At 40.5% G+C, this 72,089-nt stretch overlaps 1 protein-coding gene across 1 annotated transcript; it reads right to left on the bottom strand.

Annotated features, from left to right (window-relative positions):
* Positions 1-48,492: 48,492 nt before the first annotated feature.
* OLIG3 (oligodendrocyte transcription factor 3) lies at positions 48,493-53,092 on the bottom strand. The gene has a single exon (XM_003898118.4). The coding sequence runs from the start codon at positions 50,471-50,473 to the stop codon at positions 49,652-49,654; it is 822 nt and encodes a 273-aa protein (XP_003898167.2). The 5' UTR covers positions 50,474-53,092; the 3' UTR covers positions 48,493-49,651.
* Positions 53,093-72,089: the final 18,997 nt, after the last annotated feature.

Here is a 72,089-nt window from a genome sequence, read left to right as displayed (position 1 = left end):
AGAGATGGGGTTTCACCATGTTGGCCAGGCTGGTCTCGAACTCCTGACCTCAGGTGATCCATCCACCTCGGCCTCCCAAAGTATTGGGATTACACGTGTGAGCCATTGCACCCGGTCTATTGATTTCAATATGTTAAACCATCCTTGCGACCCTGGAATAAATCCCACTTGAACATGACATCAACATTTTGATGTGCTGCTGGATTTGTTTTGTTAGCATTTTGTTGAGAATTTTTGCATCTATGTTCATCAGGGACATCGATCTCTAGTTTTGTTGTTTGTTGTGTCTCTATCTGGTTTTGGCATCAGGGTAATGCTGGCCTCATAGAATGAGCTATGGAACATTCCTCCTTCTTCAATTTTTTGAAATAGTTTGAGGAGAATTGGTGTTAGTGCTTGTTTGTAACCCTGGTAGAATTTGGCAGTGAAATAATCTGGACTCTTTTCCTTGGGATACTTTTTAGTAATAATTCAATCTCATTACTCATTATTTGTCTGTTCAAGTTTTCTATTTCTCTTTCTTCTTGATTCAGTCTTGGTAGGCTGTAGATATTCAAGAATTTATCCACTTCCTCTAGGATTTTCAATGCATTTAGTGTATAGTTCTTCTTAATAGTCTGATTATCTTTCATATGTCTGTGGTATCAACTGTAATGTCTTCTTTTTCATTTCTGATTTTATTTATTTTGGTCTATTTTCTTGTTCCTTGGTTAATCCAGCAAGTGGTTTATTGATTTTGTTAATCTTTTCTAAAAATCAACTGTTTCTTTTGTTGATTGTTTATAGTTTTTCAGTCTTTATATCATTTAGTTCTGCTCTCATCTTTATTATTTTTTTATTTCTACTAATTTTGGATTTGGTATGTTCTTGCCTTTCTAGTTCCCTGAGGTGCACTGTTAGATTGTTTATTTGAAATCTTTTCACATTTTTGATGTAGGCATTTATTGCTATAAATTTCCCTTTAGCACTGTTTTGGCTGCATTGCTTAGGTTTTGGTATGTAGTGCTTCAATTTTCTCATTTCAGTAAATTTTTTTATTTCCTGCTTAATTTCTTCCTTGGCCCAGTGTTCATTCATTCAGAGGCATGTTGCTTAATTTTTATGCATTTGTACACTTTTCAATGTTCCTCTTGTTACTGATTTCTAGTTTTATTCTATTGTGGTCTGAGAAGATAATAGGATTTTGAGTTTTAAAATACTTATTGAGACTTATTTTGTGTTGTAACACATGATCGATTCTGGAGAATGTTTCATGTGCTGATTAGAAGAATGCCTACTCTGTAGCTACTGGACAATGTGTTCTGTAAACGTCTGTTAGGTCCATTTGGTGTAGTGCTCAGTTTAAATTCAATGTTTCTTTGTTGATTTTCTGCCTAAATGATCTATATAATACTGAGAGTGGAGTGTTAAAGTCCAATTATTATTGTATTGGAGTTGATCTCTGTCTTTAGATCTAATAATATTTGCTTTATATATCTGGGTGCTCTGGTGTTGGGTGCATATATGTTCAACTCTTGTCGAATTGATCCCTTTATCATTATATAATAACCTTGTCTCTTTTTACTGTTTTTGACATACAGTCTGCTTTATCTGATATAAGTATAGATACTCCTGCTAACTTTTGGTTTTTATTTGCATGGAATGGAATATCTTCTTCCATCTCTTTACTTTCAGTCTATGTGTGTCTTTGCAGGTGAGATGAGTAGCTTGTAGGTAGCACGTAGTTTAAAATCCACTCAACTGGTCTATATCTTTTAAGTGAAAAGTTTAATCCAGTTATATTCAAGGTATTATTGATACGTGAGGGCTTATCCTGTCATTCTATTATTTGATTTTGGGTTTGTATTGTTCATTTTTTACTCTCTGATTGTTCATTATTGTGGTTTGGTGGCTTTTCGTAGTGGTAACATTTGAATCTATTCCTTGTTTCTGTGTCTGCTCCACCAGTGGTTTTTATATTTTCATGCATTTTCATGATGATAGATACCATTAGGGCCAGTCTAGAAGTGATAAATTGCCTCAGCTTTTCCTTGTCTGGGAAAGACTTTATTAATTCTTCATTTTACTGTGTATGGTATCCTTGGCTGACAGATTTTCCTTTTAACACTTTAAATATATCATCCCATTCTCTCTTGTCCTAGTGAGTGAGTTTTCTGCTGAGAAATTTACTGTTAGTCTGATGGAGGTTGCTTTACAAGTGACTAGACCTTTTTTTTTCTTGCTGTTTTGATAATTATTTTTGTCTTTTGTTTTTAACAGTTTTACTATAATGTGCCATAGAAAAGATATTTTTGAATTGTATCTATCTGGGGATCTCTGAGCCTCCTGTATATGAATGTAAAAATATCTTGCTAGACTTGGGGACATTTTCATCTATTATTTCATTAAACAAGTTTTCCAACTCTTTTGTTTTCTCTTTACCTTCTGAGACACAGAGAATTTGAAAATTGGGCCACTTTGTGGTACACCTTACGTCACATAGGCTTTGCTCATTGTTTTTTTTTTTTTTTTTTTTTTTAAGACGGAGTCTCGCTGTGCTCCCAGGCTGGAGTGCAGTGGCGTGATCTCGGCTCACTGCAAGCTCTGCCTCCTGGGTTCACGCCATTCTCCCGCCTCAGCCTCCCAAGTAGCTGAGACTACAGGCGCCCACCACCACGCCCGGCTAGTTTTTTGTATTTTTAGTAGAGACGGGGTTTCACCATGTTAGCCAGGATAGTCTCGATCTCCTGACCTCGTGATCCACCCGCCTCGGCCTCCCAAAGTGCTGGGATTACAGGCTTGAGCCACCGCGCCCGGCCTGCTCATTGTTTTTTGTTCTTCAAATTTTTTTTGTCTGAATGATTTATTCCAAAAGACCCATCTTCAAGTTCTGAGAGTCTTTCTTCACTTGATCTAGTCCATTGTTATAACCACAGAATGCATTTTGTATTTCATTCAATGAATTCTTCAGGTCCAGAATTTCTGTTTGTTTGTTAGTTAATGATATTTATCTCTTAGATAAATTTCTCATTCATACCCTGAATTGTTTATCTGATTTCTTTGTACTGTTTTTTTGGAATTCTCTCGTATCTCACTGAGCTTCTTTAATATGATTATTTTGAATTTTTTCTGGATTTTTATAAATTTCTTTTTGATAGAAATCCATTACTGGAGAATTATTTTGTTTCTTTGGAGGTATCATATTTTCTTGCTTTTTCATGTTTCCTGTCTTCTGATATTGATATCTGCATATTTCGTGTAACAGTTGTTTCTAATTTTTTGAATTTGCTTTTACAGGGGAGGACTGTTCCCTGAAGATGTATCAATGGTGTGGCTGGGTAGGGCACTTTGGCTTTTATTCTGGTTGCCTGTAGTATTGTAGTCTCTGCACAATTTATTCAGCCATAAACTGCATCAGTGATGTCTATGATTTTCTTGGTGTTTTGGGGTGTTGTTGCTAGTGGAGGCTGTGATAATATTTTGCTAGTGACTGGAATGCCAGGTGGCCCAGTCTTTGGGCCTCAGTGGTGGCAGCAGCAGGCTGAGAATGTCTGTTCTTGGGCCCCAGGGTCCCATGTGCTGGCACCAGTGTTAGCTGGTCTAGATAGGCCAATTCTTGGGCCTCCAAGTGGCTGACTTGTGTGCTGGGAATGGCAGTGGTGGGCTGGGAAGATGGGCAGGTTCTCAGGTCCCTGTTCAGCAGCTGTGACATGAGTAATGGCAGTAGCAGTGGTTGAACAACTTGCTGGGACCTAAGCAGATTTCACTGGTGGTGGTGGTGGCTATGTTAGCCTTAGGGTCGATGTGAGTCAAGAGGTTCTCCCATGGCTAGAATCTCAGGAGTCTATGGTGAAAATGTGGACTACTGGGAGTCACCCACTTACCTTTCCCTCACATTAGGGAGCTTTTCCAAGCTCCCAACTGCTCCAGGCTGAGGAGACTGCCTTACATCTCTGTCCTTCCCTGATTTTGGTATTTCCTGTCACTTTTCTGTTGAATTACATGCTTTCTCTTAGATGATCTATTTGAACTGTGATTATCTACAGACTATTTTGGCTCTTGTTTGTGAAAGAGGTGAGGACTATATGCATCTAGTCAGCCACCTTAAAGCCCCTCCCTCGTTATATTTCTTGTTTTGTTGTTATTTTTCTTAATTTATATCCATTTCCATATATTAAATAGTGATAAAATCCTCCAAAAGATCCAATCCATCGTATTTATGGTAATGACTCTTAAATCCATCATCATCCCTTACCTCTCTATCTTGATGGCCTTAAGGCCCCAGAAATTCAGTGTATCCTATACTCATTATTTTTATCCTGTTACCTATCTTTTTGCATTCTGAGTATCTGACTTAATGACTCTGCCTTCTACCCAGTTGCCCAACCTATGATTAAGAATATCATAGATATCTTTGACCACTGCTGCTTCTTTATTCACCACTATCAGTAGCAACATCATGTCAATTCTACCTCAGAAATATGTCTCATGCTCCTCTCCTTATCTGAATATTTGTTACCCTGTACCAATGCTTATTACTCATCATCCCAGCTCTCATATAAGCCTCCAAACTGATCTGTATCTATGATCCCCCTACTTCACACAATCCCTATACTACCATCAAACTTCATTACAAAAACAAAAACAAACAAACAGCAAACGAAACAGGTATAGAAGTTTCACGTGGGGAAGATGAATAAGTTCTGGAGATAGATGGTGGTGATGGTTGCAGAATAATGTGAATTTATTTAATGTCACTTAAAAAGGGTTGAAATGATAAATTTTACATTATATATACTTTAACCACAATCAAATATATATGGTCATATCATTCTTAGGCTTATAATACTCTTTCATAATTACCATTGGTTTCTCACTGGCTACTACAGAAAAAAGTTCAAACATCTTTGCAACCTGACCCTAACCATCCTCTCCAGGCCATCCTAGCCATTACATTCCACACCTTAAACACACTCTCTAGTCCTCAAAGATGCTTCAGTTATACATACTTTTCCCAATAATTTATTCTGTCTGTAAAGTCTTTTCTTTATTGAGATAATTTATATACAGTAAAATTTGCCTCCATTTAAGTAGGTATTTAATGTCTTCTAATATTTAATGTCTTTTATGGCCCTATGCGGTGGCTCATGCATATAATCTCAGCCCTTTGGGAGGCTGAGGCTAGTGGATCACCTGAGGTCAGGAGGTCGAGACCAGCCATCTCTACCAAAAATACAACAATCAGCTGGGTGTGGTGGCTTGCACCTGTAATCCCATATACTTGGCAGACTGAGGCAAGAGAATCACTTTAACCCAGGAGGCGGAGGTTGCTGTGAGCCAAGATGGCACCACTGCACTCCAGCCTGGGTAACAGTGAGATTCTGTGTCAAAACAAAAAAACATCAAATGTCTTTTACATTTAATGTCATTTAATGTCTTTTTACAAATAGTTATCAAGATATAGAACACTCCCATCCCCCCTAACATTTCTTCATACTCCTTTTCAGTGTATCCCATCTTTTCACCCCCACTCCCTGTCAGCCACTGATCTGTTTTCTATTTTTTATAGTTTTGTCTGTTCTAGAAATTCACACAAATGAATAATAGAGCATGTAGTCTTTATGTCTTACTTCTTTTATTTAACATAGTGCTCTTCAGATTTCATTTACTACAGAATAATACTCCATTATTTGGATATTTCACAATTTATACAATCACCACATGATGGACACTTGGTGTTTCCAGTTTGGAGATATTATGAATAAAGCTACTATGAGCATGTGCATACTAATCTTTGTGTGGACGTGTGTTCCTGTTTAGATTGGGTAAATATCTAGGAGTAGAATTGCTGGGTCATATGACAAGCATATATTCAACATGATAAGAAAGTGTCAGACTGTTTTCCATTGGTTGTACTATTGTACCTTTCCACAAGAAATGTTATCAGAGTTCCAGTTGCTTCACATCCTTGCCAACACTTATTACTTATTGTCAGGATTTTTTATTTCAGTCATTGTAGTGTATGTGTGTATTAGTGTCTCATGACGGTTTTAATTTAAATTTGCCTGAAGACTACTTATGTGGAACATTTTTTCATGTGGTCAACTATATATCTTTTTTGGTGAAATGTGTCAACTATATATCTTTTTTGGTGAAATATCTATTCAAACTTTTGCCCATTTAAAAATTTCAGTTGTTTGTCTTCTTGTAATTGAGTAGTAATAATTCTTTATATATTATGGAGAGAAGTTCTTTAGCATATATGTATTCTGCCAATATTTTCTCCTAGTATTTGGTTTGTCTTTTCATGTTCTTAATTGTGTTTTTAGAATAACAGATGTTCTAAATTTTGATGCAGTTTAATTTATCCATTTATCTAAATAATCTGTAATTTCTGTGTCCTAACGAAGAAGTGAAGTAAGTGAAGACATATAGTGAGATCATAGATTGGAAGAATAAACATTATTAAGATGCCAATTCTGCCTAATTGATCTACAGATTCAGTGCAGTCCAATTTGAAATGTCAGCTGATTTTTCAAAAATAAAAATTGATATTTAATTCAAGGGCGCAAAGATTTTCTCCTGTGTTTTCTTCAAGCAGTTCTATGGTTTTAGCTCTTACATTCAGGTATATAATACATTAGAGTTAGTTTTTGTGTATGATGTGAGGTGACCATTGAAATTTATTTTTTTCATGTAGGAAAAGTCCATCCTTTTACCAACAAATTGCCTTGGCACTTCAAACTGTTCTTATTACTCTAGCTTTAGAATAATTCTTGAAATCTGATAGTATTAGCCTTGCACTTCATTCCCTTTCAAATTTGTTTTGGTTATTCTAAGTCCTTTGCATTTCCATATACATTTTAGAATGAGCTTGTCAATTTTTACAAAGAAATTCTGTACAGATATTGATTAGGATGACATTGAACCTGTAAATCAATTTGGATAGAATTGACATCATAACAATGAGTCTTCTAATTCACAAACTTTACATAGCTCTCCATTTATTTTATTTGTTTTCAGTGATATTTTATAATTATATAGTTTTAGGTGCAGCTCTTGAACATATTTTGTTTAGTTTATTTACATATATTTCATATTTTTGGATGTACAATATTATTTTCTTAGTTTTAATTTCTATTTGTTATTGGTAATACAAAAATTTCCAGACATTCCATTCACTTAGAAAAAATGTCATTAACCTGTGTGATTCAAAGCACCCAAACACTCATTTGTTCCCTAATACTTTTCTCATTACTATATTATCTTTGGAAAGTCCCTCTATTACTGAGGGCTAATAAATTATCTAAAGAAAGTCTTTGCTAATTTATATTTTAGTTGGGAGAAGCAACACATTAAGTGATTTTTTTTTCAGGGCCAAATTAGTCTATAAATAACAGAAACAGTTCTTCGATCAGATGATTGAAGGATAAGTGTAGTATAGGGGAACTTGTGAGGGAGGAACAGACCCAATTGAGACACCACGGTGAAGAATCTTGAGAAATCAGCACAGTAAATCAGTTCTGAGTGCTTGATGGAGGAACAAATAAACAAAGTAGGCAACTGAGGGGAAAGAGGAGGAAAGGATAACTCTGGCTTTTCTGCATGGACATATCTACAAAATAAATGTAAAATTGTCTTATTGATTCTTATTATTGGAATAGACTCAACTCATTATATTGTAGATTATTTCTTTGATCCCTGAATATCTGGAGACCAGAAATACGAAGAGACAAACAAAGATGATGTGTGTACATGATCACATTCAGTTATTCATCATCATGTGGAAAAACAGAAACATTTATAATATTAAATTAAAATTGTGAATAGTTTTACTGTTCTTGGGATTAATATTTAATACCAAATAATGAAGTAACATGGTGAGATCTTAGATAACAATGTGTTGAATAGTTTTCAGCAATGTATTTTGCCCTCTTTTTCCTGGATACTTCCTGCAGGCAAAAGACTAGAGAGCTATCTTCCTGCAGAACTTATTTCCCTCTGGCTCACATTCTCATGAACGCTCACAATTTTTTTTAAAGTAAGTAAACATATCCCCTACTCAAGGACTGTAGGTTATAATCACGACACATTTCTGTGTCAAAGAATGTTAAAGAAAGATTTAACATGAGTAAATCAAATTAGGTCGATTAACTTGAGAATAATCAGGAGTTGACTATAACCTTCTAGTCGGATATATGTGCTTAATTGTAGGGCACATAAAAAATAGTTATGACAAAGACAGCAGTCCAGATGTTAGGGATACAGTATTCAGATGGAAAACAAGATTGACGTGACTGTAATATCTGTCATTTCACTGGCCAATAGTATTGATTTGGAATTTTCTGCGTAGACATATCAATATCTTGAAACTTTAGGCTTAATTTATAAATTTAATCTTCCCAAATAAAGTATAGAGGCATTTTTAGGTCAAGAATATATAATGCTCATTTTTCTTCACCCAGAAAAACTCTTTGAATATTTCTTGAAGTACAGGTCTACTGATGAGCAATTTTATCACCTTTTTTTTCTAAAAAACATTGATTTTGTGCATGTGTGTATTATGTTTTTTGGTTTAAAAATTATGAGCATTTATTATCTCACATTTTCTGTGAGTCAGAGATTTGAAAGTTCAGTGATCTGGCTCAGGGTCTCTTATACTTTGCAACCAAGACTTCAGCCAAGGCAGTCATCATCTGAAGGTTTTGCTGGAGCTGGAGGATCTTCTAAGCTCATTCTATATGACTGCAGCAAAGAGGCCTCAGTTCCTTACTGGCTGTTGGCCAGAGGCTTCCATTCTTTTCCACATGGGCCTCTTCATAAGAAAATTGGAGCATACTCATGACATGGCACATAGCTTTCCCCTAAGCAAGTGATCTAAAAAGATCTTTCTTTCTTGGAAGAAAAAATCCTTTTCTAGGATTGCAGAGTTTTCTCTTTCAGCACTTTAAAGAAGTCTTTCCTTTGTCTTATGGCTTCCAGAGTTCCTGATGAGGAGTCTGCTATCAATCTTATCTTGTGGTTTTGAAGGTAATACATCATTTTTATGCTGTAGCTATTTTAAGGATTTTTCTTTGGCTATAATATGCCTGGGTATCGTTCTCTTTGAATTCATCCTACTTGGCAGTTGTTAAACATTTTTTTTTTACATCTATCCATTCAATTATTTCACCATTCTCATTTTTCAACTATTGCTTTGATTCCATTTTCTGTCTTCTTTTCTATTGGGACTCTAATGACATGTTAGACATTTTTAGCATCTCTCATGTTTCTTACATTCTGTTTGTTGTGTTTTGTCAATTTCTTTCCTTTCTCCTTTCAATACTTTAGTTAAATAATTTCTGTTGGTATCTTCTCATTCTTTCTGTCCTCGGCTATCTCCAGTCTACTGTTAAAACCCAAATAATAAGGTCTTAATTAAAGATACTGCATTTTAAGTTTTGGGATATTTAAAACAAAAAAAAATTGTTTGTTTGTTTTTTGGAGACGGAGTTTTGCTCTTGTTGTCCAGATTGGAGTACAATGGCCCGGTCGTGGCTCACTACAACCTCCGCCTCCTGGGTTCAAGTGATTCTCCTGCCTCAGCCTCCCTAGTAGCTGGGATTACAGGTGCCCGATACCTTGCCCGGCTAATTTTTGTATTTTTAGTAGAAACGAGATTTCACCATTTTGGTCAGGCTGGTCTTGAACTCCTGACCTCAGGCAATCTGCCTGCTTTGGCCTCCCAAAGTGCTGGGATCACAGGTGTGAGCCACAACACCCAGCCTGGTTTTTAATATATTCTAATTTTATCTTGAAATCCTCCAATTTATTCACTTTGTCCATACTTTACTCTATTTTCTTTAACATATTAATCACAAATATGTTCCAGTCCTTCTCTGTTAACTCCAATATCTTGGTCATCTCTGTGTCTACTTCTATTTTATGTCTTCATTATTAGTAAATTTTCCTGTTTCTTTGAATTTTTCTATTTTTAAAATTGTACACTAGGGAATTTGAATGATACATTGTAGAGACTCTAGATTCTTTCACCATCCTATAAGGAATATTAGAATTTTTTAAATTTGACAGGCAAGTAAATTATTGTTTTATTATCTTCATGTCAGATATTGTTATCAGCCTTTACTAGGAAGCTTCTATTTTAGTTTTGCTCTCTTTCTTAGGAGCATTACTCTTGTACAAGGTGTTTACCTAGATCTCTCCCTTCTAACTGAGCCCAAACTCCAAAATCTCCTGCAACTTTGAGGCCCCTAAAATCTCTGTCAAGCACTCCAACCTCCTGTAGCTATATGCTGCTAGTTCTGCCAGAATCTAACTCTGGGCACATGCAGCTGAATGCATACTTGAGACTTCTTATGTGCAGCTCCTTCCTAAAAGGGACTCTGCCTTAAATCCTAGCAGCCTTTGCAACACTGAATTCTGCTCTTGTTTCTTTCACACAGTGAGACTGTCATTCTCACCTGTAATCCCAGCACTTTGTGAGGCTAAGGCCCAGGAGTTTAAGACCAACACGGTAAAACCCTGTCTCTACAAAGATACAAAAATTAGCTGGATGTTGTGGTGTGCACCTGTAGTCCCAGGTACTTGGGAGGCTGAGGTGGGAGGATCGTTTGAGCCCGGGAGGTTGAGGCTGCAGGGAGCTGTGTTTGCACCACTGCACTCCAGTCTGGGTGAAAGAGTGAGACCTTGTCTCTAAAAAAAAATTAAATAAAAATATTTCTGTATCATTTACTTTTCTAAATATATAGATTAATTTTAAATTCAGAACTGTAAAAACACTTTATATGATCTTTTAAAAAAATTATACTTTTACTTAAACTGTTTAAAGCTGACAGAGAGTAAAATACAAACATGTACCTACAAGTTAATGTTAGTGTCTACTACACAAGCTTCTAATTAGTGACAAAAAGAAAATCTGTCAGGATAATTACTAGATGCTATAAACTCAAACTACTGTTTCATTCATTAATATTTAATTTTGAGCAGCTTTTGAACCTTTTTGAAGATTACAGAATCATCCAATTACTCAAAAAACATTTGTTGAAAATCTAAATAACTTAAATAAAAGTAGACTTTTTATTTATTGGTGGAAATGATTAAAGAAAAGACAAGTTCAGTAAAGGATTTAAGCTAGTAGTTATTTTAAAGGTATGCTTTGAGATAAAAGCACCAAGTGAAATGTTACTTCCATATTTACTTTACTCTCAGTGTTTGCCTAATGTCTACTTGTATAATTTTTTTTTTTTTAAACAAACTCTTGCTCTGTTGCCCAGGCTGGAGTGCAGTGGTGCAATCTCGGCTCACTCTAACTTCTGCCTCACAGGCTCAAGCAATTCTCCTGCCTCAGCCTCCAGAGTTGCTAGGATTATAGGCGTGTGCCACCACCTGGCTAATTTTTGTATTTTTGGTAGGGACAGGGATTCAACATGTTGGCCAGGCTGGTCTCGAACTCCTGACCTCAAGTGATCTGTCCACCTCAGCCTCCCAAAGTGCTAGGATTATAGGCGTGAGCCACTGCACCTGGCGTATGTTTTAATTTTTAATTTAAGTGTTTTAAGATTTCTTATTTTCCAATAAATAAACTGCCTAATTTACATTTAAGAATATTGCTACCTCAAAATTCCCACCTCGTGAGTTACTTGATTGCTCTTCCTGGTATTAAACTTCTGTGAATAAACATAACTTGGAACGCTCATGAGCAACCAAGAACATCTGGCTCCCAGTCTTAATAAAATAAACCTTAAGTTTTACAGTTTTTTTATTGAATGCCCAAAAAAATTTATCTTCACAAGGGTCTTCTTTCCACCCCGCTTGTAAACAATGAAAAAATCACAGGTAAAAAAGAAAATTATTTTTAAAAAACTAAACACAAATGTATTACCAAAAAAAATGAGAAGTTAGATTAATGTAAACGAATCATTCCAAACTTTATAACAATGGCTTCATCAGTTCGTCATTTACTTGATGAAGTTTTGTAATAGCTCTATGTTCTCTGCATTGGGAATCATTCTGACTCATTAGTTTCTGTCATTCCGTGCTATTAAGTATCAATACTTATGCTCATTGGCATTGCCGTCAGTTTTATAGCAATCTAATTAGTATCCCTATATGTAGTCATGTTAATTATAAAGGGTATCAAGTCTCAAAGACAAAAAAATTATTCCCCTTTATAGCATTTGGTTTAAGAATAACAAACAATTATGAATAACCATAAGACTACAAATTCATCTTGCAAACAGAAGCAAGCATAGGGAGGCAGCTAGTTTCTCTGTCCTTTTGTAAGGGCAGTAATCTTACAAAAAGGACAGAGATTGATTCATTCATTCATTTGATGAATAAATATATAATGAATATTTACTAGAGATATAGTATTTTCAAATGGCTAAGAACATGTACCATTGAATCAGACAATCTGGGTTTACATTCTGCCTCTACCACTTAATAGCGTTGTGTCTCAATGTCCTCATCTGTAAAGTGAGGATGACTTGGAAATTAAGAATGGGGAAATAATAGTACATTATCCATGAGTTCATAATGTTAAGTGCTTAGTCTGCCATAGCCTGTCAGTGTCAGTCTGTCACAATGTAACTGCTTAATAAATATTAGCAATAATGACATGTGTTAAGTAATGTAGACTGACATAGAACTTAGTATTCAGTAAAAGAGTAATTCAAACTTTCAAAGCTATTTTAATCTTCCCTCTACATTGTAAGCTTTATCAATATTTCACTGTAATTATTAATCATTCTCATGTTGTATTTCCCACATGAATTCATCTCTGTGTTTACCAATATGCATGGATGTGTTTTATGTGAGAATTTTTTTCATCACTTTTTTTCTACTAAATTGTGTATTTCTTTAATTTCTTTATTCTTGAGTTAATGAGGTAAGTGCCTCAATCCTCTCTATGATTTAAATGAGCAAATAAAAAATTATTTGCCAGGGAACAAGCTTAAGCTGTTGAAGGTTTTGGCTTCCTGATAGAGTGGAATTCCTTTTTTTTTTTTTTAATTTTTATATTAAGTTCAGGGGTACAAATGCAAGTTTGTTACACAGATAAACTTGTGTCATGGGGGTTTGTTGGACAGGTTCTTTAATCACTCAGCTATTAAGCCTAGTACCCATTGGTTACTTTTCTTGATCCCCTCTCTCCTCCCACCAGCCACCCTCCAAAAAGCCCCAGTGTGTGCTGCTCCCCTCTATGTGTTCTCATCCTTCAGCTTCCACTTATAAGTGAGAACATGTGGTATTTGATTTTCTGTTCCTGTGTTAGTTTGCTAAGGATAATGGCCTCCAGCTCCATCCATGTCCCTGTGAAGGACATGAATTTATTTTGTTCTTTTTTTATGGCTGCATCATATTCCATGGTGTATATGGACCACATTTTCTTTAAAGAGTGGAACTTCTTTGTCACAGTACAGGTGTGAGGAGGCAGAAGGGAAATCCCCTACCTTAAGGGTAACCATGTCACAACAGGGTTGTATTGCTGTATTATATGTGCCTGCTTCTGTGCATAATTTATTACATTTCAGGCTATGACAAAACATATAAATGGTATGCTGGAATATTAATTGGAAGACTACATTGACAGTTCTTTTAGCAGGAGAGTAATCCAGCCATGATCCAATAAAGTATTCAAAAACATCATCCAAGAACATTATTGTTGCCATCTCTGGCTTTCTTTTTCCTTTTTCTCTCATTTCCTTTTTTCTTTTGCTATGATTTTGAAACATCAAGATCACTTTTTAGTATATTTGGCATCAAGGGCATTCCATTTTGATAAATGCTTCTTAATTTGAAAATAAACCTAAGAAAATCTATGTCACTCAATTGGACACCCAGTGGTGTACTTTGAACCATAGAGTAAACCAAAGACAATAATTCAGGAACATTCTAAAGAGCCAACTAATACCAGACTGGTACTACAATAGGTTGTTCCACTCATATTCATGTTATATTTCTAAAATGTAGTCATATTTGTCAAGGGTCTTGCTAGCTAGTGAGTTATACTGTAGAGCAGGTCTGCGTGAACCTTCCCAATTTTATTATTAAAATATTGGTAGAGAAATCATGAATAACCATGGCCATCATGCTGAGGTATTCATTACTATCTTCATGGAGGTACTCCATGGTTCTGTCTCAAACATTCAGCCAACTAATAAACATGCCGTTAGATTGGGCTGACTGAAGAGTTTTACTTTCTGAAGAATAGTTTAAGATCAGTAATGTATCGGTCAGGGTTCTCCAGAGAGAGAACCAAAAGGATATCTATCTATCTATCTATCTATCTATCTATCTATCTATCTATCTATCTATCTAAATATGTGCATGCACGTGTGTGCGTGTGTGTGTGTGGAGAGAGAGAAGGAAAGGGATTTATTTTAAGGTATTGGTTCATACAATTATGAAGGTTGAGAAGTCTACCATATGTAAGACGAAGACCCAGGAAAGCCAGTGGTGTAGTTCCAGTCCAAGTCCAAAGGCCTGAGAACAAGGGCACAGATGATAAAAGTCCCAGTTCAATGGCAGAAGAAGCTCAATGTCCCAGCTTACACTATCAAGCAGAGAGAGCAAATTGTTTCTTCCTCTGCCTTTTTGTTGTGTTCCAGCCCTTAAGAAATTGGATAGCGCCTACCCACACTGAGGAGGGTAAGCTGCTTTACTCTGTCTACCAATTTGAATGTTAATCTCATCTAGAGACACCCAGAAATAATGTTTAACCAAATCGCTAGGCACCGCATGGCTCAATCAAGTCGACACATAAAATTAACCATGACAGATAGATAACAATAGTTATCTATCAAGGTACAATAGTACCTTGACATTAGCAAATATCTAAGCTTTCCAATAGAAAGCTGTTTAGAAGGACATCGGACACTGAGTACATCTTATTTTTCATAATAACCTGATGGAAAAGATAGAGCAAATTGATCATTTAATTAGACTAATTCTCACATAGATGTTGGAAAGTGATTGAAGAATTATATAAAAGGGAATAGTCTCTCCAAATATACACCTTAAGAAAATTGCTCTTGAAAGTGGGAGATGGATCACTGAAAGGCCAGTTCTAGAGAGAAAGAAAGCAATTAGGTGATTCTTAAAGACTGCCCAGACAAGAAATGCCTGGATCATCACCCAAAAGCAGAGTTGGCATAACTTTTCCGTAAAGAGGCAGATAGTAAATATTCTAGATGTTGCAGATCATAGAGTCTCTGCTGCCAATTCTACCACTGTAATGTGAACATAGCCACAGAAACACATAAATGAATGAGCATGGATATGTTTCAATAAAACTGTATTTACAGACCCTGGAATTTGAATTTTATATAATTTTATGTGTCACAAAATATTATTCAAAAAATTTGTTTTCAACCACTTAAAATGTAAAATTTAAGCTTTCAGGCCATATAAAAATGAGCAGTAGGCCAGATTTGGCTTATGACTATAGTTGCCCTGATCTGAAATAGTGGCAGTGGTACTAAAGAAGAGAAAAAGGAATTTCAGTGATGTTTAGTAGATAGAATGTATAGGATTTGGTGACTAATTTGATATCGGAGGCTGAGGAAGAGGGGATGGCCTTGGATGAGTTGTGGCATTCTGGACTGGTTAAATGGTGTGTTACCCATTTATGCAGAAATGCAGAAGAGGTAAGGTTGACAGCAAGAGGGAGAGAAACCTGAGATTTAGACTTGCTAAATTGGTATGTCAATAGGATATACAAAGATAAACACTTGAAATTCTTCACCTTTTTTGAACATCGGTAGTGAAGTAAAAATGTGAAGTCTTAGGAAACAAGCTTCATTTATGCATCACTTTATTAAAATGACATACAACATGTAGATACAACCTAGAAGATTTTGCATACTATAATTGATATGCTTTTGATGTTCGATATCACAAACTGAAAATATTCATATTTGAGCTGATTAAAATGTTAATAACTAAATCACCAGATTTGAAGGCAGTGAAAATAATGTGAAATAACATATGACGCAGTAGTTCATCAGGAAAGAGCTAGAGGACAAACAAGGGGAGAACAAGAGTGGCTCCCAAAGGAGGAAGACAGGACTGGCTGACTGTGATTGCCAAATCAGCTTTTGCTGAGTGACCAAGAGAGCCAGGCAGAGGTGGGTCAAGCAAAAAAATCACCCCAAACACCCCAGATTAGAGCTGTCACAACCCTCTCTTAAGCAAGGTTTACAGGGCAAGGTTGGTTAATAGCTGGCCTTTCACTGGTTCCAAGGGAGAGGTAGAGCTGCTGTCAGTCAGTTGAGTACTTACTAGGTTAAACCATTCTTGCATGCCTGGGAAGAATTTGAATTGTTTTGTTTTAGATTAAATATAAATAAATATTTTTTTATTTCCAGAATTTATGTGTCTGTGACTGAATTGAAAGAGAGCATGAGAATCCAGGAAGCTAGCCAGTTCAGTGATATTTATATATATAATCTATATTTACTGATACATATACATATGTACCCTGCCTTCATATTCACATGGCATTCTCCATGTGTGCATGTCTGTCTCCAAATTTCTACTTTTTACATGACACAAGTCATACTAGATTAGGGGCCCACATGACTCCAGTATGGCCTCATGTTAACTAATTACATCTGCAATATCCTTATTTCCAAATAAGGTCACATTCAAAGGTACTGTGGACAAGCACTCTGACATATGAATTTTGGGGGCCTTATGCCAGGGCCTTAACATGGGTTCATAACTGGGCCTCAAGCTCATGGTTGTTGTATTTTTTTTTTCCTCAAAACATTTGCTGAACACTGAGGTTGCATTAAGAAGTGTTCTAAAAACTTTAGTAACACACTTATTAAATTCAAAACAAGATTCTTCTGTATCTTGTAAGACAAAGATTAGAATTTGGCCCTCACCAGGATATGAAGCCACAGAATACACCAGTCTTATACATAAACATATATATGTATATGTATCAGTAAATATATATATATAAAAAATACATGTATAACAAATATATGTGTTTTACATATAATAGATATATATGTATATTTATCAGTAAATTCAGCTTGCTAGTATTTTATTTGGTATTTTACATCTAAATTCATAAGTGAAATAAATCAACACTTTTTCTTTCTAAGACGATTATTATCTAGCTTTGCCATCAAGACTTACCTCCATCATAGAATTAATGGGGGAGCATTACATTTTACTTTAGTTTGTGAAAGAATTGTACAACTAAAAATATATGTTATTTGAATATTTGGAGCAATTTTCCAGTAAAAGCATTATGATTGAATTATTTTGTGAGTATATTTTAACTATTGATTGAAATAGTGATTATAAGGCTAGTAATTTATACTTTTTGAATAAGCTTTGGTAAATTATATTTTCTACAAAACTAACCATTTGCCCAAGTTGTCAAGTTTATTGCCATGAAATTTTTATATTAATCTCATATTATGTTTTAATCTCATACTGTATTATATTCTCTTTAAAGAATATTTTAAAATAAGTTTTTGCATTCTCTCTTTTTCTGCAGTCTTCATAAAAAATTGCCTGTTTAATTAGTATTTTTAAAGAACCACAGTTTTTGATTTTGTTTTTGTTCTTGATTTCTTATTGTTTATATGTTTTCTAATTCATTAATTTTTGCATTTTTTTCCTTCTTGGAATTCACTTTTTATTCTTCTTGGTTTATGTCTCTGTTTTCAATTTGGGCACTAAAGTCTATAATTTTGCTATAAATATACTGCTTTGGCAGCATTTTAAGATATATGTTCTTTTTATAAAAATTTAGTGTTCATTTTTTAAAATTTACATTCTGATTGTTTTTGTTCCTTGAAATATATAAAGGAATATCTTATAATCCAAAGTGTTTAGGGGGTATTTTTAGCTATTTTTAGTCATTATTTTCAATTTAATTGTGCCATGTTCAGAAGTTGTTAATTCGGTTTTTCAATAATTTGTTTTCCCATGTTATAACAATTACTGAAAGAAGAGTTTAAAATTTCCCACCAATGGTTCCTATCACAGATCGTTGCACATAGTACAAATTGCCTGAATATATTTACCAGTGATTTATGTTCAGAAAACTGGCTCAAGGTAGCTGGAAGTGATTCTAAGTGTATGTTCAGTTGTTTGAAACTTAAGATTATTGTAGTGTATGCTAAAATGATTTGAGACGCCAGAAATTTGTTGCTATAATTTAGATCAGCGGTTCACAATCAGAAGAACTGAGAAAGATGTGGGGAAATTGTGTTTTATAAAATGAAGGCAGGAGAACTACTTCTGTGGGTCTGATGGAGTAACTGTAAGTAGGAAAGCACTCTGATTTAGAACAAGTAGAAAAACCAAAGAAAATATAACAATTAACTTTCTTGAGAAAGCTAAGACCTTCTGAAGCCACAAGAAATGAAGAGGTTAAGATTCCAGTGGGAGAAGAATCGGGGTGGTGAGCTGGGCCTCTGGAGCTGCTCCTGTCCTTGGGCCATTTGGTGATTGTGGGCACATGCAGAAGAATAAGAATCAAAAAAAAACCTGATGGGTGTCCACCTGAGGGGATCAAAAAAACAACTTGAGATTTTAGAGATTGAGGGCCTATTCATCCTCATGCTGCTAATAAAGACATACCCAACACTGGGTAATTTATAAAGGAAAGAGGTTTAATTGACTCACAGTTCAGCATAGTTGGGGAGGCCTCAGGAAACTTACAATCATGGCAGAAGGAGAAGCAAGCATGTTTTTCTTCACATAGTGGCAGCAAGGAGAAGTGCGGAGCAAAAGATGGGGGAAGCTCCTTATAAAAGCATCAGATCTTATGAGAATTCACTATCATGGGAATAGCATGGAGGTAACTGCCCCCATGATTCAATTAGCTCCCACCAGGCTGCTCCCATGACACATGGGGATCATGGGAGCTGCAGTTCATGATGAGATTTGGGTGAGGACACAGCCAAACCATATTAAGGCCTATATTAGTTTGCTAAAGCTACTGCAACAAAGTACTACAAACTGCATGGCTTTAAGCAGAAATTTGTTGTCTAAAGGTTCTGGAGACTGAAGTCCAAGATCAAAGTGTTAGCAGAATTGGGTCCTTCTGATGGCTCTTAGGGAGAAACCATTTCATGCCTCTCCTTTAGCTTTTGGTGATTTGCTTATTATCTGTAGCATTTGCTTTGTAGAGGGCTTCACACAAATTCCTGCCTTCATATTCACATGGCTTTCTCCATGTGTGCATGTCTGTCTCCAAATTTCTACTTTTTACATGGACACAAGTCATACTGGATTAGGGGCCCACGTGACTATAGTGTGGTCTCACTTTAACTAACTACATCTGCAATATTCTTATTTCCAAATAGGGTCATATTCAAAAGTACTGTGGAATAGCACTCCAACATATGAATTCTGGGGGCCTTATGCCAGGGCCTTAACACAGATTCATAACAAGGCCTCAGGCCCATGGTTGTTTTTTTGTTTGTTTGTTTTTTGTTTTTTCCTGAAGACATTTGCTGAATACAGAAGCTGCATTAAGAAGGGTTCTGGGCAGGTGCGGTGGCTCACGCCTGTAATTCCAGCACTTTGGGAGGCCAAGGCAGTTGGATCACTTGAGGTCAGGAGTTCAAGACCAGCCTGGCCAACATGGTGAAACCCCGTTCTACCAAAAATATAAAAATTAGCCTGGCATGGTGGTGCATGCCTGTAATCCCAGCTACTCAGGAAGCTGAGGCAGGAGAATTGCTTGAACCTGGAGGTAGGTTGCAGTGAAGTGAGATCGCACCACTGCACTCCAGTCTGGGGACAGAGCAAGACTCTGTCTCAAAAAACAAAACAAAACAAAACAAAACAAAAAAACATCCAAAGGGTTCTAAAAGCTTTAGTAACAAACTTACTAAATTCAAAACAAGATTCTTCTGTATCTTATAAGACAAAGATTAGAATTTGGTTCACTAGGATAAGGGGCCACATAGAATACACCAGTCTTCTAATTGGAACTTAGGAAGGATAGGGGTGAACCAGATATAAACTGAGACTTTCTAGAGCTGAAATTCAGTCTTGATTCAACTAAGTTGCCGATTGAAGTGGCCAGCAACCCCAGTCAGTGATAATACACTACTTCACTTCTAGTAGTTCTATTTGTTTTCCCTCGGCTATCATGTTTTTGTTTCATATTTTATTTCTGTTTAAAAACTTGCAATTCACTGTTATTATTTTTACTTTAAATATTTAATTATTTGTCTTAGTCTATTCATGTTGCTATAAAGTAATACCTAAGGCAGGGTGACTTATAACAAAAAGAGATTTGTTTTGGGTGATAGCTCTGCAGGCTGTACAAGAGACATGGCACCAACATCTGCTTCTGGGGAGGGCTTCAGGCTACTTCATTCATAGCACAAAATGAAGGGGAGCAGTGTGTGCTGAGATCACGTGGTGGTGAGAAAGGAAGCAAGAGACAGAGGGAAAGGAGGTACCAGGTTCTTTTTAACAACCAGCTCTCCTTGGAACTAATAGAGCAAAAACTCACTCCTTATCCTGAAAACAGGGTAGCAAGATCAAACCGTTCATGAGGGATCTGCCTGCATGACCCAAACACCTCCCGTTAGGCCCCACCTCTAACATTGGAGATCAAAACTTCAACATGAGATTGGGAGGGGTCAAATATCCAAATCACAGCACTATTTAATAGATTTAAATAGTAAGAAAAAAATGCCGTAAACTCTAAAACAACCACTAAAAGAACACAGCAAAGTTGTAACTAACAAGAAAAGAAAGAAGATAAAAAATAATCATTAAAAAATTCAATCCAAAGAAGGCACACACACAAAAATGGAACAAAGAACACATAGTACAAATAAAAACAAATAGCTAAGCGAGGTTGGGTACAGTGGCTCATGCCTGTAATCCTAGCACTTTAGGAGACCAAGGTGGGTGGATCACTTGAGATCAGGGATTCAAGACCAGCTTGGCCAACATGGTGAAACCCCACCTCTACTAAAAATACAAAAGTTAATCGGGCATGGTGGCACATGCCTGTAGTCCCAGCTACTCAAGAGACTGAGGCAGGAGAATTGCTTGAACCCAGGAGACAGAGTTCGCAGTGAGCCAAGATTGCACCACTGTACTCCAGCCTGGGTGAAATAAATAAATAAATAAAACAAGCAAGGTGGTACACATAAATCAGACCATATTAGAAATCACATTAAATATGAATGGCCTACACACCCCTATTAAGAGGCAGAAATTGTCAACTGCTATTGTTTAAAAAAGGCAAGACCCCACTTTATGCTGCTTATAAAAAGCTCACTTTTAATAATACATCATAAGTAGGTTAATAGTAGACAGTTGAAGAATATATAGCACGATAATACTAATCAAAAGAAACCTAGTGTGATTATATAAATATAAAAATGTATTTCAGAGCAAAGAAAACTTCCAAGGTTAAAGAGGTTCATTTCATGACAAAGGGACCAATTAATGAATAAGGCATAACAAACCCAAATATTTATGCTCCTAAAAACAAAATTTCAAAATACAAAAAAAAAAAAAAAAAAAAAAACTTTTATAGGACTACAAAAATAAAAGGACAAATGCACAGCTATGGTTGGACATCACTCTTTCAATAATTAATAGAACAAATAGAAAACAAATGAAAGTTTATAATACTTGGACAACATTATCAACCAATTTGACCTAAATAAATTTTATAGAACTTTCCACCCACTAACAGCAAAATTCACTATCTTTTCAAGTGTACACAGAGCATTCACCATGGAGCATATTCTGAACCATAAAACATATGTGTAACTTCATGGAGAAGTTCTCTTTAGATGAACTGACTAAAGAGAAAATGGTTTTAGAGTTGATTACAGAAGGATCTGCAACTTTTACTGACTGTCACTTAAAGTAGGCTGCCAGGGCACCACGATTTTTTTAAGAGTTGTTCTTTAAGGATGGTGGGGAGGAAAATCCTCACTAGAAGGAATTGAAACTGTTTCTCTAGAAGACCACTAAAAATAAGCAATAATACTCATTTGTTTTAACTCCTGGCTTATGATTTGGCCAATCTCTTGGAACTTGGAAAGAAAAGATTAGATCATTTATGACAACATTTGAGGAAGGGGTAGAGGATGAGCCTCTCAGAATTCGACCAGTGTGCAATTATGTTTATTCGCCATTGGAATGCTCACCCAAACTACTCATTGAGAAAGGCTCTCTCAATAATAAACAGATGACCTGTTCTGTGGCTGTCAATCAGTCTCTTCTTCAGCTATTCCGGAATGGACTCAATGGACTCCTGAACAAAATTCTTATGGTGGCAGGGATGGAGACCTCACATCTACTCAACACAAAGACTTTGCCTCACCAAGGCTGACCTGGATAAGACTATGCTGTGTACCTAAATGGCCAGCAGAAGCCCACACTGAGTCCCATACATAGCACCATGCTTCAGACACAATAGCCTCAATCTGAGGACAGACTGAATATATTGGACCCCTTCCAGCATGGAGAGGTCAATGATGTTTTTCTTCCTGGAATACTTAGTATGAATATCCAATTTCCTTCCCCAAAACACCATCTGTGGGAATTAATAAATTGCCCATTTAAAACAACTGTGTCTCACTCAATATTACTCTGAAAAAGAAAATACTCTTAAAGAAAAATATAAGGGGAAATGGGTTAATTCCTATGAAATTTACTAATAATAACATGTACCCATTTCTTAGAAGTAGCTGGCTTTATGTAACAATGGAACATCCTATTGAAGATTCAGTATTAGCATCATCTGTGAGACAGCATTTAGCAAAGTTGAGGTACTCACTTGCAGGATACAATGTATGCTCTGAATGAATGAACAATATACAGTGCTGTTTCTTAACTGCCAGAATTCCTCAATTGTGGAAGGCAAAAAAATTCACCCAAATGTGAAAATAGGACTAACTTCCTCACCATGACACCCAGTGATTCCCTTATTGCAACCCTTCCTCCATCTCTGGGCACTTCATGTTAATAAATCTTAGTTTCTAAAGAAAGAATATTTTCACTTGCAACAGTCCCATTAAATTAGAAGTTGGGCCTTTTGAATCTTCACACCATAGGACAAATAGGAAAAAAAGAAGATTCTAAGTTGGTAATGGTAATAATTCAGACCCTCAGGAGTAAATAAAATCGGTGCTCAATAGTGCATGCAGGGAGGAGAATATCTGCAACTTATAGATGCTCCCAGAGATAAAAATTAATAGAAAACTCTAATGCCATAGAGGTAGAACCATTCTGAGTTAAGACGCCTCAAGAATGAAGATTTGCATCATCACACTAGGTAAAAAATCTTTCCCAGGTAAGGTATTTGCTATGTACAAAAATCATGGATGAGAAACAGAAGAAGTAACTATAGATACTAACCATAGCCTTTGATCTTTTGCAGAAATGAAGACGGTGACATCCAACAGTATTTGCCTTCTTTCTTGCTATGTCATGTATATATATTCATTAATTTAAGGAACCCATTATTCAGGAATATATTTTTATATTCATTTACTTTTATTTTTCCTTTTTGTTCACTTTTTACTATATATTAATGCTTCACATGTTAACATCCATGAAACATGTGTATGTATTTTTTTTCACATTGACCTCTCAGAAATTGGATCTTACAGTTGTAAATGCATGTTACAACTAACGGCATGTTATGGTTTAGAGATAGTGTTTTTTATTTTTTTATGTGTAATAGCATTGATAATGATGCATCTTACAAATGATGGAGTCTTACATTTTTTCAAATTCAATAAATAAAGTGTATTGGCAGTGGTTACGTTTATAATCTAGTATAAAAAAATTACCAAAAATCAAGATGGAATTGTTACTGTAATGGAGAAGGAATAAACATCATCCAGAAATACTTGACTCAGCCAGTAGAAGAGACCAAGTCTGTCCATTTGGAGAGAATGTGAGGTGTTCTCATTTAGGAGGCATAGTTGTATTATGTTATACTGGTGTGTGGAGTTGATGCTGTTAAACTTGGAAAACTGAATGTGGAAGAAGAGTAAATGTTGGACAGTCCGTAAGTGGACTACCCTGGACATCAGTCATATATATATGTCTAAAAATCATTTGCTTTTCTAGTTATTGTAAATCCTGCCTTTTTCAGGTGATACACTAAAATGACACTTTCCAAGCACTTGAGAGTAGACAGGTGACTGGCTTCCACCGAGAAGTGATGATGCATCAAGAAACAAGGAGGTTAGAGGAGAGAAAACAACATTCAAACAACTTATGTGGTAAGGGAAAATACTGTAAATTACAAGCAGTAATGAAACAGGAGAGTTCCCTGACACCCGTTGCAGGATGTGTGACAGGGGTGTGGCTCGTCTATTCAGCCACCACACGCTCAAACCCCTTATGGGACTGGGAGTACTCAGACTGGCAGGTGTGGGAACCAGGGTGAGTGCTTCTGGGTTCCTGCTCCACAGTAGCATCTAGGGGTGGGTGCCTGTGACTCCTGAAGCCCCAGTGCTCTTTTTGCTACAGTGCTCTTTTTGCCACAGTGCTCTTTTTGTTACAGTGCTCTTTTTGCTCTGCCATCCACAGACAGCTTAAGTGTTAACCAGCTCATTGTGCTCTTTGTACCCAAGTCCTTGTCCAGTGTCCAGAAAGAATCAGGTCACATGGACAGATTGAAGGGTGGTGAATTCAGGGAATTTTATTGCTGGATAGAGATGGCTCTCAGCAAGATGGATGGGGAGCTGGAAAGGGGATAGAGTGAGAAGATGATCTTTCCCTGGAGCTCAGTCATCCTGCGGTGATCTGCTCTCTGACCGTCCCCAGCGGAACTCCTCTCAATGTTCAGACGCTCCTCTTCTCTTCTCTCTTTCTCTGCTATGCTGGTCTTTTGCTCCTCTGCTCTTCTGCTCATGGAGCCTGGGATTTGGGATTTATATGGTTACAAGATAGTGGGGCATGGCAGGCCAAAAGGCAACATTTGGGTGGAAAAACAGGAATGCCTGTTCCCATTTCGACTTCAGGTTTCCAGGCTTGAGAGTAGGGGAAACACTCTCTTCTACCTAGTATTTCCTTGCTGCCTGTCCATATCAGTAAAACTGATATAATTGTCAGAGCCATGCTAAAGAATGAAACCCCATTTCTTTGGATTTAGAATCATCTCAGTGATCCCTTGTTTGAAATTCACACTATTGATTCATACGATGGGGATTACTCCAAGCTGCAGATTAATGAGATAGATATGGCAGAAAGTCAGTAAGAAAATAAGTCTAGGGCTCTAGCAAAGCAATTTAAATTATTTATTTACAGGTTATAGGATAAACCTATGGTCTAGAAAGAAATGGAATGGTGAGGGCTAAAGGAAAGCTTAGAAAGATAAGCAAACACCGTGAGAGGGAAAAAATATAAAACAAGAGACACACATACACAGAAATACAAATGCTGCACAAAGTTTGTTTTAATGACACCCCAGTTTTGATGATTAACCTTCCATCTCTTGTCCACTTCTTTGCTCTTATGGCCAATGGGACCCAAAAGTCATACACTCAGGGCCAGGTCAGCCTTGGGAATGAGAAGAAATTCAATGGCAAAATGTTCCTTTTCCTTTCTCATTTTGAAACTATCTCTTTTATCATTTCTGAGGGAAACTTTTGCCCATCGTTTTCTCCTCCTTTTACACATTGAAATTTAAATTGACCAAAGACTGCAGAGAGAGGACATGTCCTTTGCAGTAGTTGGCTTCAGCTAGTGGATTCCTAGAAAAGCCCCTGAGAATTCATGCTCTCAGCTTTTGTGCAGTTCACATGGAACATGGCATTGTATAACGGTTGAAGCAAACGGTGTTTAGGTTAACAGAATGCCATCCTAGAATAAGATCAGAACAAAGTACAAAGATTGTCTTAATTTATTTATTCCCCAAACTGCTTTAATTCAACAAAAACGTGGCCAATTGTTTTAAAGACACTTTTCCCAAGGAGAGCTAGGATCTATGTCATCTTCCTTGATATCTAAGTGAGTTTTGTCACTGCTTTGACCAATAGAATACAGTGAAAGTGGCAGTTCTAGGTCCAGGCCTTAAGAAGCTTCCATTCCTCTTTCTTGGATCACTTGGTCTTGGCTGCTCTTGGCCACCCGAATCTCCGTATAAGAAGTTCAGATATTCTACTAGAGAAACCACATGGTGAGGCCCTGACCATGAGGCAGACTTACTGTGCTCTGTTTACCTACTTATCTGAGTTTGGTGAATCAGAACACTCACATGCAACAAGTTACATAAAGCAGGTTTTTTATGGACAGACAGGTAGCAAGAAACATAGAAGCTTAGGATCCACTGTGAGGCAGTGCTCAAGAAAGCTCCCCGAAATAGATGAAGTCTCAACTGTGAGCACCCAACTTGCATCACAGCTGAGGGACCCTTGGGAAAGGCAGCCCAGCCCAGGTTATCTCCCTCAGGGGCAATGTCACTCACTGGGCTGAAGTTGGGAAGAACATTCGGCTTTCAGGGGAAAGAGGAACAAAGCCCAGGCTTGCCCAGGCAGATCCTTGCTAACTCAAGATGTTACCTTTTTTAGGAGGGACATGAACAGGAACTGGGCTGTTTCAGGCAGTTCCTCCCCATCCTAGGATGCTGCATTCCCAGCACATTCTGCAGTTATTCTCTAGCACTGCAAGCAAGAATGGGGGAGAACCCGGTCCATCCAAAGCCCCCCGGAGAACTGCCCTGCACTGCCACTACAAGGAGAGAGGCCCAGGTGGGCCCAGTTTCCCAGCCTTTCCTTCCAAGACTTCAGGTATATATATGAGGCTGTCTTTGACTCTCCAGACCAGACCAAGCCATCAGCTGAGTACCACTGAATGACCCCCAGTTAGTGCCACAAGCAAATAACTAACCAACCATGTTCTGCTCAAATGCCTGAAACACAAAATTATGGATATGCTATCATGCACCACATCGATGCTTCAATGACAGACCACATATACAATGGTGGTCTCATAAAATTATAATGAAGCTGAAAAATTCCTATCACCTAGTGATACTGTAGCTGTCATAATACAGCACAGGGCGTTACTCACACCAATCTAAAAAATGAAACAAACCAAACAAACCACATGGACATATTTCTGGAAGGAATGACATCTTCTGAAGAAGAATCTCAGGCAGGTCCTGCATGAGGTATCCAGAAGAAGGCATTGCTATCATAGCAGAGGGCAGCTCCGTGCGTGTTATTGCCCCCGAGGACGGTGCAGTGGGACAGTATATGGGAAAGGAAGACAGTGACATTGATGATCCTGATCCTGGGTAGGCCTAAGCTAATGTGTGTGTTTGTGTCTTGGTTTTTCACAAAAAACCTTATAAAGTGAAATAAAGAAATCATTTTAGGCCAGGCTCGGTGGCTCATGTCTATTATCCCCGTACTTTGGGAGGCCGAGGTGGGTGGATCACAAAGTCAGGAGTTTGAGACTAGCCTGGTCAATATGGTGAAACCCCCGTCTCTACTAAAAATACAAAAATGAGCTGGGCATGATGGCATGTGCTGTAGTCCCAGCTACTCGGGAGGCTGAGGCAGGAGAATCCCTTGAACCTGGGAGATGAAGGTTGCGGCGAGCCGAGATCGTACCACTGCACTCCAGCCTAGGTGACAGAGTGAGGCTCCGTCTCAAAAATAAATAAATAAACAAATCATTTTAAAAATGGAAGAAACTTATAGAACAAGGATAAAAAGAAAAAATATTTTTGTGCAGCTGTACATGGTGTTTGTGTTGTAAGCTAAGCGTTACTACAAAAGTGAAAAAGTTTAAAAAGTTGAAAAGTGTATAAAATAAAAAAGTTACAGTAAGCTAAGTTTAATTTATTATTAAGAAAGAAAAATTTAAAAAATAAATGTAGTGTAGCTAAAGCATACAGTGCTTATAAAATCTACGGTAGTGTATAGTAATGTCCTAGGCCTTCTCCCTCACTCACCATTCACTCACTCAGTCACTCACCCAGAGCAACTTCCAGTCTTGCAAACTTCATTCATGATAAGTACTCTCTAGAGGTATATCATTTTAAATCTTTTATACCATATTTTTATCACACGTTTTCTCCATTTAGATACACAAATACTTACCATTGCATTACAACTGCCTACAGTATTCTGTGCTTGCTGGGCAGGTAAGTAGCCTAGGAGCAATAGGCTATAAGTTAGAGCCTAGGTGTGTGGTAGGCTACACAATCTAGTTGTATGTAAGTACACTCCATGACCTCTGCACAACAATGAAATCAGCTAATGACGTATTTTTCAGAACATATCCCCATTGTTAAGTGATGTAAAACTATAATTATATAGTTGTAGTTTTAAGCCACCAAATTTTAGGATAGTTTGTTACACAGCCATAGATCATCAGAATAAGAAGTATGGCTAAAAAGCTGCCGATAAATACTATTTTTATAAGTCTGTCATAATTTCTCCTTAATTTGCTTCATGATTTTAGAGCTGCCTTCTGTTCTTTTTGGTGAGTACTTTAACCTTAAGAATTGCTGTCCCTTAAGCCCCTCTGTTAAGGAACTGATGAGCTGGAAACATAAGCTTATGATCATTTGGGAGTTTCACTCTAAAAAAGCAACAAAATGAATTTTTTTTAATTAAAAGTAATATACAAATCTTCTTCTCTCTTGTCCTCACTCATTTTATCTACTAAGTAAAACAGCATTTACATAAGTATGTTTTAGAGGTACTAGGATACATTTTGGTTTTGCAGATTTTTTTAAATATGAGGGGAATCCTCCCCACAGTGGCTGCATTCCAAGCTTAGTCCACCTAATGCTTACTGGGCAGAGTGGGTGAAGCTGTTTGTAGATCTATAAAGCATTTGAGATCCTCCTGGGTAAAATGTGGTGTTCGAATTATAAGACCATTATCATTAACAATTGGCAGGAGCCTCCTCTCATTTCTCCTGGAGAGAAGGGGTTGAAAGATGTTTCCTTTAATCATCATGCTGACCTCACCTGACAGGCTCATGCTATCTGGAAGGAAGCCCCCTTCTCAGCTCCCTGATGCCCAAGCACCCCTTTGCTCTGAGCAGCAGGGGTGTAGTCTATGGTGGAGAAATGAAATTATTTTGCCAGATAAAACAGTTTTGGCAGTTGGTGATTATTACCCAGAATATTGCTTCAGGGGAATTAAATGTGAGCAATGTCATAGAAGGAGAAAGAGATATGTTTAGGTCAGCCTCAGTCATCAGCTTCATCTATCTACGCACATACCCAGACATTCCGGTACAACATCTGTGACCCACATTTGAGTTGACACGTGTAGCTGCACAATGCAAACCCAGTTTTAGTTGTTTAGGAAACTAGCAACAACTATAAATGGCAGAATGTCTATCGTGTGATAGGCACTCTGTATATTTTTTTCATTTAATCATTGGAATAGCTCTATAAATTGTTAAATATTTTTTATTATATAGATGGGAAAACTGAGGCTGAGAAAGATTTAGCAGGCTGACCAGGATGACACAGTTAGGAAACAGTGTAGATAGGATTCAACCACTTCATGATGCCAAAGTTGCTACCTTGTTCACATCTATACACTAAATTGATAATACAGGAATAGATGTCACCTGCTTTGAAAAGTCAAACAAGTAAATAAACAATAAAATAGAAATGTAAGAGTTCTGGAAGAAAAATATTTTGCTATAATAAGAGTTGTTAAAGGGTTATTTACCAGTAAGGAGATAGTGATCTAACAGTGAAATAAATACTTGAAAAACACAAGAGTGATAAAGAATAAAAACGTACTCTAGTAGAATGTTAACTATTGTCCAGGACTCTTTAAAGTACTTATATGTTAACTTATTTCATCCTTCTCAATGACTCCATGAGAGAGGTATTATTAATAGACCCATCTTACAAATAGGGAAACTGAGGCATTGAGGGGTGAAGCAATGTGCCTAAGTTTAACCAGCCAGTAGGTCGTGAAGCCAGACTTAAAGCCAGGAGCCTAGCATGAGAGCCCAGCCCCTTCAACTTGGATGTATTGGCCAGAGTCGGAATCCTGCTTCTGCCACTTTCTAATTTTGTGACCCAAAAGACGTTACTTACTTTTTCAGAGCCATATTTTTCTAATCTGTGAGATAGGGATGATGATACAAAACTTATGAAATTGCTGCAAGAATTACAGCTATTTCTGACTCCCCCATAATGGGTTCTCAGCAAATGCCAGTTCCTTCCAAATTCCTTGCTGTTTCCCCTCTTGTTTCTCCCTGTCCTTTCTCTGTCATTCTTGCTTTCTCTTCTCTCATCCTACCCCGCTTTGGTTCATTAGTGGCTGCCTCATGTGCTCTGGGGCCATTTGCATCCACAAAGGCATCAGGGCTGGCACCCTGCCTTCCAGCTGGGGGTGGTGCCAAGAACTGCGAGAACAGTGCTCAGTCTTTGCCACACTCAACTCTTTCCCATTGCTTCCTTCATCCAAGGCAATGCCGCTAAAGGTCATTTCAGCATGAAGTGTGACTGAGGTCCTGGGGTGAGAAAATAGCTATCGCTCTAAAGATCAGTACTAGTCCAATGGAGAGTTCAAGCAAGTCCCTGCAGGAAATGCTGGTACCAGAACTGGGGTTGCTCCAAGACCATCTATTTGGTGACAACACCATTCTCATCAAGTCTGCTTCTGGATTCGTCTGCATGAGGCCCGTAGAACCAGAGCTGAGGAAACATCAGCTGGGCTGGCACAGTTCTGATTTCTTTCATATCCCCCTTGTCAACAGTTTGAAAGTGAGATGGCTAATTTTGCTCATGACAAGAAAGGACGGATCATTTTCTCAGATGCTGTTATCAGCAGAGTCAGAGCTGGTACACTCTCTGAGGGAGTCCCTGAGCCACAGGTTACTGGCAGGCAGACAAACACTCACTGACAGCCATTTGTGACCAACTATGAAACACCATCTGCTGTGGCTGGGGGGAGGAACAGCTCCAGCAAGTGAAAGGCATTGTAGAGCCTTTTTCCTGTGTTAAATCAGGGCAGACTTTAGGTAGTCCTAAATGAAAAGCAATTTTGTACTCCTCAATAGCATAGATCATCCAGGTTTGTACATATATAAATTTTAGAATGTTGACATGTTTCTAGAAGTGCAAAGATTCAAATCCATCTTTACATTAAAAGGCACACATGAATCCACCGTATCCAGTAAAACAATATTATCTGGAAGTAAATACAGTCCAGAACTGAATAAAGTTCCTTTGGAGATTTGAACAAAACTGTGCTTAGACATCACTAAAGGAACAACAAAGGCTGGATTGATAGGTCTTTGATGTTTCAATGTGGGATTTAAAAAAATTATATTATTCCCTCACTGGGGATGGAACTGAAAAGAGTTCTACTTTACAATTCAAGATATATGTCAAGAAATGTATGGTGCTTCATCATCAACAATAGAAACATTATTCAGAAGCAAAAAGACACTTTGCTGGAAGGGTTTAAGGTCTTCAAGATGCTTAGGAAAAAAGAATCTTCTTGCTCATTAATTTTAATAAGGCATACAGCCAAAGGTGTATGCCAACCCTCTCTCTCTCTGGGTGGACGTCCGGGCTTTCACTTTTAGGAGTCTTAATAGTCCTGTCTCATGATTAAGTAATGAGAGCTGGCATCAATGTATCTGAAGTTTAGCTGCTCTTGTATTTATCCTTATAGGCCTAGGGAAGATCATAAAACAAATGTTTTAATGTCAAATATACAAGCAAATTAGATAGATGGTAGATAGATAGATGATTGATAGATGGATAGATACATACATACATACATATACATATGTTTTCACAGCAGAAAAATGCCAGAGTTACTGACTCTTTACTTGAACTCAGGGGACCTGGCGGGGGTTACAAGGTTTGCTGGAGGGAAATACTTAATGCAGATTAAAATATCTGCTTTCTGTAATCTGGTTCCCACTAAAAATTCAGTCCCAGCTAAAAATGTAATAGGTTAAAACCTATTGTAATGTTCATTCTTAGGTCTTTTCGAAGTTTTTAAGATGAAAGAGATGGTGAATGTCTGTCCTTGCATTTCAATTTCCTACAACAGAAGAGGATCTGCTGTTCTAAAGCTAAAATCCAATAACCTTCCAGTGAAGATCCCAGATTGTCCCTGAAATCTGTGCCTGGCAGGGAGGGGAGGGGCAGAGGTGGCAGGACAGGCCTCTATGAATCCCATTACACCAAAGCGTGGGTAGGACCTGCTCATGGGAACATAACACATCAGTGATGGAGGATAAGGAAAAAAGATTTAAATGTGCTTTCACTTATGGCCATGCAATATGAAAAACAAATCTAAACATTTGTCTGTAGAATCAGGTGATGATTGGTTGTCGGCTGTCTCAGGGGGAGCAGGGAAATAGTCCATGCACCTGCCACCTAATTCAGTTTAAAACCTGACACATTTACCAAGAGTGGGCTGGCATAATGAAGTTCATTCAGGCTGTCAGTGGAGTCAATAACTTATCCCCAACTGCTTTTGTTTCAGCAGCGGCAGTGCCTCTGATCAGGCTGAGGTACTTATTCAAGTAAAATTTATTTTCAATTGCCGGCCATAATGCCATGGGCACAAGCCTGGCTTTGACAGGACCTTTTGCTCAAGGCTACACTATTGTTAAAGTTTGTGTCCATTGTCTAGGGTCTTTGATCTGTCAAAGCTGCTTAACAAGCTGGTTAAAAACTGTTTCAGATAACAGGTGTGTCCTTTGAGGGCACAGGAACATTTTTCAGCTCCTTTAAAAGACTGGTTTGAGGATTGACCAAAATTTACAAGCTAGTTGGTGGTGATATATGTAAAGCACTTTTAAAACAAGAAAGTGAGATTTAATGTCTTGACTTCCTTGGGTTTACTCCAACAAGCAACCTTTTTGAGTGAGAGATTTAAGAGACATGTTTGTTTTTGCTTTGTTTTGTTTTTAATCAAATCAAGTGTTAAATATATTTGTATGTAGATTCGTATGGAATTAGGGTCAAAGTTTAGTGCACACCAGAGGTGTGAGAGGCCACTGCACATGCACAGAAAAGCCCATGGTCTGCCAATAGCCAACCAATTACACCTGAAACTCTGAAAGGCTTCTAACTTCCGGAAACGGCGACATGCCAGCAGAAGGTGATAGGCATACATGCAGTTGAAAACGTTCTCCTTTTCCAAACTCCAGTACCAGAAAAACTAAGACATTACAGAAGTTCTCCTTCGGAGCCAGATTATTTCTTTCTATTAGTTTCAGAAACACCGTTATGTTTATCTGGGGGGGAAAATGCACTCTCAGCTGCCTCTTTTCAAATCTATCACAAGCAGTCTCCCCCTCTCCTCTGTGGCAGTCATTTTGTTTTGGCTGAAGATTAATGGGGCTAAAAAAAAGGTGGGGCTTGAACCAGGGGACACAATTGAGTCATTTACACTATTCATCTGCATAAAGCTGCCTCAAGTTCACCAAACTCTCTTTGAGAAAGGGCAGAAATCAGAGTGAGTCTTAACTCTTGTCTCAGACCCTGGCAAAATGCCTTCCATCAAACACCAAACTTTCTAGATATTTCTAGGTTAGGTCAGAAATCAGATTAAAATTAAAGAGCCCAACAGTATCTTTTTCATCAGAAACCATCTCTGAAGGAAGGAGGCAACAAAATTAATGTAAATGTTTATTTGTTTTCTTCCTAAAACGTTAAGTCTGAATGCACCTACTATACCTAAAATAAGTTTCTTTAACGATCTCTAAAAGAGGGGGTTAACCAAAAAAGTAGGAAATTTACATTTTTAAATATACTTATTATTACCCACACCCCCAAACAAAGCAAAACAAAACAAAACAGAAGGCACACATTGTGCTTAGAAGTAAAATACCCTTAACTACATACAAGAAAGTTCTTACTACATGTAAATGTTTAATAGGTTATAGAGACATCCTCAATCAATGGGAAAGGGAAGGGAAAATCAATACATCATTTTGGGGAATGCAGTGAGCTATGTAAGGAAAAAGTCAGTTTCGATTCCCACCCTGCACCATCCTCATTAATAATTCCCCAGGTGGAGGCGCTGTAGCTTGAATCTGATCTGACGCTGTTTAAATTCGGGCAAGATTATTTGCTTCTCTAAGCATCATTTGTTCAAAGCATCATTTGTTCTGTTCCTCATTCACAAAAATGGGGACAAGTGCTTTAGTTACAGAAAGAGAATGTTTTAAAGTTGAAATATAATTTTTTTAAAGTAAGTTTGGCCCTTGGTTACTAATAGTATTTATGATGGAGTCACATTCTATAATTACTAATATAGAAGATTAATGAATATCATTTTTCTGGATATAGGAGCCCTCGCTAAAAGCATGAAAGTAATCAGAATGAAAGGAATTTATGGATATAACTACATATAACTATAACTTATATATAACTTATATAACTACGTATAACTGTAAGTCTTCTATGCATTAAACAAAGTAACCAAAATTAAAAGACAAGAACAAACTTAAAAAGATATTTTTAAGATTTGCCACCTTTTACATGGACATCTTACAAATTAATTAGTAAAATACTAAGGTTCCAACCAATAATCCAATAAAAACATGAATCTGTAATTCCCGCAAAAGGAAATATCTGTTTTTGATCATCATAACACCAGAGTCTAACTTCTACATGGCACAGGAATTCTGTCAATATTTTTTACTGTGGAATCTAGGACAAGATCTATTGCATAGCAACATACCCCTCAAAATCATTCCTCTTTGCTATGAAAGGAATACAGTTGTAAAAAAGTAGATAAGAAAATAGTTATTTAATAAGTAACTAGTTATTTAATAGTTATTTAATAAATAGCTATTTTTAAAAATCTACATACACACAATTGTTTATTCTAGCTGATTTATAATAGTGAAACTCTGAGAAAGATTAAAATATACAAATATAGACAAATGGCAAGTTTTCACCTTGTAATGGGAAGAAACATTAGAATTTTTCTCTAACATTTATTTATTTATTTATTTATTTATTTATTTATTTATTTATTTATTATTTTTGAGTCAGAGTCTTGCTCTGTCGCCCAGGCTGGAGTGCAGTGGTGCGATATCAGCTCACTGCAACCTCTGCCTCCCAGGTTCATGCCATTCTCCTGCCTCAGCCTCCTGAGTAGCTGGGACTACAGGCACCCGCCACAATGCCCCGCTAATTTTGGGGGGATTTTTTTGTATTTTTAGTAAAGACGGGTTTCACTGTGTTAACCAGGATGGTCTCGATCTTCTGACCTCCTCTCATAATGCTGGGATTATAGGCATGAGCCACCTAACATTTATTTTAAAGACAGATCCAAAAAATATAATTTTATACTTTCTATTTGAACTTTTATAAACCTAAAAATATAAAACACTCTATATTGTGCAGCTTGGCTATTTTCATAAGAATTAGATTTAGAGTGAAACTAAAGAGATGTCAGTCGGGCACTTAATAGTCAACTTTTTTTTTTTCTAATCCTAAGGAGTATTAATATTTTTCCCTCCCTTGTTTACCTCTCTCTTCATCTTTTCCATCACACTTTCCCACTCACCCAATACTCCCCACAACAAATGAATAAGCAAGTAAGCAAGCTTTTATCTGGAACAAGCAAGAGTATATAGAAATCAGTTCACAGAAAATGAGGCAGACTGGTCCATAAAAATATTAAAGGACTTATGACCAGGACAGAATGGAATGACGTTCTGTACTCTCACGCAGCAATGGTTCTCCATTCAAGCCCTCTTCCAGATCCTCCCTTCCTGAGCAGTTAGTGGAGCAAGCCTGGGCCTGCCCAGAAGGAGAAATGATGGCAGTGTGGGTGTACTGAGTTGAGTAGTGCTATGGTTTAAGGGGTCCCCTCCAAAACTGGTGTTTAAATTTGATCCCCATTGTGGTAGTATTATGAATGGGGCCTTTTGGGAAGTGATTAAGGTATGAGGGCTGTCCCTTGTGAATGGATTAGTGCCTTATAAAAGGACTGGAGGGAACTGGCTTAGGTCCCTTTTTGCCCTTTCATCCCTTCTGCCATGTGAAGACACAGTGCTCATCTCCTCTACAGAACACAACAACAAGGCACCACCTTGAAAGCAGAGACCGGGCCCTCTCCACACACCAAATACTGCTACCTTGATCTTGGACTTCCCATCCTCCAGAATTGGGAAATAAATTTCCGTTCTTTATAAACTAACTAGACTCAAATATTTGTTATAACAGTACAAAAGGATTAGACAAACAATGTCCTCCTTCGGAATTTGTTTCCACCTAGATCCTGTGAATGTGATTTTATTTGGAAATAGGGTATTTGCAGATGTAATCAAGTTAAGATGAGGTCACACTACATTAGAGTGAGCCCTAAATCAATGACTGGTGTCCTTAAAACAAGAGGGACATTTGCACACAGAGACACACAGAGACAAGAAAGCCATGTGAAGATGGAGACAGAGATTGAAGTCGCCCTGCCATTAAGCATGGAATACCTGGGTCCACCACAAACCGGACAAAACAAGGAAGGATTCAGATTCCTCCCTAGGGTCTTCGGAGGAAGCACTGCCCTGCCCGTATCTTGGTTTCAGATTTCTAGTTTCCAGAGCCATGAGAAAATAAATTTATGGATTTGTAAAGCCACCCAGTGTGTGACACTTTGTTACAACAGCTAGTACTAGTACTAGTACAGAAACTAGTGCAGTGGGTCTCAAGGGAATGGGGGCAAGAAACAAATCCTAGCAATCTTTCACGTGCTGCGTGACTAACAAAAATCATCTTCTGGAGTTGTATTTCTGACATCTGCTGCTTTCATCAGTAGATCAGTAACTACCCATTTATCCTTATCTGTCTTCAGCTTGCTTTCAAAGAATCACAGGTGGTTAGAAAGCAGAACCTTAAGAACATTTATTTCAATGCCGTCATTGCACAGAGAAGGAAACAGGTTCAGAAGAATTAAATGTGTCATCCCAGGTCACATAGCTGTATTGGGGCAGAACTAGCACAGGAAACTTGTTCTCCTGACAGCAAATATCATTCCCTCAGTCAGCGAACATTTTCCTTGTGTCCCTATTACTTAGGGCTCTGATCCCAGCACTTAAAGAGATATAGGAAGAATAAAGAGACAGTCTCTGCCTTTGGAATTAAATTCTGCATTTTGTAATCAGTTGTTTCAACGCTTATTACCTTCCCTATAATGAAGCTTTGTGAGGGCAGGGGTTGAGTCTTTCTTGACTGATCATCGCATATCAGTCAGTATATATAAGGAGAAAGAACAAGAGAGAGACATTTATTTTAAGAAATTGGCTCATGCGATTGTGGGGACTGGTAGGTCTGAAATCTGCAGGGCCAACTGACTGGATTTCTATGTTACAGTCTTGAGGCAGAATTCCTTCTTCTCTAGGAAACATCAGATTTTGCTCTTAAGGCCTTCAACTGATTGGATGGGATACACCTGTGTTGTTGGGCGTACTCATCTCCTTAAAGTCAGCTGATTGCAAATGTTAATCATGTCTGCAAAATATTTTCACAGCAACCTCAATATAGTGTTTAAGCACTATAAAATTAACTATCACACATCTCCAGCATCCAAGCCCATCTATGCTGGTTCCCACAACCTGGATTTCGCTGACCTCCGTTTGTCATAGCTCAGTGCCACCCCTCAGTGGAGCCCTCCCTGACTTCCATCACTAAATTTAGTCAACCAAGTCAAACTCAAGTTGTCTTGCTGTTTGGCTTTGTTCATACCTCTTACTGCTGCCTCTACAGTTTATTTATTTGTTCACTTGCTCACTTTCTTATCTCCTCCCTAGAATGAGGACAGGGAGCCTTATTTGTCTCACTCATCACTTTATCCCCAGAGGCAGTTTACTCTAGTGGTTAACAGCATGGATGGTGAAGATGGGCTGCATGAGTGTGAATCTTAGCCTTGCCCCTTAAAATAGCTATGAGACTTTGCAAAAGTTACTCAACCTCTGGGCTTTGGCGTTCTCATCCTTAAAATCGGAATAGGGTGCCAGGTGCGGTGGCTCATTCCTGTAATCCATGGACTTTAGGAGGTCAAGGTGGGAGGATTGTTTGAGCCCAGGAGTTTGAGACCAGCTTGGGCAACATAGTGAGACGCCAACTCTACAAAAAATACAAAAAATTAGCTGGGCATGGTGGTGCATGACTCTAGTCCCAGCTACTTGGGAGGCTGAGGTGGGAGGATCACCTGAACCCCAGAAGTTGAGGCTGCAGTGAGCCATGATTTCACCACTATACTTGAACCTGGGTGAAGTAGTAAGAACCTGTCAAAAACAAACAAACAAAAAAGCCTGGAATAATAATGGTATTTAACACAGAGGGTTGTTGCAATGATTAAATGAATTGAGGGATATAGAAGAGGGCATGGCTTCAGGTTGAGTGCTACATGAGCAATCTACTTACTATGATAGTAGGACCTTAATAAATATATGTTGAAAAAGGTAAGTGAATGCATTGCAATGCCTCTTGGCAACTGGCTAACCAGCGCATCACCGTATCTTGCTTTGCTCCACTCAAACTCCACTCACACATGAGAATTCTACACTCCCATTGCACTAAATCACCTTTCAAATCGCCTCTGCTCTCTCTGCCTCTGGCCTTTTTCTGTATTGTTATCTGGTGCCCTGCTTCCTCACCTGACTAATGGCTCCACTGAAATCCCTCTAGACAGAGTTAAATACCCATGGATGCTGATGTTGTAACCTGCATCATAGAGTTTAGTACACTGCTTTGCCATCTGCTTGGTTATTTCCCTCCGTGGGACCTTAGCTTTATGAGTGTTGACACCACGTCTTCCTCATTCCCAACTGTACCCTCAGGACCTAATGCAGTGCCCAGAGCAGGGCAAGGTTCGTCAAATGGATGAACAACTGTAGGAAAAAAATTGTTAGGACATCTGATGACCCTTTGGAAACAAGAGCTCACCATGGAGGCGGTGGACACTGCCAGGGAAGGATGGACAACGTTATGAAAGTGACCAGCAACAGGACATGGCCAGCTAGAGAAAGGAGGAGGAGAAGTCAAGGAAAAAGATTAAAAGGCTATTCATGAAGATTTAGGACATCTGTTAGGAACAACAAATTTGGAGTGAGATAGCATGGGGTTCAAAATTCAGCTCTACCATTTACTGGCTGTACATCCTTTCCAAGTTACTTAACCTCCCTACTCCTCACCCTCATGACCTATAGAAGGGACCTACTTATGCTATCTTGCCAAACTATTGCAAGAAACCAATAATATAATAATGGGTGTTTCTCATTAATGGCAGCTACTCTCAAACAACATAACACATGGAAATAGAGCATCCAGGGTAATAAGGTGACTCCTCTTAATGATGTGATTAAGTTACAAAGTTACTTTCCACTCCAAAAAGTGTCTAGAGTCATATGTGGTAAAAAGCCCCTATTCAATGTAGCTATGGATTTTAAAAAAATAAATAAAAAACAACAAAAAAAAACAGAAATAAGTGTATACAGACTTTGTGATTTTTGTATTACATGGTTATGATCTCATAGTTGGAAGGCTAACTACAGGTCATCTTATGCAACCACCCATCCAGAGTTTGACTCTTCTCTAGAGCAGTTCTCATTCATTGATTTGCAAAATGCTCTTTATGCACCTATCATGTTCCATACTCTACCACCTTGATCCTGCTCTAAGGGGTTTACATTCCAGTGGGAAAGGGGCAGCACACAAATTGGTCCAGGTGGTGAGTGCTGTGAGGGGAAGTACATCATGCGAGGGGAGCACACAGGATGGGAAACTGCCACTGGCCCAGGCCTCCCAGTGAAGTGAGAGTAAGCTGGGAAGTGAAGTCTGACTAAGAATAGGCTGAGCAAGGGAAAGGCATGGGGTGGGAACAAACACTTTCCATAATGGGCATGACATGTGCACAGGCCTGAAGGTTTGGAAGAGTGTACTGATGCCAGAAAGGCTTCCATTTAAATTTGAATCCATCTGCAAAATGTTCTTTCAGGATGATCAGAAAGCTCCTTCTTGAAGAAATTTCCTACTACCTACTGTTTAAGACTCTAAACAGTAGGTATGCAATGTTGTAGAATATATAATGTAATATATATTATAGAATATATAATACAGAATGTAATGATGAGCACTATCTCTGGGACGTTATGATTGGGGGTAACTTGCTTCTAAGCCCAGAGTAATCAAGCACTAAATTGCTTCAAGTCAGGAGTCAGAAAGCATGGGAATTCCCACTCGTGGTTAATAACTTCAAGGTTGAAGAACTAGAGCGAAAAGATAATATTATAGCAACTCCAAGAGGATGCATATACATGTATCTCTTCTTCTACCAACACTCTACCACCTAAGAGAAAGGTGATGAAAACTTGTAATAGGCCTGGCACAGTGGCTCACACCTGTAATCCCGACACTTTGGGAGGCTAAGGTGGGCGAATTGCTTGAGGTCAGGAGTTTGAGACCAGCCTTGTCAAAATGGTGAAACCCTGTCTCTACTAAAAATACAAAAATTGCCTGTAATCTCAGCACTTTGGGAGGCCGAGATGGGCGGATCACGAGGTCAGGAGATCGAGACCATCCTGGCTAACCCGGTGAAATCCTGTCTCTACTAAAAAATACAAAAAACTAGCCAGGTGAGGTGGTGGGCGCCTGTAGTCCCAGCTACTTGGGAGGCTGAGGCAGGAGAATGGCGTGAACCCAGAAGGCGGAGCTTGCCGTGAGCCGAGATCTCAACACTGCACTCCAGCCTGGGAGACACAGCAAGACTCTGTTTCAAAAAAAAAAAAAAAAAAGAAAAAGAAAATCTTATAATAATATTAGTATGCAATTTAAGAAATTTATTCTAGTTAACTTAGAATGTATTCAGTTAGAAGACAAATATGATCATATTTTTAAAAAGTAAAAATGTATCCTCCTTGGACCCACTTTACCAGATATTAAGATATAATACTAAGGCATAGCAATAAAAATACGCTGATAGTGGCATAGAAATAGATTAATATACCAGTGATACAGAACAGAGAGTTCAGAAATGACCCATGAATATAGGAACTTGATATAGGATAAAGATGCCATCATAAATTAATAGGGAAGTGACATATTGTGTAGCAGTCAATAGTTGGGAAAATTGGTGTACAGATATTAGGCTAGGAGAAAACAGTTGTTACATCTAAAACTTTCAATATATGAACTATACAATAAACTCTTGAGAAAAAAAACAACAGAAAAAGATGGGTGACCTGATAGAAAAATGAGCAACTTGGGCAGATACAAGAGGAGGCATTTATATAAAGATGTTCATTGCAGTGTTATCATTCCAGGATGCTAGAGGGAAGGTAAGGTTAATCCCTATGGAAATAGTAAATGAAATGTGATGGACACACAGTATGAAGCATTCAGCAGAAGCCAAGAGTTAGGAACAAGATTAACGAATGGCAAAGTGGATGGATCTTAAAACATAATGCTGAGTGGAAAAAAGTATTAAACAGAAGAAGGACTATAGCAAAACTCATGTATAAATTAAAAATAGATACACACATGCCAGGCGCGATGGCTCACGCCTGTAATCTCAGCACTTTGGGAGGCCGAGGTGGTCAGATTACGAGGTCAGGAGTTCGAGACCAGCCTGGCCAACATAGTGAAACCTCGTCTCTACTAAAAATACAAAAAATTAGCCGGGCATGGTGGCAGCACCTGTAGTCCCAGCTACTCAGGAGGCTGAGGCAGGAGAATGGCGTGAACCCATGGGGCGGAGCTTACCAAATTGAAGCTATTATCTTTTTAATTAGTATGGGACGTGTTTATATATAAATTTTTTTTTTCTTAAAGAGATGTTTTGAAAATTCAATTTTTCTGGTTAACCGTCTCTGATGCAAAGTTAACTTAATGACTGCTAGCTTTGCTTGGGCTCCAACATAGCTGGTTAACTGTTCTATTTTAGAAATATATTTAATTACAACTTGCAGTTTTCACCTTACAGATGTGAAAAGACACAGAGACTCACAACCCAAACCTGCCTCCTATATGTTTATTCTCTTCTTTGTTCTTTCTTATGACACTCAAATCCTGTCTTCTTAGATTAAAATTATTAATAGAGAAATAACTGGAGAATAACCAAACCAAAAATTTATTACATGATGGAACAAACTAATTAATACAGAAGAAGATTGGATTAAAAAATTATAGCCAAAGCCACAAATTAAAGAGAAAGAAATTCAACACAGAAGGATAAGGGGACAGAGAAGTCAAACAAGCTCTTTTTTTTTTTTTAACTTTTGTGCAAGAACCCCTGGCCTCAAGCTTTAAAGATTACCGGAAGCCCCAAAGGAGCTCCCTCCGGTCGTCTCTGAGGATCCAGCACAGATCTAACAATTGAGTGCTGAATCTTTGTGTTCTAGGTGGGATTATTTATCAGGGATTTTGTTTTGTCTGGGTTTTCAATGGCCCGGCCCCAGCTGTACATTTGGGGACAGACCACAGCTTCAGTCACAGAGGGTTTGTAGCGATCCATTCGGAAGCTTCCCTCCCCCCTGCAGGGATGGAGTAATTAACAGACCATTAAGTCACTTCTGCTTTATTGAAGGGGATACTGTGCAGGTCGTTTCTTTGAAAACTTTTGTTCTTGAAGGAAATTACAGGATTGTTTTATGTTTAGAACCACAGCCTGGTGAACTCTGGAGTCCAGAGGCAAATTTCTGTAGCTGGGGGAGCTACAGAGACAGGAGGATAATGACAGTAATCCCATTAAAAAAATATCTCCACCAACTCCCTTTCTTTTATTTTTTTCTTTAAAAAACAGTTAAAAGAAAAACGATTTGCTCATTTGCTAATAACTAATGGGGACATGAAATACGAGATGCCCCAGACTGAAGTTTATCTCTGTGTCAATAAATCTCTAAACAACTGCCACGAAACCAAGTACTGCCACCATTGCTTCTTTTTATTTCCATATTAATCAAAAGCATCTGCTCCTGTCCTCTCCAGTAGAGGGAATGGGCAGTGAGTTTTCTAGCATCTGAAAAAGCGTCGGGAAGGACGTGTTTGCAGCACTTGTGTTTTGTGAGGCCAGTGGAATTTTCACCCTCGACTTAGGTGACTTAGGTGACCGATGTTTTCCCGCTAGGCTCTGAGGGCACAGAGGACAGCAGCTATTTCTTATGCATGTGAATGCCTTATTTCTCTTGCTGTTTTACTTTTTTTTTTTTTTCCCCCCCGCTGTTGCCGCTCCCAGCACCTGGCACATCGGAAGCATTCAGAAAATGTTCGTTGCTGAAGTGAGGGAAGATTGAGAGAAACTCCAAAGGAAGTAATGATAAGGCTTGCGTTGCTGGGAATGCACTAGAGCGCCATATGTTTACATTTGGTTTCAAACGATGGTGTGGATTTCCTTGTCCTTTCCCGGGGTAGACGGAAGGGAGGCGGGATGGTGGGGGTACTGAATAACCAGGAGGAGAAAGGAGTCGCCATAAAATGCGCCCGCGCCACCCTCTATGTTCCCCAGTGGAATTAACGATCTTGCTGAGGCAAAAGTGCGTTCTTGGCACCACAGCCCCACAGCACGCAGAGAGGGGGGCCCCCTCAGTATCCGGCTTCCCCAATTTTCCAGGCATGGAGGTGAGGGATGCTTGTGTGTAAACTGTGGCAACCCCCAGAATCAGGCCCTGGCTCCTGCACTTTCGGAGATGTCCGTTGCAGACCACAAGGAAAAGAGGGGTCTTACTCAAGTCAGGGCCGGCCCGAACCCCAAAACTTTCTTTCTTTCTTTTTTTTTTTTTTTTTTTTTTGAGACAGAGTCTGGCTCTGTCGCCCAGACGAGAGTGCAGTGGCGTGATCTCGGCTCACAGCAGACTCCGTCTTCCGGATTCAAGCGATTCTCCTGCCTCAGCCTCCCGAGTAGCTGGGATTACAGACGCCCACCACCGCGCCCGGCTAATTTTTGTATTTTTTATTAGAGACAGGGTTTCACCATCTTGGCCAGGCTGGTCTCGAACTCCTGACCTCATGATCCACCCGCCGCCTCGGCCTCCCAGAGTGCTGGGATTACAGACATGAGCCACCGCGCCCGACCAATCCAAAACTTTCGAGGGCAGCTTTTGGACGTTGCCTCACAGGCCCTTAGGCGCTGCCCCTCTTTGCCCCTCTCCTCCTGGGGTGCGAGAAACCCGACCACTCCGCTTCCACTCGAACCCCAGGACACAGCAGTAAAATCAAGGTCCGTTATTGAACTCCCAGGTCTGTGCACCCCTCCCTCCTGGCTCCCTGGGGTCTTGGCCCTAGCAGGTCCAGGACTAACCCCTCGAGGGACCCACTACCGAGGCGAGTTAAATTCCTTTTGCCGGTGCCTGGCTGCGAGGACAAATGTCCGTACTTTGATTCGGGAGCCACGTGCAGTCCAGCGGCTTGGGTTAGAAGCAATGGCTCCCTTCCAGGGGCTGTGATCCGGGTCGGCCAGGGAGAGCTAGGCGCCGGGGTCGTCTGTGAGGTCCCCAGCGAAGAGACGCAGCTGGGGAAGGCGCCGCCCCACGACCCCCCGCGCCTTCCTAACCCGGCCTCTCGTTAGCAAAGTTAACAAACTCCTGAGAGTGTCAGCCCGGCGCTGCGTGTGGGGGCGCTGGGACCGCAGAGGAAAGAGAGCCCGCCGCTCTCAGCCAGACTTTGAATTTGTTTGTTGTTACCGTTTTTTGTTTTGCCTCCCAGTTTCCATAAACGCTTAGGTATTTCGAGGCACTTTGCAGGTGTTGGCGCAGGCGATGATGGGCCTCGGTGGAATCTGCCCCCCACACATCCTTTTGTCGTCTGCGCCTCAGCCTATCTGACTGTGTCCTGCGGGGACCCCGAGACAGTCCGGGGTCAGAGCGCGGAGACTGACGCTTGCCACCGGACCCATCCGCAACCCGAGGACCCCTAGCCCGTCGCGGAGCTGGAGTCTGGGCTTCCGGCTCTCGGCTCTCCGCCGCTGGATACAGGAGGAGGGCGGGAGGGGTTGCGCATTCCGCAGCTCGGCGGGGATCGCTCCCAGTGGCTCCGGGGCCATCGCGAGCGTGGACTTCGGCTGCTGGCGGGCTCCCTTGGCGTCCAATGCACCCCATCCTCTACCGCCCCCTCGCAGCCCTGCGACCGCAATGTCCCAGGGAAGGTTTCACTGAAAACGCACGCTCGACGGCCCGAGCCTTCGCAGTTTGATTTCTGTGGGCCACTTAAACGGGCACTGGGTACACGAGAGGCCCCAACTCTCTGCAGGGGCGGGGAGGGAAGGGCGCTCCCAACTCTCTGCAGGGGCGGGGAGTCTCGTAAGTTTTCCTAGAGGCAAGCTGAAGATGCAGGCCACCTCCTTCCCGCACGGCCCCTCCCTTGGCCTAGTTCTTTCCAAAGACACTTCCTAGCCCTTGGGCGGCGGCTCCTCCACTCGCTTCCTTCCTACACCTGAGGAGCCTGGACCCCGTGGGGCTGCATTTGGGAGGACAGGCCCAGATGCCGCAGGGCCGGGAGGGCGCCTGGCCCGGGTGTCCTCTCTTCACAGCTCCCCTTTCTCGGCTTCGGCCTGGAGCGGTGCGGGGAGGGGTGGTCCTGGGGTGGCCTCGGGCCTGCGGGCGCAGAGGGGCTGCTCGGGAGAGGTGCCCAGGGGAGGCCCCTGCAAACCAGAGACGGACTCCCTGGGCCAGGTCAGTCCCGGAAAAGTCCCCCTCCCCGGGCTGAGGCCGAGCCGCGAGGGGCATCTTCAGGCTTGCAAGTCTCCTCGGGGTCCCGGCCTCGAGGCCAGTCCCGAGTCCCCAGGGCGGCCCAGGAGGGGAGCGAGCATCACAGAGAGGTCTCGGAGATTTCTAGTTTGGGTGAGGGGAGTTGGGAGCCCACCCTTAGCAGTCACTCCCGCTCCCCAGTGGCGGGTGGGAAAAGGGGAACAGAGGGCCACGGCATCTCTGGAAGGGACGTGGAGCGCGAAGTTAAATGTTGGTGTCTGAGCGAGGTGCCGGCGGGGCAGAGGGGGTTCCAGCGTCCTCTCGGAGGGAGGAGGCATTTGCAGTTTCTGCTGAATGCGTCAGTGGAGCCACAAAACCTTGCTTGACCTAGCAGCTGGGGAAAGAAAGAAGTTCGAGGGGACACAAGGCCCCCTACTGCTGGAGCGAGGAAACCCTGGGCTTGGCCCGCTCAGGTCGCTTCTCCCTACCCGTTTGCGGGCTGTCAGCCTCAGCGGCCCCAGAAACAAAGATCTGGTGTGCCCAGCCGACGCAGGTGTCATTTTCCCTTTCTAAGGGTCACTTTCTTCCGCCCTCTAAATTAGGTCATCGCCTGGGAAAGCGCCGAGAGGTTTCGAGTGTGGGCTTCTCAAGGTGTCTCCGCCCAGGAGGATTTCGCCATCCCTTTAAACGTAAGGCAGTGTGTAATCTGGAATAAAAGGATCGTCGTGGTGTTTCCAGATTGAATGAAAAACTAAACTTGCGAAATTTCGAGAAAGTGGAAAATTTACAACGAAAAAAAAAATCCGGCCGAAACCCATTTTCACCTTTGCGGTCATGAAATCTTGTTTCTGGAGTCGATAATTTGAGTGTTTAAAGGGAAGCGCAATGACAGTAAAAGTCGGCCTGCAAACTCACACGCCCAGCAGACCCGCCTAGGCATCAAGGGAAGGCCCTTCCCGGAGGGTGAATGGAGATTGTTTCTTCCCGATAAATCCAGAAACCTCAGATGACCTGGCTCCCAAATCACCTTCCTCACTGGGTTCCTGTCCTGTTCTTAAAGAAATCCTCTCTTCTGGTCTTGAAGCCAAAATAATTTTTGTAACCCAGAAAAGAGCTCTGCTCACTTAAGAGATCTTCTCAATGTTGGAAGTGGTGTCTATTTCCCATTTTAGTTGCAAATTTTGCAATAGAGTTCCCTGTGCTCAAGCTTCCTTTTAGCTTATGTGAGTGGACATCACAGCTCTTTAAACTGACCACTGCTGTAACTCAAGGATTTCCTATCTCAGCAGGACAATCACAAAATCCACTACTGTCCTAGTGTAAACAGTGTGGCTTTATTCCTTTCCATAACCCAATTTAAGCCTCAGCTTTAGAGAAGGCATGGGGCCCACCACTAGGCCAAGGGTAAGGACCTGAGTCTTTCCCCAGAACCAGGCCTTTGGAAACAGGACTCAAAAGAAGCACGTGGCTAAGGAGAAAGTCGTTTTCCTGATTGATGAAACTTCTCCCTCCCCTCCCCTTTCTAAATAATAAACTCTGGGGAAAGGCTGGAGGGCTGCCTTGTGTTGGTTTCAAATAAATCTTCAATAGGTTCTTTCCTCACCCAGAGAAATGAATCACCCTTGGGAAACAGACGATTATTCCCCCATTTGTCTGCCTAAAACCAATGGAAACAAGCACCCTTCACTGTAGACCCTAACTTAGGTCTTTCTCCTGGCTGAGAGTGGGGTAGCAATGAGAAGGTAAAAAGGGGTGGAGGGGGATGATTTGGATAGAAGAGAAACCCACAGAGATGCTCTCCCTGGCAAAGGCAGTACTGGGCAGGCATCAGGGACCCAAGAAAGACAGGGCAAATGCAAATGCTTCTCAGACTTGCTCTCCTTGCTGGATTCTGGAAACAGACCATGGGCCTCCCCCCACTGGAGAGGAGCTTGGGCCTCAACCAACATCCAGGGGATGTTACAACTTATTCAGAAGCAAATCCTGGGGTATTGCATTTCAGAGTTCTGTTTTCCTCAGAGGGAAATGGAGGCCTGTGTTGTTGGGGCTATCCTCACTACAGCTCGATTTATTGTCCCCTTTTAACAAATACACAAAACTTTCTTGCTGGATTACTCCTGCTTATATAAACCATTTAAAAGTGTTATGGCCAGAGGTGAAAAGAAAAGTAGTTTATTAAAATGACTCCTGTTTTAGCTGACTTTGATGTAGAAGATGCCCAATATATAGGGCTAACCAGACCAGCAATCTTCTAAGGGAAGAAAGAAGGGAGGATTCTTGCTATAAATCTGCAAGTTGCTGAGACTTGGGCCGTGGTTTGACTCACACGGAGCTCACCTTACAAAGCAGAGAAGCCTTCCCTTTCTCTGCAGGCCATGCTTCCGAGGGGGCAGGCAAGCAGGGTGAGTATTTTATTATTTTCTAGGACCACTCTTTGTCGACTTTTAAAATGTATACTAGCGTTTAACATGGGGGAAAAAACACAAGTTCAATTTAAAGTGAAAAGAATTCAATTTAAAGTGGTTCATCCTTGTTTGTTGCCAACACAGTCATCATAGTGACACTCCACCTCTCATTTCCTGCCACTTTAAGTTTCTAGATTACTTTTTAAAATTCAGTTCTTGAGTTTATGAGGGTCTGATTATTGCAGAGAAATAAGGAGCTCAAATAGCATAAGACTGTGAATGTGGGCAATGCCCAGCTTGAAGGACATTTAGTTCCAAAAATTAGCACCAATTTACCCATCCTGTTTACTTGCGCATAATCAGGGAAAACCTTTACATCTGCCCACCATCCAAATCCCTCGCCCACACCCAGGTACACCTTACCTGGTCCACATGTTTCCTATACCACTACCCCCATCTGCTAAGATTTTAGGCAAAGGCAAAGTCACGATTTAAAGGTTCTTTTTTATTTGAAATCTCATCCAGAAACACTGGTTATTAATAAATATATCATAGTTATCAAGAATATATAAAAAATAAAGACAGGTATCGTCTTTGAGGCCCTAACAAAATATTTCAAGCAAATGTTCAGGAAAATAAAAACGGCACCCCTCCCAAAACCAGGATAAGTTTTCAAAGCTGATAATAGAGAGAGCCAACCCCGCATGCAGAATAACTGAGCGAGGGGGGGGGGGTGGGGCAAGCTACTAGAGGGAGCCCAGGCTTTTACAATAGCGGCCCCAGAACAGCAGAGGAAGGTTCCGAATAAAGTTTGAAGGGGTGCGTATGGGAGAAGAAGCGCGTGTGCGTGAGTGTGGGTCTTTGCACTCTGCCCCTTTTTTCATTTCATACAACCACAGACAGATATATGGAATACTTGGGATAATTCACTAATAAATCCTTGTTACAAGGAAAACGGCACCACGGCCTGCACAACATGTTTAGACAAGATTCGTTTAGAAGCGTGCATGCATTCTTTTGACCTACACTGCGTCGAAAGGAAAACCCACATAGGAGGTGTCATGCCCTGGACCGGAGTTGAGATTCAAAACTTGGGTCTTGATATCTCTCTCTCTCTCTCTCTCTCTCTCTCTCTCTCTCTCCGTTGTCTCTAGAAAAACTATGGCGAGGACAGAGACAATCATAATCGCATCAATCTCAAGAAAATATTTACATTTGTTTTGCACAAAAGGGATGGCTGTCTTTTTCCAAAGCGAGAACACAGAGTCAGAGAAAACCGACTCAAAAGTCCCTTCGCAAGTTTTTAACTACACCGATCCCATCTTTATACAACAAATGCAGTTTTGACAAGAGCGTATGGCAGGGAGAAATACTGGCGCGGCATGGGGAAAAGAAGCATGCATGCAAAACACACGACGTCCGGTTCGAGTCCCCCTTTGCTACCACCTAGAAATTGCAGTTTGATTTTGGTCCTTTCCCTCCGGGGATCAAGTGGAGTCTGAGATCTCTCAGCCAGCGTGGGAGGCTGCGGGCCCCGGAGCCCGCCCTCCCGTGGGCCGAGCTCGCAGCTTCCCTCTTCCCTCCCGGCCCGGCACCGCTGCCCCTCCCGCCGCTCTCCCTTCTCCTCGGCAGCCGGGCCCGCCCGCTGCTCACTTGAGCAAGTCCTTGGACTCGGCCGACAGCCGGGCCATGTTGGCGGTGGAGAGAGCGGACAGGTGCGGAGGCGGCGGCATCTGGCAGATGGTGCAGGGGCAAGGCAGACCAGCCCAGTGCTGGAAGCCGCTGCCCAGCTGCAGCGCGGGCGGCGTGGAGGGAGCCTTGAGCAGCGAGTGGGGAGGCCGGATGGTGCCGATGGCGGGAAGTGAGGCGGCGGACAGCGGTGACGAGGCGTTGCCGGATGAGAGCGCGCCGCCCAGGATGGGGTGCACAGGGTGCACGGCGTTGGCCGCGTGCGCGGGGTGGCCGGCCGAGTGGCCCACGGTCCCGCAGTGAAAGGCCGAGTGGTGGCCCCCATAGATCTCTCCAACCAGCCTCTTCATCTCCTCCAGGGAGCTGGTGAGCATGAGAATGTAGTTTCTGGCAAGCAGGAGGGTGGCGATCTTGGAGAGCTTGCGCACCGAGGGCCCGTGTGCGTAGGGCATGACTTCGCGCAACCCGTCCATGGCGAGGTTCAGGTCGTGCATCCGCTTGCGTTCGCGTCCGTTGATCTTCAGCCGCAACTGCTGTAGGTCCTGCTCCGACAGCTGCTTCTTGATTTTGTACTTGCTGCTTTCTCCCGCGGCCTTGGCGCCAGCCCGCGAGAGGCTTTCCCCGGACATCTTCTGCATCATATCGCCCTGCGTGGACGAGACCGAGTTGAGACGGCTCTCCTGGTGGTGGTGGTGGTGGCGGTGGTGGTGGTCCCTCAGGTACATCTCGTCCATGTCCGGAGATGAAGCTCTGCTGGAGACAGAGCTCGAATCAGAATTCATTTTATTAGAGGGGATGCGGCCCTACCGTGGGGAGGCTTTAGGCGGGAAATTAAAGAAAATCTTGAATTAAAAAAAAAATCTGCACAGCCCAGGAACCCACTTCTCAGCGGCAAGACGTGAGAAGAAAAGCTGAGATGCTGCTTTTCCCCACCTCTCTCCCTCCCACGCCCCTCTCTGGTTAGGCTGCTTCCTGGACAGCTAGTTGGTGTGTGCTTGAACTAACCTCACGCTGAATAAGAGGGGCTTTTATAGAGCTGCGGCGGAGAAAAGAGACAAAAGGAACCCTCCTATCTATCCTGGGCTGGTTAGGATGACGTGCCATCATTCAGGGCGGTGCGCTTTGCTGTCCCATTTAGCAAGGATTCCTATTCATATTCATTGCGGGGCCGCCCTGGGACACCTCTGCTTCGAACCGCTAGGAGCCCCCAGGCACAAAACCCTTTGATTGACACACTCACCGCTCCAGCTCACGCCTTCCTGATTTTTTTTTTTTTTTTTTAACTTTCTTCCACCCTACCCACCTTCCCAATTTCTCTAACCAAATCACACATCGGGAACGGAAGGAAGGGAAGAGAACGTGGCCAGGCGGTTGGTGGAGGTTCCTCTGGGTTTGGAGAGAGGAATTGAAACATTCACTCTCCTTCCTTTCCTGGCTGCTCCCAAGTTTAGAGAAATATGCGCAAAAATAGGTCCCGTTGGAAAGGTTTGAGGGACAGAGGTGCTGTCGGAGGGCAGGTGCTGTCAGCGGGGACTGGGGGTGGTGGGAAGACTGCATGCCGACGTTCTCTGTCTCAAGATTGTTTTTCAATAGATCTCTTTTCCTAAACACTTCCATTCTGTCAATTTTGTTTATTGAGCCCTTCTGGTGTGGTTTCAACGGGATGTCCATGTTTGGTGATGGCTTTGCCCCTGACAGTATTGTGGCGGAGAGGTCTCTTAGTTTCTTTGTCCTCCCGTTTTAAAACATGGATTACTAAAAGAATTTCAGTTTTGCACAGTTCTTTAACTTCCTAGACCAAAAAGTGAGGAAAAAAAAGAATGTTAATGTCACAAGAAAAGCAACTTGGGAGGCTGGGAAGGAAGAGGAGCTCAGGAGGCAGAGAGAGAGATTGTTAGGACTTGTAAAGGTTCCTGAGAGCTCCAGAGAGATTTTTCCCGCTCCAGGCTTCCTGGACCTTGGCGCTGGCGGAAAATGGTGGGACCGTCCGGGCCCAAAGCTCCGCCGGGCCTCCTCTGGCCGCTGTGCTGATGTGCCCCGAGCTCCGGGAACTCAGCGGCACCCCGGCCTGCGCTGGTGGGTCCACCAGGCTGGGGCCGCCGTATGGCGTCGGACAGGGAAATCAGAAGCTCGTAATAAACAATCTGATGTCGGGGTGAGGGGGCTGTGGGCAAAGAAGCACGGGGGAAGGGAAACAACGAAGGGACCTAGAGAGCCCCTTGTGCTTGCCTGGGCGCTGTGGTTCAGTGCGGAGTCGTCTCTGGGAATAAAGAGGAGCCCGGAGTTTGGAGCCTTCGGTGCGAGTGCAGAGGTGGGCGTAGATATTTCTTCCCCCTTGCTGTGTTTTTGTCGATCAAGACTTTAGCTCAGCAGCACGAGGGGCGGGAAGGCAGAAATCCGGGGAAGGGAGAGAGCCCCAGGAGTGGTCTCTAGAAGAACCCGGACACCGCCCCTCTCCGGGCTTGGAGAAACGAGAGACAAACGCTAGCTAGTGACTGAGAGTCTCGGCGGAAGTGTGGAATCAAATCAATCCTAGAACCTCGGGCACTTGGGGCCTCTTGAGCCGCTGAGTCACTTCGAAGAACAGGAGTCCCCCCTTTCCCTTGACTAACCGAGCGGTCAGTGGGAAAGGGATGCGCGCCCAGGTCCGGAGTTTGCACGCTCTGACGCTGTGCCCCACTGACAGTCACGCTGCGAAGGCAGCTCTGGCAATACCAGCCGGATGGGCAGACGCAACATTGGCATCGATGCTTCTGCTACACCGAATTTTGCTTTTCTGTAATGGGGAAAAAATGGCCAACAGCGCTTCGTCAAGGCCAGGACGTTAGTGCTCTTGAAGATTGAACAAGAGCCTCTTCTCCTACCACTCCACCTCGGAGGAAGGAAAGTTTCTTAATTCAAACGGATTAGATTGGATATGGAAAGACTGATGTCCAAAAGCAATCCTAATACCAAGCATAAAGAATGTTTCTTAATTCAACAGACTCGCCAATAAGATAGTGACATACACCATACACTAAGTCTTCCTGGTTATTTATAAAAAGGTGGGGAGGGGGTAAGTGTTCCAGAACTTTTGCAGTCCCAGGTGATGGGAGGGAGCTAGTAGCTAGTCCTAACGACAACCTTCTGCGACTCCCCTGCTGATCAAATGGGGTGAGGAGAGAGAGGCGGACGGGGGAGGACAATGGGAGGGAGCACTGGACTGGACGAAGGGCAGCTTCCCCGCCCTGCGGACGGTGGACAGATCCGGCCCCCCGCAGTCCTCCTGGGCACCTCCCTGACCCTAGGTCACCGTCGGCGTCTGTTTTTCTCACACCCAAACTGAAAACGCTGCACCTGAGTTTTGATTAGGGGAAATAGCAAAGTCTGGTCAGAGCAGAAGGGTTGCAAATGAAGAAGTGGAAAAATCATGTTGCTACAAGATAATTTACCTTTTTGAAAACGTCTTAATTTTCTCAGTGGACAATGTAAAATACAGTTTTAAATCTCCCCCAAATTGGCAAAGAAGGTGGCAAGGGAAAAACAAAAAAAGGAGGGTAGAGCAGCCCTCAAAATGCAAGCTTGCGGGGCTGGAAGACTGGGGCCAGGGTTCCGGGAGTCCAAACCAGGATCCACTCTCCTTCAGCACAGTCTTTCAGCAAGAGGGGGCCGACGCCGGCCGCAGCCGGTTCCGAGGGCTGCTCTGGACCGGGAAGGGGCTACTGGGCCTTCGCCCGAACAGACCAAGACCCTCCCTTCTTTCTTCCCTAAGGGTTTTCAGCTCCAGAAACAGAGGTGCCTGAAATGGGAGATCTGCAGGGACCAGGCCAGGACTCCCTCTCTCCCAGGCCCGGACGCGGCGCGCCCTCCTCTCCTCGGTCACCCTCTCTTTCCCGAAGATCCGTAATGTGTGAGTGCGGGATGGTCCAATGTTCAGGGCCTCGGCCTAGTAAGTACTTTTAGAGGCTAGTTCCCCCACTTCCCATCCGTTGCGGGGATTGACAACTAGACGAGGGGAGTGAGTAAAGGTGCCACAACTTTGCTTCCCATAAAATGGGTTAATACTCGCCGGGGCCCAAAAGGCTGAGGCGCTCGGCGCGCTTTGCCTTGTGGAGTCTCTTTTCGACCCCCGCCACCGCAGCTCAGTTCCTCGAATTGAGCCCTCAACCCGAGAAGAAGCAGGCCCGGAGCTCAGGCGGGCGAGCACACAGATTTCTTTCTGAGGGCTGACTACCATCGCCCACCCGAGACTTTTGCGGAACGGGAGAGGAAAGGAGTCGCCGCCCGGCCAAGGCTGCAGCCAGAGACAACCGTGACCTTGGCCCTGGCCGGGACCCCTTTCAGAGGACTCAGACAGGCGGGGAGCCGGAGCGAGCGACCCTGCAGTGGCGCGGACTGCGCTCTCCCGGGCCACACCCCGCGCCCTCGCGGCTGGGGAGGGCTGCGCGGCGGAGGCGGGGGTCCTTCTCCGGCAACAGGTGCGTCCCAAGGCAGGCAGGCTACTTCCCTCTAAGCCTGTCTTGGCTCTGAGAAGAGCCTGGAGTTTCTCAGCCTTCCTACGACATATGAAAACAGCGGGTCGGCTCGTGGACAGGGTCAGAAGAGCCGTCCTGCTGTCCCCGCGCGCCCGGAGCGCTCCGTGGGGACCGCGCACCTGGGAAGTTGTTCGGCTGTGCTCAACACCCCGCTGTGCCTCCCAGATCACCGGGGATCGTCTCTTACCTGACACCCAGTGAGCGCCGCTCGGTGCCCGACGCCCACTGCTCTGCAGCCTTAGCCACCGAGTTCCTCTCCAGCAGCTGCCGGCTCTGCCTGAGGCCGCGGCGATTTTGGCTCAGGAGCGAACCCCCACCCCCACCCCCGCAAGAGTCCAGTAGCAAATGTCGCCGGCTGACCTGCCGAAGAGCTACTGTGAGAGGCAGGTCAATCAGCAACGTCCAGGGGCTTCTCTCGCTCATCAAGCCGCAAACTTGACCAGCAGAAACTTTGGCCGAGACTGAAAGGCGGGAGGCTGCCCTGTGGGCTTCACCTTTCAACCCAACCACCCTCCAAGACAAAACAGAACAAAAAAAGGAAGCCTAAACATTTCTAACTATATCCCTCATGTGCAAGCAAGGAATAGCCTAAAAATTAGCTGACTTCGCGGAGAAACTTCTGAAAAAGTGCATTCTTTAGCAGAGTAAAACAATAACTTCACAACAATAGCAGTGGGGGTCCGGTCACCAGGGCTGTTAGGTTGATCAAAGAAGCCAGTACCAAAAAGGAAAATAAATAAATAAAAAAGACCAAAAAAAATTAAATATCAACATAAATCACAGTGAAGCAGGAATAATCTCTTCCTGCAGCAGCGCATCCCCAGTGACAGCTTAGGGTACAGAACCCTGAGCCCCTGCATTGGGAGATGCCAAAATCTAAATTCCAACAATTAAATAAGTGACACAAGGGCCAGAGAAGATGGATCTGGACAGACTGACTAAAGCGATTCCATTTTCCGGGTTTCCCTATATTTTAAATGACATCTTAAAAACTGACTGATCTGTCCAGTCTTCCTCCTCATCTTTTTAAAATCCAGTTTTCATACAGGGAAAATAGCAGAAGTGGAAGGGCAGTGGAATTTTATGAGCTGGTAGTAACTGCTTTTCACAATATTGGATGTGAGACTGGAAGATGCCAGGCAGTCCCAGAATAGCACAAAATGATGAGGTGCTAATTATGTGAATATATAGACAAGTTAATACACTGGCAGAACTAGAAGTTTGATTTTAATGATGCATAAGCAGCAAGGCTGGCTAGAACTTACAAATTCATTATAATTATTTAAAGACTCATGAAAGTCAAAGGAGATATGAAGTTCTGGGCTTCATTTACAGGATTTTACTCAATTAGTGAGCATCCTTCAGTACTCTTTTTTTTTTTTTTTTTTTCCCTTTCTGGTAACATCTGCTCAATTGCCAAAACCTCAACTGAGTTTTCCTCCTGTAGAAAGCCAATAAATGGAAAACATTTTTTTGCCTCAAGATTGAAATGTTTGGGTTGATTTAAATATCACTGGCAATCAATTACATAAACTGATGAGTTATATTAAAATTTGCATACTTATATGCACATTCTTGGCATGTGCCCTGACAGTCTGGATTTGTGGCTCCATTAATACCAATACTTTAAGAACTACTAAGCAGATGATTTCTTAACAGTATTTTATTGTTATTAACTTACTTCTTTTATGAATTGATAGTTACAGTCACCGTATACAATTTGATTTCTCAATATAAAAGCACAGAATGCTAATTCTACTTTTTGCTTATGGTTATTGGATCATCTCCTGGCTATATTCTATTAAGTAGTTAAGCACATATTGCTGTATTATTGCTGAAGTGCTTAAGGAATTTAGTTTTATTTTAGAGATGGTTACCTTATGTAGCATGTGTATCCTCATCTTGACTTCAGTTATATTCAGATTTATACACACACAAAGTATATAGGTAAATAGATACCACAAAGAGATTAGAATATAGGTATAGAATCTAACTATAAAGGAACAGTAGGTTAAAGAAATGTTTACACTTATGACAACAATTTATTACACTGCCTTTTTATTATAGGTACCTATACATGCAAGTTCTGAAATTGATATGTATATTAGCATAGAGTCAAATACATTAAAATATTTCTTCAAAGTCTTTGGGTTCTAAATAAAAATAAATTATTTTCAGATGCTGTCTAATGAAGACAATGGAAAACACGTTAAATGCCTTTTATAAGTAATGTTGGATTTGAAATCTTCTCACATTGGCTTGACTTCTAACAAATATAGATTTACAAATGTTATTTTGAGAAAATTATAGATAGGATTCTGCTACTGAATCTTGAAAAATAAAAATGGCAATTTTCTAAAATCAGCCTTTCAATGGCTGATTCATTTTATCACTATCTGTGGTATGGACCAGGTGGATTTTGCTTCATCATTTCTGAAAACAAATGAAAATGTAATAAATTGTACTCTCTCAGTCCATTGAATTTTTCCATCTATAGATATGTTTTTTGTTTGCATAACACCAACAGTCGGAATGTAAATGATGTAAAATCCAATTATCACTGTTCACAATATTGGCTAAATTTTCATTTTCATTTTTACATCATATTATAATATATGCTAAAATTAAAATAATTGCCCAGGTAATTTAAGTCTTAGGTCCTGTTTTTCTTTTATTTTGCAGTGCAAAGGGGAGGAGGAAGGTAGGGAGAGAGGAGGCAGACTGGAAACGAATTGTCACTTAACATTTCCAGATATGTATCATTTTATATTTTACTTGCAGACCAGGCTGAGTCTCCTGTTTAACAATTGAAATATATTCTCAACAGTACTATCAAGAACTGTTAGTAAAAGCTTCTTATAAATTTGAGATGTGTCAATTTTTAGAACAAAATAATAATGGAAATTAATACATAACATTATATCATTTAAGGTATTAATGAAAGAAAGTTGATAATTTTCCAGGTCTTTTTTTTCTAGTAATTGTGATCATTCTACCCTATAATGCTTGATAATAAAGAAATATAAATAGCAGAATACTGGAGCATTTGTCCACAGAAGTGAATATTTCAATTAGATAACCTTAAAAGAACTTTGTTTTTATCTTCATTTTATTATGGCAAGTGTAACACATTTGAGTAGACTTTTAGAAAAATAAAACTTTATAATGAGGGTGAAAAGAAAGAAGGGGGAATAGAAAACACTATGCACGCATCCTTAGTTCGTATTACATAAACTTAATCCTACCCTTAAGTGTGTTTTATGGAGTTGTTTGTGCGAAAGTACTCACAAAATATATGTTAACTTTATAGATGCATGGAAATTGTAATGTTGATTCTAACATTTTAATAAAGAACCCATTTGTGGCTGTTTTCCAAAGATAAATGTAGAGCAAGTTTGTCAATCATGTTTAAATACCCTATGGACTCTGTGGCACTGTCATTCACCATTCATACACTCTCCAATATGTTGAACTAGTCAAATTGCCTGCGATAAAGCTGTGAGAAGAATGAAAACACTGAATAATCCTTCAGGGGCGGTACTCCTGAGTATAAGGATGACTCAGAAACTGTGCTGCAGAGGCAAAGTGAAAAACTGAGAATACCATCAGACTGAAACCCTGCTAGAAATAGAATCAGAATAAAAGAAATAAAATCGAAGAAATAGAATAGAATAGAAATAGAATTTTTAAAGTGAATACTGTGGATAGCCTAGTGTTGTTGAACAGTGTTCTCAAATAAGTTCTTAATTTCCTCTGTTGCTAAAAAGAAAAAAGAAAGCTTCACCTCTATATTGAGGGACAATTCAAGTGGCCCCATAGTTGTTCATAATGTAACAAGCATCTACTTAAATAAGAATGCAATACTAGAAATCTGTATTCAGAAAAAGACAACTCTCATTTGACTGACAGAGATTGCTAAGCCTATTATTAATTATTTCCAGAGAAAAACTTGTTTTCTCTGGGGAAAGCTTTTACATGTGATTTATTTGCATGAGAGGAAATCAGATGCTGTTATGTGTATAATTTCAAGTATACTCGCTACAATTGTTCTATCTCTTCACCTGCATCAAAGTTTTACCTCTCATGAAAGTAAAGCAGGGGATAATAGCTCTTTTGCTCCCATTAGACTTATTAATTGAAGTAAATGCATTAAATGAGAAATAATGCCTTTTGGGAAGGTAATGCCAAGAACAGACACCCAATAGCAAAGTGTTGCCAAAGGTATGTATGGGAGGAAAGATATGGGCCAAGAGTATATAACCAACTCAACTCAAAAGTTTAAGTAGCTGTAGAAACTAAAAACTAGTGAGCATAGGCATATGTAACTTGGAGTTGTAAACCTTTTAAAGATAGGTCTATAGTAACAAGGGTACAGTTCCTCTCTCTGGTTGTGGTGCCCCACATGTCCCTGTTTAGGAAAGACACCAATAACAATGAGAACAAAATTAACATCAGCACAAAAATATTGCATATGCTTATTTAATAAGTTGTCTGCTGGCTAAAGCTTACAAATACCCTGGGATCATAGAAAAGATGAGCTCTTGGAGAGATATAAACTATTTTTTTTTGGATAACTCCTATGTTGTAAACATAAAGATGTCACTTCCGCACTGGAGGAGCACCCTCCCTATGGTATGAAGTGCAGAGGCAGATATTAGATAAAGAAAGACTTCACAACCCATCAGAATTTCCAGATAGGATTTGCTAGTTACTAGGTATGCACACTTTCACAAGTTTCTTGCCATTTCTGAATCTTTGCTTTGTCATCTGCACAATGAAAGTAATGATACTTGTGACATATACCATTGTTAGGATTAAATAAAAGAGTTTTGCAAGGTATTTGTAAGCTCTTCACCTAGGTGGATCAGACATAAATTTCAAGAGCAAAATTTTAAAACACTTAATAAAAAATAAATTTATTTATAATCTTGAAATAGAGATGGATTTCTTCAATTAGGCAAAACCAGAACTATCTGTGAGAGAAAAAGATTGATGAGTGTGACTACATAAAATAATGATACTTTATCAAAACACACTGAAAGACTGTGAATAGTGAATAGTTATTTTTAAACCGGGAAAAGATCTTTGTAGCGCAACAGTATTCCATATGCCTTTCTAGTAGGAATATAAACTGTCATAGCCAGTTTGGAAAACAGCTTGATATTATCTTGTAAAATTTAATATTCATGTACTATATGACCCAGAAATTCTACTCCTAGGTTGTACGCCTCCACATCAAACTCTTGAATCTATATACCTAAAGGCATATACTGCTTTCTTTTTTTTTTTTTTTTGAGATGGAGTCTGGCTCTGTCGCCCAGGCTGGAGTGCAGTGGCCGGATCTCAGCTCACTGCAAGCTCCGCCTCCCGGGTTTACGCCATTCTCCTGCCTCAGCCTCCGGAGTAGCTGGGACTACAGGCGCCCGCCACCTCGCCCGGCTAGTTTTTTTGTATTTTTTAGTAGAGACGGGGTTTCACCGTGTTCGCCAGGATGGTCTCGATCTCCTGACCTCGTGATCCGCCCGTCTCGGCCTCCCAAAGTGCTGGGATTACAGGCTTGAGCCACCGCGCCCGGCCTAAGGCATATACTGCAATAGAATGTTCATAGTATCAGTATTCACAATAACAAATAGTTGTTGACAGGGAAACACATAAGTAAATTAAAGTACATGCACAGAATTATTCAGCAGATTAAGTGAATGAACCATAGCTCCATGCAAAAATATGAATAAATCCTATTAAGAAAAACCTAAGAGAAATAATGAGAGTCCCAAAAGGTTACATGGAGAATGATAACAAATTTTGTAAGGTTAAAAGCAACTAAAACAAAGCAATATGCTTATTAATATATTACTATATTAGTCCATTCTCATGCTGCTATGAAGACATACTGAGGCTGGATAATTTATAAAGAGATTTAATTGATTCACAGTTCTGCTGGGGAGGCCTCAGGAAACTTGCAATCATGGTGGAAGGTATCTCTTCACAGAGCGGCAGGAGAGGGAATGAGCGCAAGCAGGAGAAATGCCAGACGCATATAAAACGATCAGATCTTGTGAGATTCACTAATTATCACAAGAACAGCATGGGGGAAACTGGCTCCATAATTCAAGTGCCTCCACCTGGTCCCGCCCTTGACACATGAGGATTATGAGAGAATTACAATTTAAGGTGAGATTTGGGTGGGGACACACAGTTAAACTGTATAATGCATATTAAGCATATACTTAACATACTCATTAAGATTACACAGAGAAGTGGAAAAGCTACATTTAAAAAAGGGAAAAGGCAAGCAAGGAAGAGAAGAATCGGCATAGATTCAGGATAGGAGCTACTTCAAGTAAAGGAGGAGGGATGTAGGAGGGGAGAGAACCACACAGAGTTATAAAAGTTAAAATCAGTGCTTCAGTTTCTGGATTGGGATGGGCGTTCACAGGTGTTCATTATATTATTCAAAATAGACACAAACATGAATGGACCAATGATAAAAGTACTTTCTAGGGCCAAGTGCATTGACTCATGCCTGTAATCCCAGCACTTTGGGAGGACAAGGTGGGCGGATCACGAGGTCAGGAGTTCAAGACCAGTCTGGCCAACATGGTGAAACCCCGTCTCTATTAAAAATACAAAAATTAACCCAGCATGGTGGCGCCCTTCTGTAATCTCAGCTGCTCAGGAGTCTGAGGCAAGAGAGTTGCTTGAACCCGAGAGGTGGAGGTTGCAGTGAGCCAAGGTCGCGTCACTGCACTCCAGCCTGGGCAACAGAGCGAAATTCCATCTCAGAAAGAAAAAAAAAAAAGGAGGGGGGAGTCTAATATGTGTCCACTTGTAAAATAATCAATGAAATGAAGACAACTCTTTATTCTCTCCAATTAGATAGAGGATAGAAGTTGAAAAAGCTAATCCATCATACCCACCACAGTTTACTCCTTTGGTTATCTGATATCTGTGTACACCTCCTATCCATAGCTGAACTTCTGAATAGCAATTATTACAATAAAAACACACTTGCATCCAACATAACTCAATTACCACTCATAAAAATAAATGAACAACAGTAACAAAAATATACTTACAGGGAAACTTAATATTCTACCACTCACTAAGTCTATCACTGGGTAATTTTTATTCTTCTTCTAATTTAGTCAATTCTACTTCATATAAGGCATTCTATAGATTAAGTTATTCACTTAAATACAACCAGGAATGGCAGCGCACACCTGTAGTCCCAGCTAGTCGGGAAGCTAAGGTGGGAGAATCCCTTGAGTCCAGGAGTTTGAGGCTGCAGTGAACTATATATGATCACAACAGGGCACTCCAGCCTGAGTCACAAAGCCAGATTTCATCTCTAAAAGAAATTTTTAAAATACACACACGCACACAAAGGCAACTTATGTGAAATAGTGGATGAACTACAGAAGACAAAAAAGGAAATGGGTTAATATATATTCATATATATCCTATATATTTAACAGAGCATGAAAAATCGTGGGCAACTGTTAACGAATTATAGTTTTAAATGTTTTTGTTCTACTGTTTCCTATTCCCTTTGTCCTTTGCTAACATCTCAACTGACCAGGCTTCTTGGTGAGGTGAGTCAAGCTAACATTGCTTGGTAGTCCTACACGTAAAATGTTGCTATGATCGTCCAGGAACTTTTACTAGTGATTATGAAAGTAGTAGCATGTCCCCACATAAGCTCCTGTACTGCAGGCGTACTCTCCCTTACCCACTTTTCTGTAGCAAAGCTATTTTTTCTTGATAATCAGCATAAAAATAACTTCAGCCAGCATAATAACATACTTTATAATTCTCCTTTTGGTTGAATGGTGTGAAAAACCCAAAATGGCCAGGTGGTAGTCTCAACTTCCAGTTTATTAGAAGTAAATGTGTGTCTTCCTGTGGAAGCATTTCTTCCTTGGTAACTAGGACTGTTAACTAGTAATGGAAACTTGTACTGAAGACTAGCAATGAGGATGGTGTGACAGAGACTGATAGCAGGCTACCAAAACCTTATCACCCCTGCCTAGCTTCCAGATGTTCTTACTCTTAGAAGTAGCCATGTGACTAAGTTATTGGTGATGGATGTGAGTGGAAGTTCTAAGCAGTCTAGGAGTTAAGACATAGGACATGACTCTTTCACATTTTCTTCCTTCTGTCTACTGTCTGATCACACTTGAACCATGAAGATAATGAAGACACCCTAGGTCTTTGGAAAACAATAACTTAGATTCTAGTCTCCCCACTTACAGTGTAGAGCCTTAAAGACTTGGACTTTTACTGTTGAAACTATCACATGGACAAGAATGAAATTTCTTTGTTCTGTAAGTCATTTTATTTTTGGCTTTCTTCATTACAGCAACCTTGCCTATGTAACAATCTTATCCTATTTTATTTATTGTTTTCTTTTGTTTTTTTTTTAAAGTAATCTTACCTTATGTAAATATACATCAAACCTTTTCAAGTGGATCACTAAATATAATAATGAGACATGCTAGATGGACTAAATCATGTCAGAGAGCTAAAGAATCTAGGCAAATGTGAACTTCTGCCTTTTCCACAAATGTGGACTCTGCCTTTTTCAGGTGAAAGTAAACTGTGTTCTCTGCTTAGTTGGATTAGAAAAAAATTACAAAATTGATAACCATTATTAAGGCCAGCAGAAAGGTCACACTGTTGTGCTACTATAAGATATAACATGTGGAAATGGTTATACTTCCAAGAAGTTTGGCAAGGTCATTCTAGTCCTGAGTGTGAAGTAGTCTGCAGATGACTAGGTTTAAGGCTTGGCACCAATAAGCACTCTGAATAAAATGTGAGTAGCACATACACCCTACTATGATTAGTTTGTGACATATTGTCAACAAACCTTAGCAGAAAGAGGCAGGCTGAGGAATGTTTGGTGAACATGGCTTCTTTTGTCTCCTCTGTTCTTCACAGGTGACATGCTAAGATTGGTGGTGATGATATTCAGCTTGTACAGGGAAGGGCCCTTGTCCTGTCTTTAAGCCCCAAGCAGAGGTTTACTTAGTCTCATACATTTGACCACAGCACCTTGAAACTTCAGGTGATCATTGATGTGATGTGCATTGTTTCATCTTGCACCTAATATCTGGGTTTTGGATCCAGTTTCTTACTGGACTACCAGTATTATCTTGATACCATGTTCACAGGTTATTTCATAAGGACTAGAAATAACTCATTCACTAAAAAGTATTTATTAAGCAACTGCATCATGCCAGGTATTATCATAGGCACAGAGAGTTTTAAAATGAACAAAATAACCTCATATTCCTTCCCTTGAATTATAAGGGAAACACATAAATGAGCAAAATGCACATTATATCAGATGGTGACAACTGTTACAGAAAAAATAAAGAAGGAAGGAAGGAAATAGTGGGTACTGAGGGAGGAGAAATGGGATGCTGGTAGTGGCAACAGCAAATAACATAGAGGAAGATCTCCAGGAAATCAATTTTTCATTAAAACCTGCAGAGGCAAAAGACCAAGTAATTTAGAGACCTAGAGAAAAAATGTTCCTGGCAGAGAGGTCAACAGATACAAAGAGGCTCTGAAGTAGGTGCAATCCTACATGTTAGAGAAATAGTGAGGACAATGTGGCTGAAGTAGAGTGAAAGAAAGAGTAAAAAATGTCAGAGAAACTGCTCTTGGGTTGGAGACAGCAGCTGAAGGTGCAGAATGTATAGTGCTTTGCAGGAAATTTTAAGTTCTGCTCTTCAGTGAGCACGTTGGCTTCCTCTCTGAGTAAGTATGGCACCTCTGAGAGGGTTTTGAGCAGAGGAGTGGCTTCAGCATACTTATACTTTAGAAAAATAATTCTGTTTTATTGAGAAGAGACAGAAAGGGGCAAGGTTAAAGTCAGGGAGATCAATTAGGAAGCTATTGCAAGCAACAGGGCAGGAAATAAGTGATGGTGGCTTGTACCACTTGTTTGGTGGAGGTGGTGAGAGGTGGTCAGATTCTGAATGTAATTTGAAGGGCGAGCCAACGGGATTTGCTGAGATTGGATATGAGTATGAGAAAAAGAGGTTAAAGATGACCTCAAAGTTTTTGACTTGATATCTAGAAGTATATAGATGCAATCAACTGTGTCAAGAAAAATAGTGGAGGACTTTGAAGTGGGAAAATAAGTGATTAAAAGATGGATGAGTGTCCTATCTAACTCACTCATTCAGGTTATCTTGCCTTTCATTGTCTTGAAGGTGTTTTGCAGCTCTGTAAATTGTAGAAAATTATTCTTGTCCATAGAAGAGCATATTGAGTGTGTTTAGTAGAATTTAATTGATGAAAGCATATTGGTAGACCATTGTGCATGTTATTTGTAAATTTGTTTCAGAATTTTTCATTCTCTATGTGTGTTTCTACTCTTTGAGTGCTTCTTTGAATTGGTTGTAACATCCTACTGGTTTCTCTCATAAATTAATGAGCTAAATAAAATCTTTGACTTGATTTTATTTTATAGCTGTATTGGAGTCATGGTTTTTATTGTTTTTTAATTTTTGCATGTATCTTTTATCAACTGAGACGGGAAAAAACTGAGTGAGGAGATATTTTGCATAGGGTAAGTTTGAGATGCCTCTCCAAATGAAAATATAAACATTTTTCTATACATATCAGCCATTCAGGGAAAGACACGAAAGAAGTGAAATAAGCCAGTCACAAAAGGACAGGTACTATATGACTCTGCTTATATAAGGTGTCCAGAGAGGCTGGGCACAGTGGTTCACCCCTATAATCACAGTAGTTTGGGAGACCAAGGTGGGTGGATTGCTTGAGCTCAAGAGTTTGAGACCATCTCTACAAAAAAACACAAAAATTAGCCAGGTGTGGTGGCATACGCCCATAATCCCAGCTATTTAGGGGGCTGAGGTGGGAAGATCACTTGAGCCAGGAGGTTGAGGCTGCAGTGAGCCATGTTCCTGCCACTGCACTCCAGCCTGGGTGACAAAGTGAGAGACTGTCTAAATCAATCAATCAATCAATCAATCAATCAATCAGGTATCTAGACTTGTCAAACTCACAGAAAGTAGACTGGTGGCTGCTGGGAGCTCAGAGGAGGGAGAAATGGGGAGTTGTTAAATGGTTAAAGAGTTTCAATTTTGCCCGACAAAGAAGTACCGAATATTAGTTGCACAGCAATGTGAATATACTTAACACTAATGAACTGTACACTTAAGAGGGGACATTTTTGTTATGTGTATTTTAGCACAATTAATGTAACAATAGAAATACTACTGAGAAACAAGATAAGGCTAACTCACAAACAAAACCATAAGTCTTATGAAAAAATATAGCATCAATGAAAATCAAACACACTATAGGGAGATTTTTACTATGGCTAGTTTTCATTGGAAGTCTTTTCTTTCTTCCAATCACTCATTTGTGTGAAACAGTTGGAGAACTTCAAGAAGGAAGCAAAGGGAAGAACAAGTCAATCTGAAAGCCTATTGACCTGCAGAGTGTTGCCACTGACACAAGGAGGAGGTTTTTACAAATATCATATTAGTACCACATATAAAACCATTTTTAGGGCTGGGCAGAGTGGCTCATACCTGTAATTCCAGCATTATGAGAGGCCAGAGTGGGAGGATTGTATGAGCTCAGGAGTTTGAGACCAGTCTAGGTTACTTAGCAAGACCTCATCTCTACAAAAAATAAAAAAGTCAGTCATAGTGGGATATGCTGGTGATCTCTGTTGCTAAGGTGGGAGGATCACTTGAGCTCAGGAGGTCAAGGCTGTAGTGAACCACGATGATGCCACTGCACTCCAGCCTGGGTGACAGAGCAAGATCCTGTCTCGAAAAACGAAACAAAACCAAACAAAATAACTCCACAATTTTTAGGAAACAGGATTGCTTGGGAAAAAAGAGAGAGAGAAGATAGAGCTGTGAGATTTTTATCTATTAGGAGGCTCACAGAGCGGTGTCCTCTTCTAGTTGTCCTCTTTCAATACACTGATTCTTACTTTATAACTGGAGGCACTTTATATTTGTTGAACACCTTCTGTGTGCTAGGTACTTCACAAGTAGTACTGCTAATCCCAGAAACAGCCTGCCAATGTATTATTATCCCTATTTTAGAGATGGGGAAACTGAGGCTCAGCAAGTTTATGTAGCATATCCTAGGACACACAGTAAGTAAGTGGGAGCCAGGATTCAATTTGGCATTGTCTGACTCCAAAACCTATATCTTATCTCCTACACCATTCTGAATAATTGTCATCAAAGTATGATTATGGGAACCAGGATCATGGACTTATACCCCCACCCAGCAGTAAAGAGATGGTGGCTTTCTTCCCCCTGCCAGAGTGATTTCTACAGAGACCTGCTAATACAGGAGATTTATGTAAGATCCAGAGTCTCATAACATAATACCTCAAATGCCCAGAACACATGAGAAAAGATTCTTCATAACAACAACCAGGAAAACCTCAATTCGAATGAGAAAATGCAATCAATAGACAACACCACCAAGACGTCACAGATGTTGGAATTAACTGATAAGGACTTTAAAGCAACCATCAAACAAATGCTACAGCGATTGGCTGGGTGTGGTGGCTCATGCCTGTAGTCCCAGCTACTCGGGAATTTGAGGAGAATGGATTGCTTCAGCCCAGGAGTTTGAGGCTGCAGTGAGCTCTGATCACTCTACTGCACTCTGACCTGGAGAACAGGATGAGATACCATCTCTAAAAATATTTTTAAAAAGTTTTTCAATGAGCAGTTATGAACACATTTGAAGCCAATGAGAAAAATAGAAAACCTCAGCAAAGAAACAAAGAACCAAATGGGAATTTTAATTTTGTATTTTATTTTATTTTTTTGAGGCAGGGTCTCGCTCTGTCACCCAGGTGGGAGTGCAGTGGCACAGTTATGGCTCACTGCAGCCTCGACCTCCTGGACTCAAACAATCCTCCAGCCTCATTTTTGTTTCATTGTAGAGATAAGGTCTCCCTATGTTGCCCAGGCTGGCCTCAAACTCCATGGCTCAAGCGATCCTCCCACCTCAGCCTCTCAAAATGCTGAGATTATAGGCATGAACCATCATGCCCAGCCAAATCGAAATTTCAGAAATGAAACATACAGTAACCAAAATAAAAATCTCACTAGAGGGGCTCAATAGAAGAACGGAGGAGACAGAAGGAAGAAGCAGTGAACCCAAAGATAAAACAATAGAATTTACCCACTCTGAACCGAAGAGAGAAACAGACTGAGCAAACAATGATTACACTGGGTGAAATGTAATTTGGCACGAAACACTTGAGATCACATCTTATAGGGATGGTGCCTCATCATAAAATGTCGCTTCCTAAGTAATTCCTGTTCCAGACCTGTTGCAGTTCAATTGTTTAACGGTAACAATTTTTTTTCTTGTAAAGGTGTAACTGTTCTATGGAAGACATAATATACATGTTTTTCTTTCAAAATGATTACAAAGTGAAACAGAATGTTTAGATTCTAAAATACTTTTAAAAAGGATGTAAAAGCAGTTTGTAAATTGCACAGTGCTAGGAATGGAAGCTATTAATATTTTAGTCCAACCCCTTTATTTCATACATGAGGAATTTCAGGCCAAGAGAAAACAAGTGACTCACTTAAGGTTAACACCTAGTTAATGACAGACTTGGGACTGGGCCTCCAGTCCAATAACAACTCATGTAAATATTTTTTTCATTAATCAAAAGGATTTTAAAAGAGACACTTAACTATAAGAAACAGGATAAAATTTTGAGCACCATCTTTTAACTGAAGGTAATATTCTGGAGTGTACGAGAAGTTAACTTCAAAACAATCCACAGCTTTGGGAAAGATGACAAAGAACAATCAAAATACATCAAAATATAACTTTATAATCAAGGTTTCCTATTGCTAAATACTAATAAAATAAAAAATTTGTTATCATCTCTAGCAAAACTTTTCTTATGTATTAGCTAATGGGAGTTATGGAATCAGTGGTAATACAATATGACCTAAAAATACAGTCATTGTTTTCCATAGAGGCTCTGTTGCTTGAGGAAGGAAAAGAGGCCTTTATAGAAATGAGAGATTAAGGAAGAAAGAAATGGGTTGCTTCATAACCTGAGAACAGAGTGATCCATAAGAAAAATAATTCTGTTGCATGAGTAAGGAGAAGGTGTATATTTATGCCTCTACATCAAGTGTAAAAAGCAATTTCACTATTTCAGCAACAGTTTTTCAGATTTCAAGTGTAATGCTACCATATTTTCCTTCACTTTTTATTACCCATTAAGCCCCTTAACACGCTGCCTCCACCACTACCAAATCAAACCTCTGTTCTAAGTCAATGCCAAGAAGCTGCGTTTCATTGTTATACCCATGCAAATCAAGTTGTGAATATTTTGCGAGGGAGATCCTGAAAGAAAGTCTTTATACAAAATAGTAAATCACAACTGGGAAAGAAACTTGCTGGAGACGTGTGCTCTGTTTTATGTCACTTGGAACAATAGCAATCTCCAAAATGCAGAAGTTTGTGATTTTAGAGCCTGGGAGCACTGCTATTTGGTTACCCAGATTACAGGCCGTGGTATGTTGGACTGGATTAAGCCAGAAGAGGAATCTGTTTATCCCCTCAGCTTTAAACACCAATAAAAAGCACTGTTCCTCTCTTGAAGGTGCTGAAATGCAAAGCAAGCTCCCTGCTCCTTTTCTCTCTCTTGGTGGCATTTGAACGTGTAAAGCTTTGAATACCAATTGCTTGAACTGGACATATGTGAATCTCTTCTAATCCTACTAATCCTGTCCCCAAGTGCTTCTTTGTATGTGGAGGCAGCACACATAGATCTAAGTAAAAGTGACCATAATCCTGGAAATGTGGAAAAATGTCCCAGTGTGAGAGATGCGAGAGGGAGAGCTCCCTGGCAGAGGGACCTGCTGAAGAAGCTATTGTGTCAGTTCAAGGAAAAAGAGGGGGGACCGAGGCTCAAGGGAACATATGAAGGAGCCCTCTCACCTTTTCTGAGCTCCTGGGAGGAGAACAAACCCACCCAGCTGGAGTCCTCCCGTGCAAACAGCCTTGATACACTCAAGCAAACTCACAGAACTGAGACAGTTTCCAAAGGCTGGGAAATTCACCCAGCGGCTGCTTTCAGCGGCCTGAGCCCAGCAGGCCAGGGCCTGACGACGTGAGGGCTTCATTATGCTACAGAATTTCCTTTAAGACAGCCGGCCTGTTTACAGATTTCTGAGCCATTGCTCCCTCTCAAACGGGAAGGGAAAGAGTGGCCGAAATTTCAGTAGAAAAATCAAGACATAAAATATTCCTACAGACTCTACCTTGTCAAGACTTTTCAAATAGAAGCAGGAGATACACAGTGAGTTTCTAAATTACTCCGTTTTGCTGAGGCAACTTGTGAGACTCTGACCATCCTGGCTGCAATTGTCCGTAAGGAGGCACCGCAGCTTTTGAACTTTCTAAAGGAAATGTGGCCGCATTCTCCTCCTCGTAAAGAATGCATGAATCCATCCATTCACAAATAATAACTTTTGCAAACAGAGTATTTTAAAGTTTGTGGAATATTTAATACTGGTTTTTGAATCATGTTACATCGACTGAGTGCTGATTAACGATATAAGAGTTGCATTTTTCAAAAAGCATTTCCAGTTTTACAAGCCCTGTGAAAAAGATGTGTAGATACTGCAATCTCCATTTGATGGAAAAGATATCATAAATATATTAAATAAAGTTCATTGATCTGAAAGCATACATTTTTCAAGCCCATATGCCTGACATATTTTAAAAGAACCATCAACACAATACCCCATCCAGGTAGTTAGTACAACTTAAAGTTGTATCAGGTGATACAATTCAAACATATTTATTTCTTCTGTTTTGTTCAACTCATGTTCGTTGTTCATTTGTTATTTTTTTAAAATATTAATTGCTATTTAAAACTACGCAAAAAATTTTAGGCAAACATTATTTTCGAAACCTAGGTCATCTTAGGAAAATAGTCTGACTGTACTTAATATTGAAATAGAAGGTTAGTGGTGCCATAAATGTAAATGAAAGAGTATGCAATATAATACAATCTAAATATATATATAAATAAGCAACCACAAAAATATCCTCCTTCCAAACAAAGTTGAAATAGTTTTGAATGAAAAAAGTTGTTTTGATGATGTCAAACAAACAACCCTCCTTCAAAAAGACAGATATTAAGGATCCTAATTATTTTACTTAATGAAACTTGTTATGTATCAGGCACTATTATAAGGAACTTACAAATATTGAAGAATCATAATAGCCCTATAGGGTGGGTGCTGTCATTGCCTCCATTTACAGATGAGGAAAATAGGGCTAGAAGGGACTTGGTAACTTGCCCTGGGCATGTGGCCCCTGAGCCACACTGGAAGGCATCCCAGCGTCTCCAGACCTCACTCCTGGCCTCCCTCCCAGCTGCCTCTGTTTTTGACACACCTACTCTGGAGACATGGCTATCTAGGCTGCTAGATCTCAAATTTACAGCAATAAAAAAAAAAACCCCAAACAAACATAAAATGCATTTTTAAGGTAGTTTGTTGTGAGATAAAGAAAAGCAGAATCAAGACAATGATTGGCTTGCATCTCCTGGCAGCAAATTCCAGCACAAACATGAAACTCAGTGAGCTAGAAAACGTTCTACATGATTTGGCAGAACAAAACTCTAAGAAGAAATTTCTAATAAGATTGATGAAATTCAAATCCTGTTTAATGCTGTATGTCGGAGAGACCTAAGGAATATTTCTCAATGAGTATTATGAAAGATCTCCACAAAGCAGAGTAGAAAATTGAGGTGGTTATTTAGAATAGATTTGTGACCTTGGGAGAGCTGTTTCCTCAGTCTGTGCCTCAGTTTCCTCATGTCTAAAATAATCTTGAAGGTCCAGTTTATCCCCAAAATATTTGTGATTCTAGAACTTGTGTAATTTCAGACAACAGCAACAATCAACTAAGTAGTCCATAATTAAAGAGCTCATGGGGTTAGTGTATACAACAAGTTAAATATGACTTATCCTCGGGGTTCAGTTACCTCAGCCTGACACCTTTTGTCCTTCTTCACCTCCTCTGGGTCCACCTTTTCCTTAAGCTGTTGCTGTTGGTAAGCAGCTTCACACCTGGGGTATCCCATATCTCTCATATCTTGTGTTTTGCACCAAAGCTTCTGTAATGGCAGAAATGGTTTTGCTCATGCATGGACATGGAAGGGACTTGACATCCCCTGGGCTAACCCTGGATCAATGAGATGTGGGAGCCAGTGGATACCCGTGCTCCTCTTCTGTTCCCTGGCAGAGGATTTTGAGGTGCATTCTATACAACTCTGCAGAGGATCCTGGCCAGACAGAACCCCAGGGATCCACAGTAGTAGCCAGCTGGACTTCGCATCCTTGTGTTGGAGCTCAGGACTGTAGAAGACCAGAATAGGCTACCCCAAAAGATACCTCTTAGGCATATTGATTATTTTGAGCTGGCTATTTGGAGAAACTGCAGACACAGGAGTAACTGAAAAGTTACCCTTGTGTAAGAGAAATTTACATCTGATGAAAGAAAACTTCAGCTGAATTATGTTCAAAAGAATTTAATTGAGCAATGAACAATTTGTGAATTGGGCAGCTACCAAGCCCGAGTAGGCTCAGAGACTCCAGTGCAGCCACGTGGTGGAAGAAGATTTATGGACATAAAGAGGAAAATGACAAATGGAAAACGGAAGTGAGGTACAGAAACAGCTGGTTATAGCTTAGCATTGCCTTATTTGAACATGGTTAGAACAGTTGGCTACATTTGACTGGCCAAAATTTGGTGATTGGCACAAGTGTAGGCTAAGGTCTGTTTACACCTCCACTTGTTATAGTTCACGATGTATAGA

This window comes from Papio anubis, chromosome 6 (assembly GCF_008728515.1).
Source record: "Papio anubis isolate 15944 chromosome 6, Panubis1.0, whole genome shotgun sequence".
Taxonomy (NCBI): Eukaryota; Metazoa; Chordata; class Mammalia; order Primates; family Cercopithecidae; genus Papio; species Papio anubis.
This window is presented reverse-complemented; position numbering and strand designations above follow the sequence as displayed.

Bases quoted from the DNA above. Each gene is read 5' to 3' on its own strand.
- OLIG3 (XM_003898118.4), bottom strand. From the start codon at position 50,473: ATGAATTCTGATTCGAGCTCTGTCTCCAGCAGAGCTTCATCTCCGGAC.